This window comes from Petaurus breviceps, unplaced genomic scaffold (assembly GCF_028583685.1).
Source record: "Petaurus breviceps papuanus isolate PSGF00001 unplaced genomic scaffold, PetGlider_PUasm1.0 171, whole genome shotgun sequence".
Taxonomy (NCBI): domain Eukaryota; kingdom Metazoa; phylum Chordata; class Mammalia; order Diprotodontia; family Petauridae; genus Petaurus; species Petaurus breviceps.
This window is the reverse complement of record NW_027185754.1, coordinates 18,193,157-18,265,245: the sequence shown is the minus strand read 5'-3', so window position 1 is coordinate 18,265,245 and position 72,089 is coordinate 18,193,157. Positions and strand designations below refer to the sequence as shown.

The window sequence follows — 72,089 nt, the reverse complement described above, 5'->3', positions numbered from 1 at the left end:
TGCAACATAGGGATAATAAGAGCACATGTCTCACATTGTTGTTTTGAGGATCAAATAAGATAATATGTGAAATGTACTTTGAAAACTTTTGGTCAACATACAGATGTGGGCATCTTTTATTATCTTTATTATTATTTATTAGCTACAGGGAGTCATAGACTCGTGACTCTAGACCTGCATTCAATAGTCCTTGGAGCTTATTGAGTTCACTTTCCTCATTTTACAGATGAGGTTTTTCATTCCCACCTAGTACACAAGTGGACAGTGTCATTTTTAACCTCTATTCTGACAGAGTGCTTTGCACATAGTAGGCAGGTAATGTTTATTAAAATGAAATATTGAAATGGGAGGGAGGCTTAAAGGGTATGTGAGACTTATTTTTTAAACTAAATATTTTAAAGTCCTATTTACAGAAACATTCGTTCACATGTACAATGATAAAGATTCAGTGAAATAGCAAGTCATAATAATACATTATTAATGGTTGAAAGGACCACAGAGGTTGTCTAGTTCTACCATCTCTATTTATAGAGACCCAAAGAGAAGGAAACTTGTTGGCTAAAGCTAAACCCTAAGATCAATTCACCAAAAATTATCAGATAACTAATGCGTGCAAAGCACTAGGGATACAGAGGTTGTTGTGAAACATTCCCTGCTCTCAAAGGAGTCTATCATTTCGTTGAGGGAAAGATGATTATAATACAAAGGGGTGTCAGAATACAAAGGTTCAGGGAACACTCTGTAAGAAATTTAATGAGGGAGAAATCATTAACTGAGGGGGTCAGAGAAGGCTTCATGGAAGGGTCTGAGTTGAACCTTGAAGGGAAGGATTTCAGTTGATAGTAATTTTTCTTAAGCACAGATTTGACTTATGTGACTTCTCTATTTAGTCAACTATTTTGGGATAAAATATAAACTGTTCTGTCCAGTTTTAAAAGCTCTACAGCACAAACTAGCCTCATCCTATCTTTTCAACTTCATTGGAAATGTCTTTTCTATCTTCAGTCTGAGATGCAGCTGAAAACTGGCCTCTCACTCAGGATCCTTCATCTCCCAGCTTCTTGCCTTTTCATTGTCCATCCTATGTACCTGGAATGCACTCCCCTTCACCTCAGTCTCATAGAATCCCCCTCTTTCTTTAAGGTGCAGATCAAGCACCATTTTCTTCTTTTTTTTGCCTTTCAAAAAATTTTTTTGGAGGGCAATTGGGGTTAAGTGACTTGTCCAAGGTCACACGGCTAGTTTTGTGTTAAGTGTCTGAGGCCAGATTTTAACTTGGGTCCTTCCTGACTCCAGGGCCGGTGCTCTATTCACTGCACCACCTAGCCACCCTGCACCATTTTCTTCTTGAAGCCTTTTCTGATTTCCACTCAAACCCCCTTCCCCAGAATTGCTAGTTTCCTTCCTCCCAGGCTGCCTTGTATTTACCTACTTTTTATATGTTTTTAGTTATTCACTTTATATTTGTGCTGTATGTAAGCTCCTTAAAGTAGGAATTGATTCATTCATTTAACTTTTTATCCCTAGCATCTAGCAGAGTACCTAGTACACATAGAAGGTACCTAAAAATGTTTGTTGATTGATTGGCAGAAGTGGTGGCAGAAAGCATTCCATTCCAAGCATGGGGGATATAGTGTAAGCAGAAGCAGAGACAGAATAAGGATGTGTAGGATGAAGAGTAGTCCAGTTTGATTGGAACATATAGGACATGAGCAGAGGCTCATTACCTGGAGTTTGACAATTAAATGATTTTGATCATGGTAACTCATGTAACAGATAAAGATACAAAATTGTCCTTACTTCTATGACTTTCTTGTAATTCTACATAGACAATTAAAAAATGGAGTAGAATGCTGAAACTCTGACAGTTTTTACACCACCTACAAACATTAGTGCACTAACAGTTAAAAGGGTGATTCATGTCCTATGACTCGTGAGTGAATTATATGGTACTGGAACAATTAACTATATCATTATTGACATTCTTTCTATAACTGAAACCAGAAGATATAAAGAAGTTGCAGAATCAGCTCACAGAAACTTATAGGGTTGCTTTCATTTTGGCTCAAAGGCAACAGGATATATTTATTTCATGGGATCCTTGTCATCTTTTCTGTAATGACTATGGGCAAAGGGGATCCATTATGAAGATAGCTACAGTTTATATACAAACATTTGTAGTAGAAGATGAAGTAGACATTCTACATATGGCCCAACTGGATCCTTTAAAACTAAGTCACCATACTCTTGTTGTGAAGATCGATACTGGGGTGGACATGGGAACATTTGATTGGGATTAAGAAATGAAAGAGGCTCTTCATTTTTCAAATGCTTTATTAACTTCTGATTTACATCATTCATTTCCGCCAGATTTTGAGTTGCAAATTTTCTCCCCGTTTTTCCCCTACCCACTGCCCCAAAATAGCAGTCCCACAGGACATCCCCTCCTCCAATCTGCTCTCTCCCGTATTTTCTCCCACACCCCTTTCGACTTTTCCAGTGGATCTCTATGCCCCAGTGCCTGTATATCTTATTTCCCAATTACATGTAAAATAGTATTAATAATAGTATATATATGTGTGTGTGTGTGTGTGTGTATACACATACATATATATATTTAAATATTTGATTTTAAAACTTTGAATTCCAGATTCATTCCCTTCCTCCCTTGTCATCCACCCTTACTGGGAAGATAAGCAATTCAGTATAGGTTGTACATGTGTAGCTAATGCAAAACATTAACATAGTAGATATATTGTAAAAGACTGACTATATTTCCCTCCCTCCTATCCCACCTCCCACTTGTTCTATTCTCTACTTTGATCCTGTCCCTTTTCAAAAGTGGGTGCTCCCAACTTCCCTCCCCCCCAGGCCTGCCCTCCCTTCCATCATCCCCCCTCTCATCCCCTTCCCCCCCTACTCTCCTGCAGGGTGAGATACCCTATTTAGTGTGTATTTCATTCCCTCCCCAAGCCAAATTCAATGGGAATAAGGTTGACCCATTCCCTTTTGCCTTCCTATTCTTCCCCTCCATTGTAACCATTTTCTCTTGCCTCTTCTATATGAGATAGTTTACCCTATTCTGTCTCTCCCCATTTCCTCTCATTATATTCCTCTCTCACCTCTTAATTTCACCTCTTAAGTATCATCCCTTCCTGTTAAATTGATCCTGTGCCCTCTATGTATACCTGTAAACATATATACACACATTCACATATGTATTCATATGCCCATAAACCCTCATATATAGACATATATATATATTTCTATTCCCTTCAACTACTGAGAAAAGTTTCATAAGTTACAATTATTATTTTTCCATGTAGGAATGTTAATAGTTCAGCTTTAATAAGTTCCTTATAATTCCTTTTCCCTGTTTACCTTCTCATGCTTCTCTTGCTTCTTGTATCTGAATGTCAAATTTTCTATTCAACTCTGTTTTTTTCAGTGAGAATGCTTGAAAGTCCTCTATTCCACTGAATGACCATATTTTCCCCTGAAACATGATACTCAGTTTTGCTGGGTAGGTCACTCTTGGTTTTAAACCCAGGTCCTTTGACCTCCAGAATATCATATTCCAAGCCCTTTGATCCCTCAGTGTAGAAGCTACTAGATCCTATGTTATCCTGATGGTATTTCCACAATATTCAAATTGTTTCTTCCTGGCTGCTTGTAATATTCTCTCCTTAATCTGGGAATCCCAGAACCTGGCTATAATATTCCTAGGAGTTTTTTTTTTTTTTTTGGATCTTTTTCAGGAGGTGATCGGTGGATTCTTTCAACACCTATTTTGTCCTCTGATTCTGTAACATAGGGCAGTTTTCTTTGAGAACTTCCTGGAGGATGATTTCTAGGTTCTTACTTTGATCATGGCTTTCAGGTAGTCCAGTAATTTTTAAATTATCTCTCCTGGATCTATTTTCCAGGTCAGTGGTTTTTCCCTGAGATATTTCACATTGCTTTCTATTCTTTCATTTGTTTGGATCTGTTTAACAGCATCTTGATTTCTCATAAAGTCATTAGCTTCCATTTGCTCCATTCTAATTCTGAAGCAATGATTCTCCTCATTGAACTTTTGAGATTCTGTTTCCATCTGGCAAATTCAGATTTTTAAGGCACTCTTCTCCTCATTGCCTTTTTGAGCCCCTTTTGCCATTTGAGTTAGTCTACTTTTTAAGGTGGTATTTTCATCAGTCAGGCTGTTGACTCTCATTTCTTAATTTTCTTGCATTGTTTTCATTTCTTTTCCCAATTTTTCCTCCACTTCTCTTATTTGCTTCTTAAGGTCCTCTATGGCCTATAACCAGCTCATATTTTCCTTTGAAGCTTTTGGTGCAGGAGTTCTGACTTCACTGTCTTCCTCCTGTTCCATGCTTTGCTCCTTTTTGTTCCCAAAATAGGAGTCTAATGTTGGAATCTTTTGTCTGCTTTGTTTACTTTGTCTGGTCATGTCACCCCTCAGTCACTTGACCCCTGGGCTTTTTGTCACAGTAGGACTCTGCCACCAGACAGGGGAGCTTTCATCCCAAACGCTAGGGTTTTCTCAGCTGCTGGAGTTATTAGATGGGTGCCCTCTCTGAGGTCTCCACATGCTCTGGCAAGCTGGACACACGCCCCAGGACCTTCACCCTAGACTGCAATCCAGATCCAAGAAGGTTAAAGCAAGAGCAATTCTTTGCAGGCCAGGAGCTGAAGCCGCCACATGGCGCTGGCTGGCTGTGCCAGTGTCTTAGCGGCTTCTCGCCCTGGGGGCAAAAGCCACGCTCTCCCACTTACTGGATCCCAAAGTCCAGATTGCATTGACCTCTCACTTTGTCCTTCGCATCTATGTGTTGATAAATTTGGAAACGTCCTACAGCTGCTGCTGATCTGGAGTCCCTCCGGCCAGTGGCTGGTCAGGCCCCACCTGGGGCTAAAGCCTCAGCGTGTGGCTGGGCTCGGCTCCCAGAGCGCTGTGCCTGCTGATTCCTGCCGGCCTGCTGACAGCGGGAGGTTAGCTTCTCTGTGTCATTTTGTGGGTTCTGCAGCTCCAAAGTTTGTTTAGAGTCCCCTTTTTACATGGATTGGGGAAGGTAGAAGCCAGAGCAGCTGGGAGGTCCTGCTTCTACACCGCCATCTTGACTCCACCCAAAACAGGCTCTTAAAAGGGAGATGTGGTCACAAAGGCATTTTCTTTTATAGAGGATGTCCTCCACAAAATTGAAGTGGATGTCATAGGACATGAGATTCTCTAGATGCTTCTGTTTGAGGATAATGGTGTTCTGATTATGTCCTGCTCTGAAAAGAAACAAGGATACCTTTATGAGATTGTCACTCAAACAAGATTGGCCTCTCAATCTACATGGGAAAAGCCAAGTAGATGGAAATCTATATTGCCAAGATTGTTATATATAGTTGCATAGGAGGTCCACTGAATTAGTTTATCAGTCTCTTGGACATTGCAGATGGCCTGTGTACTGGGAGTAGAGTGAGATAAGAGGAAAGAAGTGGAGTGGATTGCATTTGGAAAATTCATCATCACTTTTAATGATCTTAAGTTGCTCCTTGATATCAAAACACAGCCTTTTAAACATTCTTTTTCCTGGTAACTCTGTACAGCTGCAAATTGTTTAAAAACACAGTTTTATAAATATCAGAATTACAGGTGACTTAAAGAACATTGGAAAGACACACATGGTATTCATGCTGTGGTATATTATTATTGATGATTTGTATGTAAGAAATGGCATAGAAGACACTAAGGATATGTGTATCTAAATGGAAAATATCATGTGGTCATGTACAAGGTCATATAGAGACAATCCAACTGTTGCACTTGTTATATAAAATATCAGAAGATCTAGAAGTAACCTTATAGCACATTGGGTAAATCCTCTGTGGAGGATGTATAAAAGGTCATCAAAAATCACATAGGATGAGAAAATATGGATGGCTTACAATCTATTTCAGTTTAGTGAGTATACAACCAGTGAGATAACAGATATGTGAAAATATCTGGCAGTATATTACCTCTATATTCTTCTATTGTTTATCAAATTTAATCATTCTTTGAAAAGAGATCTTTGCTTTGTTAGATACTATAATATTTCCTCCTTTAGCTTGCGTGTGGCTTATTGCTTAGGATATATTATAATAGTGGGAGCTGTATGTAACTAAAGCAGTAGAGCTTTAGAATTATTTTTATTTTGATTCTTTTTACTAATCATTGTGGTTATGAATTGATAAATGTTCATTAATAAGATCCAATTATAATGGTTCTGTGGGGCTGGGGTGGGGGTGTTTATAGCTGTATCTGGTTAAAAGGGTATTAACCTTTTGCTCATAATCCTTTGTTAATCCATTAGAATTATAAAGCCTTACCTTTGCAGTGAGCATTGAGAATGACCTCGAAATGGGTGTTTATATCTGTCTGAAGACATCGCTTAATGTTGAATGAGCCACGAACAATTGAGTGAAAAGCAGAACTTGCTTCAGAATGTTCTTAAAATGCTATGGGGAACTTTGAAAGAGCTGCTTCAGCCATGCCAGGGAGTGGGGCGCTTTGATATCTTATGTATAGCATAAGATAGCAGTGATGACTCTCTGTTTACAGCTAATTCATTATTTTGGCATAGAGATCCAGAAGAAATTACAAACTAGGTAAAGCTTCATTTGCCTTTTTTTCCTCTGCCTTTTCTCTAGCACTAGTGGCCTGTTGTTTATTTTTCCACTAACCCTCACTCCCATCCATCTTGCCACTGGCAGTTTGTCCCTTACCACTTTTTTCTGTGGGCCTTATTTTCAGCTTATCTGATAAACTGAATTTGTTTTTGTGACTTCTTCATTTAAATTTGTATTTGAACAGGAACCTTCCCTGACTTTAACCCAGAGAAGTTACTAAGGATGAAATTTTAGGGACTATGAGAGTATTGGTGGTAGAGAGATCTTGGACCAGGAAGGCCTAGTTGAATCACATTAGCTCAACAAATCCCACCACATAGGTTGTGCCTGGGGATCTATTTGTTTTGTTCCTTTACATCCTGTTTTGTACTCTTAAGCAGAATTAGTATTAGTGATACAAATTCTTGGCTGTTTACAATGGCCCTACTTGAAGAGACTTTAGGGAGCATCTAATTTAGTCCTCTTTTCTTTATGTAGGAAAAATGAGTTCCATAAAAATGATTTGTCACAAAGATAATCTATGGCAAAGCATAAAGTTGCATAGAATCCAAATTCTCTGTTTGGCTCATCCTACTATCTACATTGCTTTGTGAGGCTCTAAAAAATGTTTCTTCCTGTGAGGTATAGGTTTTGAAGCAGTCATGCCTGAGTGTTCCTGTCATCTCTCTGTTACTTTCCACAGGGAAACTAAGAGTTGCATTGGCATGACCTAACACTAAAAGCACCTTAATCTCTTTAAATCATCACTAAAAGGGTTTAAAAGGGCTTGAGCAGTAGTAAACAATGAAGTCTTGGTGAAGCAGCAGGAAATAATAAATTGCTTTGTTTTGTTTGGGGAATTGCAGGTGCTGACATCAGTGCGTTTGTGAGCAATAATATTTGTGTATGTGTGTGTGTTTGTAATTTAATTTGATTTCAAAAGAAGCAAGCTCTATTTTAAGTTCTCTCATGTACCAAGTGAAAGCTTTTTCTCCATTTTAACTGCTGCCAGGTACGATATCTCTTGGAGTGGATGGATGAAGATTTAGAAGATGGAGAAGATACTGCCAGAACAGCGAATCTTGAATTTTGTCATCCCTTATGCCAGTGTCCAAAATGTGCTCCACGGCAAAAGGTTTGGCTCTTTCTGGAGGATGAGAAAGTCAGTCCTTTTATGTGTATGTTGATTTACTCCACCCAGTGACTGTTCCCTTAGTGGGAGTGCTCTCCTCTGGAAGTATGTCAGTCTAAAGATGGGAGGAGATTTAGCTCAGCAGCGGCAAGGAGCTTATAATTAATACCCTTATAGACTGAGCTCTGATCATGCTTATTTCAACCAGCCTCCTTTTTGAGGGAACGGCTTAGTAAGATAGAGACCAGATAGTGTAGAAGGTGGTGTAGCTATCACTACTGTCTACTCCAACCTCCTCATGTACCAAGTGTGACTGTTAAGTTGTAGTGATTTTTTAAAAGCATATGTGAAAACTTACACATTCTGGTTGGGGCAGGAGTCATGCCTTCGTAACTTTTAATCCATTGCACCAGTAATTCTTAGAGTGCTTTTTGGAGTTGTGTTCAAAACCTGCAACATGACAGTGTTCTTTGTCTTTTGAGGGTAGATTTGTTTTTTGGTAATAGCCCAAAGGCAATCTGAGGTGATCTGGTGATGTGCATGATCAAACTGGGGTAATATCTTCATTATTTAAAAAAAATGAGGTGTGACTTAAATGGAATGAGAACCATTTTATAGTGTAGTTTAAAAATTAGTTCTGAAGAAAGCTCCAAAGAAGGGTTTTTCAACAAATTTTTTTTTAATGTATATGATATTGCCATAATAAACATGTAAACCCCTTGCCCTTCATAGAGATTATTTTGTAGGGTATAAGACTCATTTGGATGCTGCTAGATGGTACAGTAGCTAGAGCCCTGAACCTGGAGTCAGGAAGAATTGGGTACAGATCCCACTTCCCACACTGGCTAGCTATGGGCAAATCACGTTCTCTCAGCCTCAGTTTCCTGATCTGTGTTGAGACAATATATGAGATAACATACATGAAGTACTTTATAAACTTTAAAGCACTGTATTCAGTACTAGCTGTTATTGTTATTTTAAAGTCTGATATGAGGTTGAACACTTTTATTAACTTAAACATATTTGCTCTCTGGGAAGATTCTGAATTTGGACTGGACTGTGAGTGTGCGTCCTTCCTCAGTGTCCCTTTTGCAGGTAATTTGTGCTTGTTGCATCAGGGCTATTGATGCTGGCACGCAGGGAGTATTTTCCCATTATTCTACAGCTGTGCCTCTAGGCAAATTCAATACATACAAATCTGATAAAATTGATTAATACTTCTTTATATTGCCAAATAATTATTTACAGAAAATTTTATTTTTGTTTTATTTTCATTTTCCCTTGTTCCTTTTAAATGATAATTTTTATGCAGCTTTATAGGAACATGGCTATCAGGTAAAACAAGTGTGGAAAAATTCTCATACTAGCCTTTGACTTCATATTACATATGCCATTTAGAGAGTGATTTATCTGCAGCAAACTTCTGTGGTTAATTGGCTAATCAGTTTCTCAAAGGACAAAAATAATATTCTAGAATATATATGAAGGATGTGACAAATAATTTATTTTTTTTTATTGTTGTTAAAATAAGCTTTTATTTATGCTGTTTTTTATATCATCAGTTATCCCCACTATCTTGGTCATACTCCTTTCAGAGAGCCATCTGTAACAAATAATGTTTTTAAAGAGGAAAAATAATCAGCACCACTGATGGATGCATTGAAAAAGTCTGAAAGCATGTGCAGTGTGTACCATCTTTGAACTTCCAACCCATGAGGGGTGGGTTGGGAGTGTCCTCTCATATCTCTTCATTCCAGTTGTGCTTGATCTTTGTAATTTATATTCACTTTTGATTTGTTGATGTCATTGTTCTTTCCATTTCCATTGTTGTCTTTATTGCATGTGTATTTTCTTGGCTTTGCTTCATCTTTGCATTATTTTATATAGCTCTTTCCATACTTCTTTGTATTAACCACATACATAATTTTTTTACAATACATTAATATTACATTCATGCGCTATAGTTTGTTGAACTGTTCCCCAAGTGATGGGCATTTACTTTGTTTCCAATTCTTTATTATCACAAAAACTGCTGCTATAAATATTTTGATGTTGTGAGGACTTTATCTTCTTAACAATGATGTCCTTGGAATGTAAGCCCAGTAATGGAGTTTTTGCTTCAAAGAACATGGACATTTTAGTCATTTTATTTGCATAATACCAAATTTCTTTCCAGAATAGGTATACTTCCTTTTTTGTATATCTTTCTTACTTCCTTTCTATATCTTATTATTAAATGTCTAATATGTGCAAAACACTATGCTAGTTATTTGGGAAACAAAGACAAAAGAAATATGAAAAAAAACCATTGCCTTCCTTCAAAATTTAGATAAATAAAAGTTAGTTCAAGGATACAGAGATCAGGGAAATACACTGAATTGCCAGAGGGCAGAGACTGGGGTAGAGAATGCTGTAAGCCTTACTGAACTACTTGAGAAAGGAAAGAGAATGACCCCTGTGTTGATTGAGGACTGCAGCAAGGATCTGGAGAGAATGATATAGAAGGATGGGCTGAACCTTAAAGGAGGAAAGGCTGCTGAATGATAGTGGCAGAAGGTTTTGAAGTGGCAGTGACAAGCTGTCTGAAACAGCTCTTGCTGAACCAGTGTGTCTGGAATAGGTTGGGGAGTCAGGTCCCTGTGAGTAAAAGAAGATGGGAAAGCATATGAAAGGAAGTGGTCTCAGGTAAAGGCAATTTGTTAGTGATAGATATAGAATGGGAGTTCCAGATGATGCAGTGGAAGGGGAAGGTAGAGCAAGGCTCTGTAGGGACTCAAAAGGGTGGAGATGAAAGACAGAAGAACATTTTTTGTTTAGGCAGCTAGTGACTCTATAGGGATTAGTGCAGGAGTGGGTGAGAATTTATTAGCTGTGGACAGGAAAGTACACTTTGACTGAGGCACCTGTCCTCAAGGCTCCTGTGATGATCATTCCCTTCATGAATATGTTCTCTCAAATACCAGAGAACACACTGTTATCTGAGGTAGCTATAGAAATAAGACAAGAGAAGGAAAATAAAGTGAAAAATAGTCAGAGGATACTGATGGCATGATTTACTTAGAAAATTCTAGAGTCAGCAAAGATAATAACTGAAACAATAGCTTCAATAAAGTAGCAGAATACAAAATAAACCCACAAAAATCAACAGTATTTTTACATCAGTAATCATATCTAGCAAGAATTAATCAAAAAAAGGAAGTTCCTTTCGAAAAAACAAAAATATGAGTAAGTTGTCTGGTGTGTTAATCTACCAAAGCATACTTAATAGCTTTCTTGGATAAAAGCACAAAATGCTCCTTAAGGAAATTAAGAACAACTAAAGGATTGGAAGAATATTCAGTGTTAATAGCTGGGCTGTATCATATGATAAAAATGACAGCACCAACAGAATTAATTTATAATTTAATGAAATATCAGTCAAACCACCAAAGATCTACTTTACAGAGCTAGAAAAATATTAACACTTTATTTGGAGGAACAAAAAAAAATCTAGAATATCAAGGGAAACTAATGGAAAATATTAGGAATTTAAGGGATAGTACTTATAGAGAGCATTTCTATATTATAAATCAGTAATCATCAAAATGGGAGTAGGGCTGGGACACCGTCCCCACCTTCTTCTTTCCCAACCTCCCCCCTAAACAAGGGAAATTTTGTCCTGTGTCCTAGATTATCTCACCCCTCTTCCCAACCCCCAGACAAACAAAAAGCCCAGCTCTATAACAAATAAAACTGGAACTATGTGGTTTGTGTCTTATTTCTGTATGGCCTTTGATTTCTTCCTACTTTCCATTTTTTTCTGGGTGAGGGATTCTCAGTAGAAAAGATGTTAATAACCCCTAATAATATGTAAAAGCTTTGGAAATCAGGAATGACTAGGGCGAAATTTTTTGATCGCTAAAAATGAGGCTAGTAAGTGTCATACAGTATAGGGAGGATGTTCTGCTTTTTGAACTAAGATTTTAAATTTTGTGTACTGGCAGGTAGAAAAATACTGATCTGATTTTGGCGATAGAGTAAATGGACTATGTATATGTGGACCAACCACACCATCTACTAAAATCTAAGATTCTGTTATCATAGGAGGCAAGATTATTAGTCAGTGTTGGCTTTTTCTAGTGGATGTTCTTAAGCAGTTATGATGTCTTTCCCCTCTCTTCTCTCTGCCTTTTTAATCCTTGAAGAAGTTTGAAAAGATTCCTGTCAATGGACTTGGAGTGAATGTTACCAATCAGGATGGCTTCACTCCACTGCATGTTGCTGTGCTGCACGGTCGGTCTGATCTCGTCTCCCTCCTTTTGAAGCACGGAGCCAATGTGGATGCCAAGAATGTTAATCGGGCTGTCCCACTACATTTTGCCTGCCAGAAGGGACACTTTCAGGTAGTATGCTCTCGAGCTTTAGTCATTGATCGCCCCTGTTACTAACAGTAGTTCTAGTCCCATACTTCTTTTAGTTGGAAAAGATTGTAAGAGGCTGAGAAGGGTGTGAGAGGAGAGAAAGTGGAGGCACCTGTATTGTAGATGGCCTTTTCAAGAAGTTTAGCCACAAAGCGTAGAAGAGATATAGGACAATAGTGGGGATGGAAGGATCAAGGTAGGGTTTTGTGAGGATGTGGAAACATGGGTATTACACCCTGGTTGTAAACTAGACTAGATGGTTATATGCGTACATTCTGTGAGGCCTCAAGAATTTGCATCTAAGACTTAGAAACCTAGTCCTTTTTTTGTGTGTGGGATGAAGTCTTCATCTTCTTGGAGCTGCTAATTCATGGCTTTTGCAAATTAGTTTCCTCACTTGGGACTATAGTAGCTCATAGTTTATCTAAGTTCTTGGAGACCATCTTAGGGCTAAAGAAGCTTTTATGTACTTTTATACAGTGGTGCTTTGAGTATTTGCAAATCCTGATAGCGATTAAAACAGAAAAAAAAGTTTTGGATTAGATTTTACCCCAGGAGATTAGATGAAGACTGTGAAGGGTCTGAATCCAAACAACCCACAGTTTGAATTGGGCTGACCTGGTACTTCTTTGCATTCAACCACAACACTGTAAACAACAGTTATCAGAATAAACATTTAGCTGACCTTTGTAAATTAACTTTTTCAATTGATGTATGAATTGTGGATGTTTTGCCATTGGAACCTAGAGATGCACATGGATACTACTAAAAAGGTGATGATGAAATATAAGTATACATTAAGAATTTTCAGTAGCTTATGATGTTTTTAGTCTACATTTGAATGTCTTCCTTCTATTGAAATAGGTGGTGAAGAGCCTAATGGACTTCAGTGCAAAACAAAATAAAAAGGATTCAAGTGGCAACACACCCCTCATTTATGCTTGTCTGAATGGTCATCATGAAACAGCTGCCTTGTTACTGGAGGTAAGAAAAACCTCAAAATAGGATTGCTTTTTCCTGGAGTGAGATTTTTTGTGACCCTGCACTGTGAACACCTGTTCAGCTCTAGTAGCAGTCTTTAGTTTAAGCTGAGTAGCTCCTGCTCTTTGGAGCTGGCACTACTTTATTTTTATAGACAGGGAGATTTAAGGCATCCCGTTAGTCCTGGGAGAGGGAAATGGGGCCTGTTTTTAGTTGCCTTCTATACCTGTGCTATAGTGTCAGATTTCTGGGTTCCCTTTAATATCAGGCTGTAAAATACAAGTTGCAAAAGGAATGTATTTGCTCCTTTGTAAGTTGGGGATTTGAGTAACTAGTATGTGAGATTTTGTGCCATGTTGGCTGTCCGTGGTTCAGTTCTCTGATGGCCCTTCTTTTATGTTTGAATAACATCCTCCATTTTGAGTAGATCTCCTTGATAACGTTTTTACAATGAAATAAATAAAAGTTTTTCTCTTTCCAGCACGGGGCCTCTCTTAATGTTTCTAACAACAGGGGCAACACAGCATTGCATGAAGCTGTGATAGGAAATCATGCCATCTTGGTTGAACTCCTTCTGCTTCATGGAGCATCAGTCCATGTTAGGAATAAGAGACAGTGTACACCTATAGATTGTGCCGAACAGGTATGTGAAGAAAATATATTAAGAACTAGTCTCCTCGACCACTTGAATTCCTTCTGTCTAGAATAGATTGGGGTGATTCTTCAGATTGCTGTGACTGGCAGAAATGGTGCTATGGAAAACAGGTGTGGAGTGTGTTGTGACTCCTTATGACACTCCTGCTTTGTACTCTTTGTATCATTATGGAAGTCCTTCTCTTCCTTTTCCTACTAGGCAATAATCTCGACTAGATTAGGAGCCAGGTTATTTTATCTCTCACATTGGTCCATTGCCTACCTAACATACCACCTTATACATAGGTGCAGAATAACTTTGCCAAGGGAGACTTCTCTACATTCCCAACAATATTAATTCTCAAATAGTTGTGTGGTGGACTGTGCCCACTATCTAGAAATTATTAGGTGAGCTGTAAAGTGCTGACTCTGGTCTGGAATCCTCCTTTATACAGTCAAGTAACCCAAAGAATTTTGTCTTGTTTCAGTGGCAGGGGTTAGCAGCTAAGACTTCATATTAGCATTTCTGGTTTGAGTGTCTTCACTAGGAACATACCACAGTCTCCTTACCAACACATCAGAGATAACTTGTAGCTAACTAATTAAAAAAACATGTAAGACAACATTTCATTGATGAAATAAAAGTCTTAAAGTCTTCACTATGCCTAGAGAGGTGTTACTAAGTAAGTTTTATATAGAACAGGGGTGGGGACAACTTTCCTTTTTAGGCACATTCATCTTGGTATTCTGGTGTTATATTCCACCCAAAATCATACAACATTAACTTGACATGCTACAGATAGAGTGACTCTTGCTTAAATCTATCTTTTTACTGGTGGTATAGAATTGTAATGTAAATCGTATAGCTGATTATACCTTATTTTGTAGTTTAAAAGAACATGGTAGCCAAATAAAGAAGAATTTTGGGGACATGGTTAGACTACTATTAGGCCAAAATCAGGCTAATCTTTTTATTATTAACCAGTATGATATTTATGACAACAAGCTAATAATAAGAAAAAAGTCTGTCTTAGTAATTTTTCGAGTATGTTATGTAGTGGGTTTGTTTTCATATACTGTTTAAGAAAAAATGTGGCCAGCCATCTGAATCTTCATTTGAGTAACATTTCCAGGTAGCTCCTTTGTATATAGGTTGAAAACCATTAACCAGTCTGTTGCTGTGAATTCAAAAAGTAATTGTTAAATCACCATTGCTCCCTTTGAATTCCTAGAATTCAAAGATCATGAAATTGTTGCAGACAGTACCCAGCTGTATTGCATTGTCAGAAGAGGCTGCAGAAACAGATGAGGAAGGGCATGCTGCTGTTAAGATCAGGAAAAAATGTAAGAATTTTTCTCTTAGACACATAACTATACAAGGCTAGAAATGACTGTGTTCTCTTTCCTGTCTGTCTTCTGTAAATGTGAGGTTGTATCTAAAATACAAGTCTACAAAGGAGGTGGGATATGCAGGAAGCTCCTACCATCGGAAGAACTTTTTATGCAGAAAGGGAGAGATAGATATTATTATCTAAAGACCAATCCATAATAACACATAAAGTGTGTTTTACAGATCACTAAGCATTTGGGTATTTTTATCTCATCTGTTCCTTACAACAACCTGTGAGGCAGGCAGTGCAAATATTATTGTCCCCATTTTACAGACAGAAATGCTGAGACTCAGAGAATGGAAGTGTCTTGCTTGTTGTTATTTTAAGTGGCAGAGACAGGGCTCAGACCCAAGCTGAGAAATTCTTTTTACAACATCTTTTGAATACATTCACTCACCTAATATTCTCTAAGAAACAATATTTAAAGTTTTGTTATGTATAATTTGTTTTTTAAAATGAAGATAAAATATTCTGAGTGCCCAGTAACTGGTTGCCTACATATAGGATGCCTCTTAATTATTAGTAGTGAGCACTTAATTTAATTTTGTTAATAGTAAATTAACAATAAGATACTACCGTTTTAGCTTGAACCTAAAGTCTTTTGGTTTCTTAGTAAGCTGATCAGGGAAATGGTTTGCATAAATGTTTATTACAAAACTACAGCCTGCTTTGTGGGTATTCTTTGGGATTGTGCCAGGCATATGCATTAATCTGCTGCCTGGGCAGATGTCACCTAAAGCATTTTGCTTGAGTCATAGATGGATAAGTAGTTAATTGCTCCATCTTCATGGAAAAGGGACAAAGTAGAAGAAGACGAGGGATTTTTTTGTTTTTAATATAGCATCAGCTTCCAGGATGAAAAAGATTTTTCTCTATACTTGATTTTTTCTTAGTAGTGGAAGGATTTTATGAGGTGTACTACTAGCTGTTGCTGTTTGTACAGTAACAAAAATACCAGCAGCTAGGGGCGACTAGGTGGTACAATGGATAAAGATCCTGGCCTGAAGTCAGGAAGATCTGAGTTCAGATGCAGCCATAGACACTTCAGCTATATGACCCTAGCTAAGTCATTTCACCTCTGTCATGTCTTCATCTGTAAAATGGGAATAATAGTAGTACCAGCCTTAGCATAGTCCCCGGCATGTAGTAAGCGCTACATAAATTTTAGCTATTATTATTACCATTATTAACAGTGATTACATCCATCTACCATTTATGTTATTTAGATAATCTCTAGAGCTATTTTTTTAATCATATTTGGATATATTTGTAGTAATTCACACAATTGAGAAATTGTTTCACCTAATATCATGAACTTTAGTTCCTATTTTAAAAATAACGAACTTATGAAATGAGTAGAATTTAAGACCGCCTCTTGCAGATTGTCTTTTAGATTTAAGTGTTTTCCTGCTACTTCTCCTTAGTTGCATATCTACCTTATAGACCGAAGATGATACTAAGTGCCCTCTGGGTTGGCCTAAAAAAATGCAGTCAATGGGCAAAACATTTATAAAGAAATAAGTGAAATTCATTAGAGTTAGATAACCAAATTTAAATACTTTTACAAAATGAAAAATCTTTAATTTGTCAAAGAAAATATAAGAATAGTATCTTAGCTATGATTTTTAGAAGATATTACTAAAATATCATTTGACCTTGGCAGTATTCAAATATCAGTTCATTCTTTACATCTACAGGGAATTCAAAGCCACATGGACCACCAGATGATACTTTAAGCAGAAGATTTCAGTTTGTCCATTCAGTTAGTCAGTTTAAGTAAGTTTTAAAAAAATTACACTTAGTATTTGCTTTTTTTGTTGTTGTGAAAGTTGAAATTTTATTTGAAGCTGGAAAGATGCAATTTAAACCATTAAAAATGACATGAATAATTTTTTGCACATTCAGATGCTGCCACCTTGTGGTCAGCTGATGTTGTTTCATATGACTGATGTATTTACTTTTATAACTTTATTTTACCAATATTTTAGAGCAAAAACTTTGCCGGAAACCTTGGCAAGAGACAGAAGTGTTCCCAATTTTGATGATGCTTTTCTGAGTCAGGTAAGTTTTCAAGCTTGATCTAAAAGCCAAGCTATAGTGAGAGGCTCATGTAGTTTATCAACCTAGAGGTTACATAATCATACCCTCTTAATTCAGTGGTTGTCCCTAACTACCTTTCTTGTACACTGATCATTTGTTTTATTATGCTCTGTCACTGCTATATAAGAATTATAGATTTCACAGCAAAAATTAGAATTTAGTGTATGTTTACTAGAACTTGTACTTTCATTATATTCTTTATTATTACTTGAAAATGCTTTTTAGTTAGAGGTGTAGAGTTGGGGAAAAACATAGAAGTACTGTTATGTTGAACATGTAGTAAGTCACACCTGATGGAAGAAATGGATGTGACCTTGGACAATTTAAATTGATTGCTACATACAAATGTATTTACTTAATATATTAATAAATCTGAAAAAGAAAAAAAAAAACAACTCTGTATAATAGTGGATTTATCTACTAGCTTTGCCAAACATCCATTTGAGTTGGATATGTAGCTAAAATTTCTTAACACCGTGACTTAAATGTTCATATTTGAAAACTATGACCTAATCTACAAAAGACAGAAATATGAGATTGTTGCTGTCCAACAATTACTAATTTTGTTTCAGAGACACTAGATTTGGGCTTTTGACAGTGATAATTAGAATGGATATTTCTGCCATGAATTTCAGAAAGTTACATTTTACTAACATTAAATAGAAATTTTAAATCCTATTTCAACTTATTCCTAGCTCTGATTACTTATACACTAAGAAAATGGGCAAGATCCCTCCTTTTTACTAATAAATCTCTTTCATTGAGATGGTGTTTGATGGCAGATAGGTTCATAGATGTAGTAGTAAAACTCTCAGAAGAAAGACATTATATTAATTCTCTGTAGTGATGTTGAAAGAACACCTCTTAGTGGCCTTGATCATTTTTTCTCTTTCCTCAGCCAGCAGTTGTGAGTGACAATAAGGTCAAGTTAGATGATGACCACCTGGAGCAGAGCCAATCTAACACTGCCGATGAAGAAAGCAGTAGCAAACCTGTGATGGACACAGTGATGCAGGCTGCTCACAGAACTAAGCGGATGCAGCGGAGGCACACGGTCACTGAAGCTGTCGTATCACAGGAACCAGAAACTGCTCATAACAGTGGCTTACCAGCTCCTCAAGAGCCAAGTATTTTACCATCGAAACACTCTTAGCAGTAACAAAGGTCATTTGCTGCCAAAAAGTAAAGAACTAGCAAGATAATGTTGCTGATATTTAAAATAAGGCTTAGGACTGCACCTTCACAGCTGGCCTAGACGAATAAAAAGCCTTTTAGCAGAAAGTTGTTGCAACGTTTGTATTGAGAGCTGGAACCCATTATCAAAACATCCTTCATGGAACTGCTTTGTGGCACACTGAACTAGGAAAAGATTAATGTAAAGAATGTAGCCAAAAATTTCCCTCTCTTTTGGCTTTTCTCTTGAAGTTAAAGCACCTGAAAAGCAATGGTTTCTGAATCACTAAGCCTTGGGTTTAAGTATCTGTTCCCTTTGAGAAATTCTGATGACCTCTTGTACTGAAAGGTTTTGAACCACTGTAGTGTTTAAGTATAAAGTAGCAGACTTTGTAAATTCAATTTCTCTATGCTGCAATAAGCTGAATAAAACAGCTAATCTTCCCGATACTGTGAAGATGCTGTACAGAAAAGTAACATTTGAATGAAGAAAGAAAAACTTAAAAAAAAAAAACTCCTTAGCAGAGCAACACAAGGATAACCAAACAATTAAATGTATTTCTTTTTAGTAAAGTTATGTTGTTTGTCCTGCAAAATATATATGAAAAAAGCTAGGTATAACGCTTTTACTACCAAGATATGCAGATAATTTGGTCCTCTTCACATATGCACCTAGAGCAGTGAGAATTTGCACATTCATGGAAACCCTTCTCTTAGTGAAGATACTCTTCTTTAAATACCACACTTCAAGGAAGGCCACCAAATGAAAGAGAGGAGATTGGGCACATCTTTCCTAACAGGTTTCTGATTAAACTGCTGTGAACACGTCACAAACCAGGTTAATGTGATTTTGATTTAAGGAATCATTGCCATATTCACATTTGTTCCTTTTATAAATTTCTATAGAAAATATTGGTTTTATTTTTTAAGGTATGCTATTGGTAACTTGTCTAGGGCTCCAGGCTTTCAGGATTGTCTGGAGTATGTTTTAAAATATCTTTTTACTATAGAAAAATGGCTTGTGCATGCTATTGGAAACACTTGTGTGCTTGTAGAAGGGAGGGGTTTATGTATATTTTTCTAAAAAATAATTTATGATTTATGCTAATTTTCTAATGTGCCTTGGATATGTGCCAAATGATGGAAAAGAAACAGTAAAATTTATGATTCTTGAAAATACTAAATCTCATTTTTGTTCTCAATGTTTGTGATATGTTTCTAGAGCCATTTTAATTACCTTTATCTTTGTGAAGATAAAATGAACTCTGAATTTCTTCTATAATAGGAATCCACTGAGTTCTCTATTGAGGCCCTCATAATTAATCCCAAGTACAATACTGACTCATTGGTCAATTTTAACTGGAGAGATGTCTGGGGTTAGAGATCTGTCTTTCTTTTCTTTTCTTTTTTTTTTTTTTTAAGCAATTGGGGTTAAGTAACTTGCGTGGTGCTGAGTATCTGAGCCCGGGATTCAATCTAGGTCATCCCGACACTGGAGCTGGTGCTCTTACTTGCTGAGCCACCTGGCCACTCCTAGATCTGTCTTTCTGTAATAAAGCAGGGCAGCCTACTGGCACACACAGTACTTGAATCCATGGTTCTCACTTTTTTTTTTTTTTTAGCATTGTGCTGTAGCTAATTTAGCACAAACTATCACTAGTTCTGTTTACAGCAGGGACTCTTGATCTGGGATTAAGTCAACAAGCATTTTTTAAGGGCTTACTTGTGTGAGGTGCTATGCTGAGCGTTGGTGATACAAAGTAAGGCAAAAATAATCCCTGCCCTCAGGGAGCTCACAATCTAAATGGGGAGCCAACATGTAAATAGTGATGTACAGATAAGAAATTGGCAATAATTAACAGAGGGAAGGCATTAAACATTAAAGGGGGCCATCCAGGTAAATCTTCTTGCAGAAGGTGGGATTTTAGCTGAGACTTCTATGAAGCCAGAAGATAGAGATGAAGAGGGAGAGAATTCCAGGGATAGGGGAAAGCTAGTGAAAAGGCAAGGAGGCCAGTGACCCTGAATCTTTGTGATAGTAATGGCAATTAAAGATTCCCCTGTATTGGCTTGGTTTTCAAACTGATTGCGTTAAAACCCAGAGTTTGTTAATCCCACCTGTGGGATGGACTTATTGATGTGAAAAGAGAGTCCTGAACTGGGAGGAGCTGGTGACCTAGATTTGGAGAGACAAGAGAGGCAGAAGAACTTTTTGGAAGCAGCACCTTGTGGAGGCAGAGAGAGAGACTGATAGAATTGCTGGGGGCCACTTTGAATTGCCCTGGACTTTTGAGACCTGCCCCCTGAGCTGCCAAGGACTGAGGAGACATGGCTGTTTTGCTGGTACTTTGTCTGTCTGTTTTGATGTTGTTTTGCCAGATTTGTCCACTGGTGAAAGACAGTCCTGTTGTTGAAGTCCTGGAACCTGGCTTTTGGTTAAGAAGCCCTGAGACTGTCCTGCAGACAGAGAGTGAATACTGTCCACTGGTGAGGGACAGTGCTGTTGTTGCAGGGGTCTGGAGACTGTCCTGCAGACAGAGTGAATACTGTCCACTGGTGAAGGGCAGTGCTGTTGTTGCAGGGGTCTGGGAACCTTTTTGTTGGTTCAGAAGCCCTGAAGAAGGATTTTCTTGTTGTATGTTTACAGAAATCCTGGGAGAGGGTTTTGCTAATGTTTTCAGGGGTTCTAGGACTGTTCTACAGACAGAGGATGAATTAATGAAGGGACTGGCAATGTATCTTGTGGCCTTGCTAAGCCTTGTCTCCCCAGGAACTAAGATTGCTGAGAACTTGCCTTGTGTCAAGATGAAGAAAAGACCTCCATTTGGGTATTAAGTGCTGTGCTTAAACTTGATGTAACTCTGGGGTAGATTCAATTGTGATCCAGGGGTGGGGAACTTTTGACCTTTTTGTGCTCTGTGATTGAACAAATGAAGGTACTTTACTTATGTTTGGAAACTAATCTCCATTTGAGAAGAGGGCCTTTGTGGTAGACTAAATGAAGGTACCCTAGTGGTGGAGTAGTATTTAGAACAGGGACTTTGTAATTGATTGAATGAATGGAAGATCCTGGGGTGGGTAGTACTTGGAGATTATTTAATCACCCTTAGTAAATGCAGTATTTTGAATGATGTCATGTTTTGATCTTCTCTGTTCTTGGTTTGTCACTGAGTAAAATGGAGAGCACCTATGCTGGTATTTTGAACCTTGGGAAGTTGAATTTCCTTGGCATTACATTACAATCTTAGAACATGTAAAAGGGAGTAAGGTGTAAGAAGACAGGAAAGAAGGGGCCAAGTTGTAAAAGGCTTTGAAAGCCAAATGGGACTTTTTTTTTAACATTTGATCCTAGAGGTAAACTGGAGTTTAACATGTGTGATGTGATCAGACCCTCAATTTAAGAGGGTCATTTAGATAGCTGAATGGAGGATAGGATGGGGTGGGGAGCAACAAGGCAGGGAGATTCCATCAGAAGACTATTGAGGAGGGCAGAGACAGGATGGTGAAGGAGAAAGTACAGTGTACATTCTACCAAAATGCTTTCAAACAGATATAGAAAATACACCAGAAAGGGGCGGCTAGGTGGCTCAGTGAATAGAGCACTGACCCTGGAGTCAGGAGGACCTGAGTTCAAATCTGGCCTCAGACACTTAACACAAAAACTAGCCGTGTGACCTTGGGCAAGTCACTTAACCCCAATTGCCCTCCCAAAAAAAAGGCAAAAAAAATACACCAGATTGAATCCTGATCAGGAAATCTAAGAAAAAACATTACAGTGAGTCACCTTTCCTGCCCAAGTTGGCATTAGAAAATGGAAAGGGGTCTGTAGACATTGAAGACAGGGTTGCATTCTGCAAAATGTACCCAGAGTCTATGACAAAGGGCCCCAGACTCATACCTTGTAGCTTCATGCAGGATACAGCAACAGGTGCTGACTGGCAGCTTTGCTGCCCATTTTCCAGTTCCAGGTCACAGATACAGTATGGACAGAGGAAAAGGACCTGTGCTCAGGAGTGGTATTCTGGAGTGAGAAGGGTTGTAGTTCCTGGCCTGTGTATTGAGCAAGAAGAAAGTTTAGAAACAAGTAGCAGCAGTGTGGTTTGGACTTCTGAAGTGGAGCAGGGGCTCTCAGTTCCATTTTTTAGCACAATCTTTAAGCCTGAAGAGGATTTCCTGGGGAAGAAATGTCAGACAAAGGGCCCTATAGTTCTGTCATTCTGCACCAGCAGAGCTTCCCAGCTGGCTGAAAGGGTATGAGTCCAGTAGCAGTATGTAGTTGCTCAGACCCAAATCCAGTTCAGGAACTTGTAAAGTCAAGACCAACGGGACAGTGATCAGATTTTGCCTTGAATCAAACCACTTTGGGAACACTGAAAGCTAGTAAGTCCCCAGTCTGAGCTGTCCCTGAGATCCTGGAATACTAATTCTCAACAATACAACCCACAAGCAGCAACAGGATGAGCCCAGAGATAGTATCCAGAAGCATGCCTTAATGTAAAGTCCAAAGTCAGAAAACAGAATGAGTGAGCAAACAAAAAGAAAGGGGTCTCACCATAAAGAGCTATAGTGAAAGAAATGCTCAAGATACAAACGTAAGAGAAGACGACTGCAAAATATCTACAAGCAAAAGCCTGAAGAGAAAAACACAGCTTAAGTACAAATTCAACTAGAATTTCTGGAAGAAATGAAGCAAGAGTTTATAAAGTTTTGAAATGTTTTTTTTTTAATTTTATTTTTTTGGGTTTTTTTGGAGAGGGGAAGGTAGAGCAATTTGGGATTAAGTGACTTGCCCAAGGTCACACGGCTAGTTTTGTGTTAAGTGTCTGAGGCCGGATTTGAACTCAGGTCCTCCTGACTCCAGGGCCAGTGCTCTATTCACTGTGCCACTTATCTGCCCTGAAATGTTTTTTTTTATTAATGAAATGAGACCTCTAGAGGAAAAAAAATAGGAAAAAATGAGTACTATAGAAAAAGAATTGGAAAAGAAATGAACTGCTTGGCATAATCTGTCAGTCATTCAATCTTTGTTAAAAGCCTCCTGTGTGCCAGGCACTGTGCTAAGTACTAGGGATGTGAAAAGAGGCAAAAGACAGTCCTTGCTGTCAAGGAACTTAGTCTAAGAGGGAGACAACATAGGAAGGTAGGTAGGGAGACAGGTAAATAGGAAACCATTAAGAGGGGTTGGGGACAGCTTCCTGTAGAAGGTTGGATTTTAATTGGAATTGAAAGGAAGCCAGGGAGGTCAGTAGTGTGAGTGGAGGAAGGAGAGTGTTCTAGGCATAAGGGACAGCCAGAGAGATGCCTAGAGTCAAGAGATGTGGTTATCTTGTTTGTGAAGGTCTTTGACATTGTTATTCACGAGGCCTTGTGGAAAATCATGGCAAAATTTGGTTAATCAGTATTTTTGTACATCAGTTTCATGACTGCATGCTTGCATGGGTTCTGGATAATGGGCCATGCTCTTATGCTTTTCCATTTACCAATGGAATAAAGCAGGGCTGTGCATTTGCTCCCATATTTTTTAGCATGATATTTTCAGCAATGGTGTTCAACGAGGATGTAAATGTTATCAAGATCAGATATGATGCTGCCAAAAAATTATTTAATTGAAAAGGCTATATAAGCCAAGACTAAAGTGGAGGGAGAGTTGGCATGTGACTTTTTGTTTACAGATGATTGTGTACTCAGTGCAGCCTCTGAAGCTAAAATGCAACAAAGTATAGATCGATACTCTGCGGCTTGTGCTAATTTTGGCCTGACAACACCAAGAAAACAGGTTCTCCACCAGCCCCCACCACACCATCCATCTGTGGAACTACTGGTTACAGCAAACTTGAGAAATTTTGAAAGCTGTGGATAAGTTCAATTACCTTGACAGTATACTTTTTGTGGGGGGAGGGGAGGGCAGTTGGGGTTAAGTGACTTGCCCAAGGTCACATGGCTAGTTTTTGTATTAAGTGTCTGAGGCCGGAACTGCACCACCTAGCTGCCCCAACAGTATACTTTCCAAGGATGCACACATTGATAATAAGGTTGATGCATGGGCCTTTGCAGACCTAGCTCAGTGTTTTGGAGGTTCTGAAGGAAAGTGTGGGAGAGAAGAGGTATTACTGATTACCACACTTAAGGTCTACAGAGCCATTGTGCTGATCTCATTGTTACGCAACTGTGGAACCTGGACAGTTTAGTAGTACCATGCCAGGAAACTGAATAATTTTAATTTGAATAATCTTGGGAAGATTCTGAAGATTACCTGGCAAGATAAGGTACTAGACACTGAGGTCTTTCCTTAGAATGAACTGCCAATCATTCAAACTCTCTGCAGAAAGGGCAAGTCTGATGGGCTGGCCATGTTGTTCAAATGCCAAATGTACGTTTTCCTAAAGATTATTTTATGGAGAACTCACACGAGGGACCACTCACATGTAAGTCAGGTCTACAAGCACATTCTTAAGGTCTCTCTAACGAACTCTGGAATTAATTGTGAGACATGAATGGCACTGGCACAGAACCCGCCCAGTATGGCATGCCTGCAACAAAGAAGGTGTTGTGCTCTATGAGCAAAGCAGGATTGTAGCAGCTCAAAAGATGTGAGATTTGCCAATTGAGAGACATCTCCCCACATATGGACTGTTTGTGTCTGACTTGGCAGTAGTCTTCCAAGCTCATACTGTTCTGATCAGCCACATGTAGTTATGCTGTACCTTGACCCCAACAGTGATGTCATTTTGGTCCTCTTTGAGAATGAAGAACAAGCAAACCAAGTCTCCCCAAGTTACTGGGTCTCCTGTGTTGTATTTGGCTTATCAGAGCTACTAAGTCTTCCTCTGCTCTCCAGCTTTAAGCCATTGTTATCAGACTCTAGCAAGAGGTTTGTTTTTTTTTTTTACCAGCAATGTAAAGCACACTTCATTGTAGATCATAAGCCTCTCATGCCTACATTTTAAGCTGTGGACCATGCTAGAAATTAAAATCCTGCACTCAGTCACCATCTTCCTAGGCAGCTGTTCATGTTACCAAATCTGTCTCTGTCAATTGGCAGAAATAGGGAAAATACTCCATAGGCCCTTTAGGTCTTCAGGTTTTTGTAGCCCTGAGCAGTGATTTCAGGGTTCCTTTTGGAAGCATCATTTCCCCCAACGTGAACTGTCAGTAGCAGTACTCAGACTTGTTAAGTCTCAGAATGCTCTGTATCACACACTGGATACCTACCTGGGATGACAGCAGACATTTTTTTCAGTTTGAAATAGCGCTACGTTGGTATTCCCACAACATGGAATCATCAAACATTTTAGCTGATCTTTTCTTCTGTTGACCATTTCTGTGTGATTTCTTATCTGAAGGTACTTGTAGAATTGCATCATCATTTCTTGGCATATAAGATGCTGTTTCTTCCAGAGATGATTATCCAGCTATTTTGAATGCAGGAACTTAATTCTTAATTCTAAATGTTCAGTGCTCTCCCATCTCTTCCTTCTCTGCCATATTCTTCCACCCTCCGTTGTGATACAGGTGAGGATTCGTCTCTACCTCTTTATGTAATTTTTTTGTTTATTTCCTCAGAGTTCTTTTACCATTATTTCATGAAATACTTCACTCAACTTGGAGAAGAGAAATGTATTTACTCAGCCTCTTCACTTTCATGGTAATCATCATTGGGAAACAGAGCAGAATTTTTTAATATGGTCTGAGATGTATTTTGATGACTTCATTATTCAATTATTTCTTTATATAAAATTTAAAGCCATTTATTACTAATTCTTATAGCTGCATAAAAGTTCCTGTAGCGACTTGGATTTGTATCTGAGTTATGCTAATAAAACAATGAACAGAGGCAGGAACTCCTTCTGCAAAGTCTTGATTACATCCTAGTGAATGTGGGGACACCTCACACACATACAGGGCCCAGTATTTTTCCTGTCAAGTGTTTTGTCTAATCCTAGACTCTGGGCTGGGTTCAGAAGAAAAGTGGAACCATTTCTGAGTAAGAAGCAAGGGATCTTGGGGCTGGGAGAAGCCTTCTGTCCCAGACAAAATAACAAATAAGGATTTAGAATGCTAGTTATTTCCTATAGCCACAAGATATTTAAGAATTATGTCCTGTGTGCCAATCAAAGAGGAGCCTTTTGCAAACTGGAAAATCCTTTTATTCTCCTGTATAAACACAGATTTATTCAACAAATATTAAATGCCTACTGAGTGAAGAGTTAGTCATTGGGGAAGATACTAAGTTTAAATGAGACGTGGTTTCTGCCCTTGTGGACCTTATGGCTTATTTGGGAAGATAATACACACACATAACTAGAATACATGTTATACAATAGGTATGTTAGAGAATTACAAAACAAAGTATTATGTGAAATTCAAGGGGAAGATTTCTACTGACAGGGAAACTGGGAAGGTTTCAGGGAGGGGGCATTTTAGCTGCACTTAAAGAAATCCAGTAGTCATCTTCCTTAAAAGCAGCTTCCTTGGCAAGTAGCTCTCCCCAAAGCATAGGGGGAGGGACCACCCATCTCCCTCAAACCCCTGAAGAAATGGCTGCCCTGAGTACGTGGAAGCTAACTCTCATGTCCTTCTTAGGCAAGCCTGATTCAGAGCTTTGAGATGTCATCTCTGTTTATGATCTTTCCTAAACTTGAGTGAAGAAATAGCAGGTTTGAAGAGCCACGATGTGAGTTTGAGAGGTCTGGTGGTTCTTTGGTTAGAGCTGACAGGCAAGGGGAGAAGTCCCTCTCAACTCTTTTTGTGCACTTTTAGAAAATGACCATCAGCTGGAGGATAAGCCTAATCCTTGGTCTGGCTTGCCTGAAGACTAAGAGAGACAGTGGAGTGCAGAGCTGAAGTAAAATATAAAATGCTTGATTAGCAGGCCCACAAACTGCTTGGTCTTATGTGGTTTTAAGTGTCAACTTTCTGGCAGAGTTAAAGAGAAACTCTTACTGCTGCTTTCACTTAAGTCTTTTCTTCCAATGTGCACTTATGGCTGTTTTGTGTTAAACATTCTTCTGTGTGTAGCAAATACCTGTCCTGTACCTGAATCAAAAAAGAAAAAATTTCAAAAGGTATGGGGGAAAGAAGGAAGGCAAGAAGGCAAGGTAACACAGGGCTTATTTAAGGGGTTATATTATATTATTTTGTATTATATTATTATATATATTATATTAAGGGTTTAGGAAATGAGGACCATTTACTCTACAGTGTACTGTGGAACAGAAGTAGCAGAAGATAAGATAGCATGGCATGGTACTTTGAGGTCTCAATGTGAGGGAAAGGAGTTTGAACTTTCTGTGGTGAGTAGTAGGGAACCAGTGAGGCTGAGCAGAGAAGCAGCATAACCAGGTTGGTGCATATAGATGAGTTTAGATGCAGCAGTGTGAGGAGAAAGCAGAGGCGGAGTTTATTGCATCTGCGTAGTGGGGTGGTAATGGAAGGCCTTGTACTGAGGTGGACACAGGACGATTACAGGAGATGTGAGATCATATAGTTTTAGAATTGGGAGGGACGTTAGGGCTCATTTAGTACCATCCTTTCCTTTTACAGATGAGAAAATAAGGCATCAAAAAGTAAGGAAAAGTAAGGAAAATCTCACTGGTATGAAGTGGCAGAGCAGGGCCTCGATCTCAGGGCATCTGATTACAAATTTGGCGCTCTTCTCATTTCTGAGGTAGAATTGACAGGATCTGGTAAATGACTAGAGAGGTGAGGGAGTATTAAAGAGAGATCTGTACAGAAGAGATAGGGGAGGCATGGCCCTGTGTAATACTGCTAAGATGCACAGCCAAGAGAGAACAGGGGCTGTGGGCAGATGTTTGAAGAACACTGATATTAAGGAATGAGGAAGCGAAGATGTCTTCTTGCTTTAACTGAGGCAGCTGGGGAACAGTGCAGAAAGCATTGGACTTGACAGGAGTCCTTAAACATGTTCCCTCATCTGTAAAACGGGAACCCTTAAATGAAATAACAGATGTAACGAGCTTTGCCAGCCTTCAAGTGCTAGATATGTTAGCTACTATTAACTTTTACTTTTGTTGTAATTATCAGACCAAAAGGATACATAGAAAAAAGAGTCTGATTTGTTCTAATAGTCATTCCCCCTAAGATCCTTTTTACTTGGTCATTTCTAGGTTCAGTCCCTGTCCTGCTTATCTTTTAGAATCTAGGGAGATCCTGTGAGGTTCGGGTCCTTGATTCATGTTACTTTTATTTTTAAAATTAGGAGTGTGTATGAGTTTTTTAATCATGCCAAGTTTTTTTCCCCCAAAGCTCTAACCAGGTGGCTGCCCTACTTCCAACAATCTACTGGACATCTCCAGCTAGATGTCCCCAGAGCAACCTCAAACTCATGATCTTTCCTCCTAAACAAAACCCTTCTCCTAATTCCCAATTTTGTAAGGGCAGCATTATTAGTACCAAGTTTGAGACTCAAATGTTATCTTCAACCCTGTCTATTTCATCTCCATCCCTTTATCTGCATTAACACTACAACCCTATTTCAGGCCCTTACCACCTCTCACCTGGACTATTTTAACAGCTTTTTAACTGGTCTCCCTGCATCCTCTTTTCCAATCCAGCTACCATACTGATACTCCTAAAGCATAAGTCTGACCATGTCACTCCACCACTCAAGAAGCTTCAGTGGCTCTTGATCATCTCTAGAATAAAATACAAACTCCTTCTGGCATTTAAAGCATCTGATAATCAGGTTCCAATTTTGCAGGTTCATTATTCACATCTGACTTTTCAGCTAAGCTGGTCTGCTTGTTATTTTCTATGTATCAATGTCTATCTCCTGTCTTTCTGCCTCTGCATAGGCTGTCCCTTCTCACTTCTGCCTATTCAAATTCCTAGCTTCCTTCAAGGGCCACCTCCAGCAAGAAGCTTCTCCTGATTCTTCCCTCCCATTCCCTCAAATACTTTCCATTTATTTTGAACATATCTTACATTTACTGAGATGTGCACATGCTGCTGCAGGCCCTCAAGAGAATGTCAGCTCCTTAAGAGTAGAGATAATCTCATGTTTGTTTTTGTATTCTCAGCATTAACACAGAGCCTATTACCCCACAGGTGCTTAATAAATGCTCACTGAATTGAGGGAATTTAAACATTTATGACTTACTGGCAGGTAATCACTTTCAAGATGCAAATATATTTTGGATTGGAGCCAACCCCATGACCCTAGAGGACATCAAGCTAGTTGGAGCTTGTCTGCAAGGTGGAACATTGCTTACTAACTCCATATGACCTGGTGGGGATAGAGGGGAGATGGGGAAGGGAAGGGGAAATTGAAATTTCTAAAGCTGTGACCAGCCAAGGTTCTCAGCACTTGCCAGTGGGAGAGTCATGACTCAAACTCATCCAAAGTCCATGAGTCTGAATTTGGGCTGGTATCAAGTATTATATTATGGGGAACACATGGTAGGGTCATTAACAGATAATGAGATGAATTAAGTGGTAAGCCTCTATAAAAAGTGTCTACAATTTGAACTTTTTTGATTGACATGTGAATGACTTTTGTTTTTAAACTACTTAGAATAGTTTAAGAGAAACTTAATAACTCTTTAATAAATTTGTGATAATTTTCTAGGATTGCTTTCGGCAAATCTATAATCATTTCCTAATAATTACCTTAATTTTGATAGTCTATTACAATAGAAATTTGATGCAGCTTTGTTGTCTGATTTGCAGAAGGGCTTGCATGAAAACAAGCAACCATTATTAGATCAGTTTTAGTGAGGATAAACAACTGAAATTAACTGATTTTATTTAAACCCTCAAAACTGGTCTCCCACCATGTTACCTTCACGGTCCTCAGTAATCCTTATTTAAATCACTGCCATTCTTATATTTTCTTCAGGAGGCAGTACATTGTTTAAAGATTGTCAACAAAGTCACACAGTTGATTGCCACCAGGGTAAAGTGGTTATCCTGCAAAAGAGGGCATGTACAAACTCACTGAAAACAGCTTTTCAGCATTTCCATGTAAATGAGGAGTAAAGAAGGATGTTTCATAACTAACTGGGGTTTGTGTTTCTGAGCTTTCTGACATGAGTCACTGTACTTTCTTAGTTGTATTCAGACTATTGTCACTTTGAGTGTCTTACTATCATATGTGTTCTGCTGTGCATCTAGCTGGGTATTTCAGTATTTTAGGAGTAAATCTGTCATTTCATCTGTTGCATGACTGCAGCAGCCCCATCACTGAAATTCTTCACAGCTTATAATATCATACATAGAAGTGCTTAAGGAAGCCCTGCTGTGCCTGGCACTCTGGGATACAAAGACAAAAATGAAACAGCCAAATGATTCATCTAGTTCTTTGTAATTAACTACAGCTTTAAAAACTGAAGCCCAGAGCCATAACCATTTATAAGGGATCAGTCTACACAGGAAAAGATATATGACATTTAAAAGGGTATACCAGAAAATTTTTTTTGTTGATAGGATGGTTATATTAAAATCAGTCAAAAATAAGATCAACTGTAACCTAGTGGAGGGAACAGGGAAAGATGATGATGTGCTAAAATGATGTGTTTTCAATTCCTCATTTTACCATGAACAAAGATAATCTTAATTCAAGGCTTTCTTTTCTCCATAGAAGGTCCAGTTATCAACTGGTAAAACAGATCACAACCAGATCTCAACCTTTTTAACATCTAAATTTCTATCTTTAGATATAGATTCTATAAAATCTATTTTTATATAATAATATATTTATATTTTTATATAAAAATAGATTCTACCTTGCACAATTTATGTAATTATAACGATGCTTTAATTTAAAGGCTATGGTAGGACTTTTGTATGTAGAGAAATGCAACAACAATTTAAGCCCTGGAGATGGGAATTTTTTTTTATGCAGACATTAATAGTGGTACTAAACATAGTTTTAAATGTATACATATAATATACATATATATCTACATAAACATATATTCAGTATTAGTTATCTGCAAGAAAAAAAACATGGAAAAGTCTGAATTGCTCACACATAGCTTACTTGCTTTTAAAAACAATGTCTAGAAAGCAGCATATGGGGGCGGTCAGGCAGCACAGCGAGTAAGAGCACCAGCTCCAGTGTTGGGATGACCTGGAGATCGAATCCTGGGCTCAGACACTTAGCACCCACCCAGAAACACCTGGCCGTGTAACCTTGAGCAAGTTACTTAACCTCAATTGCTTAGGGGCGGCCAGGTGGTTCATCGAGTAAGAGCACCGGCTCCAATGTCAGGATGACCTGGGGATCAAATATGGGCTCAGATACTCAGCACCACACCCAGAAATAACTGGCCGTGTAACCTTGAGCAAGTTACTTAACCCCTACTGCTTAAAAGAAAAAAAAAAGCATCATATGTGTTTCAAGTCCATTCAGATTGAATATACTGCTTTTGTTTTCCACAAAGTTGAAGACCGTGGCTACTGGCACTTTAATATTATTTCTTACTAAAAATGTTGTACTGCCTAAACCTTCCCTAGTTAAAGGTCATGAGTAGTGTTCACAATTTTAAAGGACATATGCTGCTGAAAGCATTGGTAAGCAGGAAAATCATTAACTATTCTCAAAAAACATAGGCTTCCCAAACAATCCCTTATGATACTATTAAAAAAAATTGTCCAAATTGTTTTATTTTACATAAACAAGTCCTTTTTATTTGCCCCTTTCTCAAAATGTATACAGAAAGCAAAGTTACCATTTAATTAGATCTTCACTTCTGCCAAGTATCTTTTCCTAGAAATTTTTCAAGAAGTTTATGAGTCTAAACATTAGATTTCAATATTCATCATCTTCATCAGAATCCATTACTTTTCTTCTGTTGAACTGGAGAGGAAAATATAAGAGTATGATATCACAATGTGTCTGAATTATAATTAAGGCTCTCTGAGAAGCAAGAAATTTTTTTAGTTACTGATAGCAAAAGGTTTGATTCTTTCTTATTACTACTTAGTTAATTAGTTGTTTGAAGTAAGCTACTAGTGGCAGGAAATATGAAGACATCTGTGAATATTTTAAGTAAGAGTTTTGGCCCTTTTGATATGTTAGCTAACTGATCCAAGAATTATACAGGATATTTATAGAGGGAAAAAAAATTAATGAAAACTTTTATCAAATATGGTCAAACTAGCACTGTTATTTTTACTCTGATAACTTCAAAAGTTAAGTGTAAAAAATGCCTTCCACCAAAATTAAGTCACAATTCTACATTTCATGAATTGCTACTGCCAACCTTCCAGTGATGAGTCTTTCTACACTTAGCTTAGTTGCTCCTCATGCAAAAAAAAGTCAGTTCTGTCATCTGGCTGGTAAGACATCCTACACCTTATGCTTTGCCTTTGAGAAATCACCCCAAAGCCTCATTGTGGTGTGAAGACTTTAGTGAAAATGGTTTGATATATGAGCAGCATTAGTCTTAGAGGCCTTTTTTGATGCTTATTTTTACAATATTCAGGTTCCTTCAAGAAAACTTACCTTAACTGTTATTTTCTTTTCTGTCTGCTGGCTTACTTTTTCAAGAATTTCTATCAATCCTTGCTCTGATACCTAGGGTAAGAGAAGTGGAATAAAAGTAACTATTTCTCCTTTACACATGCAGTTTAAAGGCTGGATATATTTTTTCAACATTGTTAAACCAAAAGATACACATCTCAATGATGATACAGGCACTCTAAAGTATTTAAGTCTCATTCCTGAATTTGGAAATGATGGCATACTGCCAGTGAAGAATGCCTTCAGAGGTGAAAGCCATAGGAATGTGCTAAGCTTACAGGAAGAAGTTAAAAGCCTGACTTTCAAGTCACCAGTGCCATTTTAGGTAAGGGTTTTTATTCTACTTTACCTGTGAAGGTTTCAACAAAATGCTTTTCTGGACCTATGCTTAATGTTAGCACCTTCCTTCTATTGATGATATACAATTTATCATGTATATACCTTGCTTATATATAGTTATTTGCATGTTATTGATCCCCCCCCCCATTAGACTGTGAGCCTGAGAGCAGGGACTTTCCTTTCATTGTATCCCTGGTGCTTACCACAGTGACTGGCATGTAGTGAGATAGTTAAGAAATGCTTGCTGACTGCCTAATCCTTCAGGGTTCACCTAATGAAGTAAGATCATTCAGGAACCATGCTTCTCTTCTTCATTGTTTGGCTTTAGTTACTGTTCTGGACAATTAACTAGGTTACCCACTATGATTCATTAAAACAGATAAGCAACAAAAAGAAACTCCCTGATCTCACAAGTGAAAGATATTATAAAACAATATCAGATAATAGTTAAAGAATTTCAGGCAGGCCAAGTAATTACATTTTAAGAAAGAAGAAGTAGCTGATGAGATTTCTTCTGCCTTTCTTTTGCACATTCTTGATAAAATACCCTTCTATGGTCTGATGTAGCAGAGATTTAACTTGGGAGAATATGCTTCACTGACAGACAGAGAGGCCAATTACTCACCTTTCCACTCAGCTGTCCATATCTTGCCATCTGTATGAGGTAGTTTTCTACTGCTTTGGCCTTTTCTGGCTTTACAAGTGCTAAATTACTTACTGAGATAAAAAAACAAAAGACACAAGATATAGATACACACACACACACACACACACACACACACAGAATAACCAAGATTTATATTCCCAATCTTTGACTAAACAAATAACAAGAGCTGTCACATCACTTTAATACCAAGTAAGTGCCAAAATTTATTGTCCTTATCATAAATCACATGTAAATAAAAAATTTCTTAATAATAATAAAAAATAACTTGTCTTATTGTACTTAAAAAACAAAAACAAACTTTTTTTCTTTTTGCTAAAGGAAACATTAGTTTAGTAATATACACAAAACCCTCCCCAACTATTACTTTTAGCCCAAATTGGGCTTCAGGTAATAATGTTACAAGATACAGTTTCACTTGATTACTCTGATTTAAGAGGTAATAACTTGTTTTATACTTTACTCAATATGCACCTAAACCAGAAAACCTTATCTCCTACAAGCAGAAGAAACAGTCAGTACTTTCTCTCTCTCTTGAAACCAATTTAGGTACTACCTAGCACTAAGTCTATTGACTTCACATTCTTCTAAGTAATAGTCCATTTCAAATGTATTTAAGATTAAATAAACATTTAATCTAGAGATAGCAATAGTAATTTCATTAGCACTAGAGATGCCCTTTGTTGGGTAACTTAAAACCAATATTATTTCAACAGAGAAATTTCATTTAAGGAAAGTGAAGATGCTTACACCTGGCCCGTGCTGACTGATCCAGAACTTGAGCTAGAATATTGTTTCTCATCTCTGCTTCCCTGTAAAGAAAGCCTAATTAGACAAAGCAGATGCAATGGGAAAAGCATTCTAGGTGAAAGGAAAAGTATAAGTAAAGGCACAGTGGCGGGAAAACACAAGAATATAGTGAGGCTGAAAAGGTACTTTGAAGCCAGATGGGAGAAGATCTCAAATGTCAGGAATCTGGACTTGAATCAGCTGTCAATGAAACGAAGGAGGCAGTTTCCTGATTCCCACCTCCCCACCCCCATGGAGCCAGGTAATAATGTAATTTTGAGAGCTGTGACTAGTTCCCTTTTTGCTCAGGGCCTTGTAAATAAACAGTAGTTATTTAATAAATATTTATTGAATTAGATTAAGAGGGCACCATGAAGACCAAGAATCTTTTATCTACGTGAGAGGTAACAGAGGTCTGAATTAGGCAGTGAGAATGGAGAGAATGCAAAATATATTGCAGAAGTGGAATTGATAGACTTGCTGAATGGATGTGAGAATCTAAGGAGGGACAAACATACAAAATAAGTAGAAAAGAACTTACAAAGTAAGATAAATAAGCATGTGCTATAAAGGTCAAGGCTAAAGAGTGAAGAAAAATGTTAATCACATAAAGCAAGATTTGAAGGAATTTCTGCTTAACCTCAAAAAGAAAAAGCAGCCTTGCTTAAAAAAAAAAATCTGATGCTTATTACTGTTTCCCTTACTTCTAGTTTCCCGAAATTTAGCAGCAGACATAGTCACCAACATATGCTTTAGCAGCCTCATTTCACATACTGGCTTCTCTGCCCATCCCTTATCTTTCACCCAGATTTAGAACTAAGCATATAAATTCACTATCTAAGGAAACATATTTATAGTAGAGAGAGATTTTATAGCTAAAATAATTTCCAAAGAATGATTGGAATATTTGTTCAAGACTAGCTATATGCCTAATATAACATTATTTTGAAAATTTCATCACTTAGGGCATGTTAAAATTTTATACAGCTGTTCTCTATATCCTTGGGGATTTTTGCTGAGAAGCTTGGCACCTCAAGTTAGAAAAATCACATCAATTGTGGGATGATTTTTATATATGATTTGTAATGATAGTCAATTAGACAAGGTAGTTAAAGTACTACTTTAAATCTGTACCTTCTTTCACAGTCCTGTTGTCTATGTTTGTTCCTTAATCATCCACAAAATTTGAGGTTTATGCTACATTCAGGAAGGGTGAGAAAACTTCTATAGTTTGGTATAGTTTCTATAGTGGGAATTAAATGAACCATAGAATACCTAGAAGAGACCTTTTAGATAATCTGATTTAAGCCCTAATTTATAGAGGAGTACAATGTATAGAGAAGTGAACTTACTTTCCAGTATAACATGACTAGGTAGCAGCAGCGTCAGAACTAGAACCCTAGTCTCCTGATTCTCAGTTCAGTGTTCCTTTCACACTGTGTTTTTCATTAGTTGGTAAAATATTAAATGAGATAACAAGAAGTCAGGGCTTGGAGAATGGTAAAGGTAGAACTTGGTTGCTGGTCCTGCTTCTTTCCAACTCCCCTGGAAAAATATAAGCTGTCCCCCAGAACACCAAGTAAATCATTCATTCCCCCTCCCTGATGATATGAAGTGGTATTAATAAAAAAAACAAGGAAACTGGGGACAGCTAATTATTTCACTTGAGAAAAAACAAAGGCTTAATAAAAACTGATACCAAGAAAACCCCTGAAATTGGTAGACAGACTATATAAATTAGAATTTCAAAATTTCATTTCAGCTAACTAAAAGTTTGTAGCTCTTGGTCATACCTGTGTTTTGCCTCCTGTTGTGCTGGGTCACCAGAAGAGTCCTGCAAAGAAATTTCACTTTTCAAAGAATTCAGAGCAATAAAGATGAATTAAAAGGCAGTTTGGCATAGGGGGTAGAGAGCTGCATTTACATGTGAGGAAGGCCTCAAATCCTGTCCTGGCTGTGTGGACACAGACAAGTTATTCAACTCTCAGTGCCCTACACCAGAGGTGTCCACCTCCTCAGTGGGCCCAAATCATATTAAAATGTAATTGATAAATGTTTAACATGACAAATAAAAATAAAATTTTTCTAACTCAATATGAAGCCTACAAGGGATCCATTTCTATTAGAGTTTGACACCACAGCCCCAAGCAACTTTTTAGGATGGTGCTTCCCAATGGCTGCCTCTCCAAGGCAGTTTGGTAAAAGTGTATAATACCTTGGACATGGAGTCTGAAAGACAAGGGTTTGAATCCTACCTCCAATACTTAACAGCTGTGTGACCTAGGGCAAGTCACTTAATCTCTCTTGGTTTCAACTTCCCCAACTATGAAATGAGGGGATTGGATTAACTGGCCTCTAAAGTTAGGGTCCTATGAACCACTATATTTTATTTCTGACAGCTCTGTGTTTTCCAAATGGCTTACAAGGCAAGCATTTTAGAACACAAACAAAAAGAATGCTTGGCTACCATTTATTGTAAAATTTTGTCATCTGATTTCCTCTCAGTCATTAGAATATTACAATAATTAAGCTCTTCATATACAATCATAAAATCCTACTTTTAACATTATAAAGGCAGAATACTAATGTTTTGTGGCCTTTCCTGCCAAACACTCTTAAGTTATCCAAAAACCTTATTATTGGTTTGACAAAAAACTTTTGGCCTCAAAAAACTCAGGAAAAAATTAATACATCTTTCATTGTATATCACTTAGAAATAATTATTGTGGAGAATTGTCTTTGTAAAGCAATATGTAATTAGGTGCCAGCACAATCAATTTAAAAGTACAAGACCAGAAATTTACAGCTGGGACCTGAGACCATATAATCCAGCTCTCTCACTTTACAGATCAAGAAACTGAGGCCTAAGAAGGTAAAGTGACTTACACAGGGTCACAGAAGCAGTTAGCAGAAGTAAATCTGAATGGAGGTCCTTGACTCCATATCCCGTGCCCCTTACTTAAACACGACAGCCTGGTACTCTCCCCCCTCCACCATACTGATGTCTAGCTTTGTATGGACACCGGACAGCTTTGGCCACTGCTGCTCACGACTACCGAGTTCAAGTGCTTCACCAGCCTCAGTCTCCCCACTAGTAGGAATTTCGGGTGTGGAACAACCAGCTCTTTACTCGGGACCAGCTACTTCTTAATTACCATGATAACGGAAAAGCCTAATATATCCCAGATGTAAAGCAAACTAGATGGTTACTTAAAGTCTCTCTGAGGTCTCAAGCAATTTGCATGTGACTTAGAATTCTAGCTTTACTAAAGCACAGACCTAACAAATGATGTTTTTTTTTTTTTTAACCCCGCGAGGCCAACTTGCATTCTGAGATTCCGTGGGTCACAATGCTAAGAACTAGACGGGTAGGTACTTAGGGAACATCCGACTTCATCCCCTTTCCAAACTCCGCTCCCGCTCCCCCCGTTATAGAAAACTGAAAGCCCAGAGTGGGAGAGTAAGTTGCTCAACTGTCAAAGGAGTCTGTGGCAGAGTTACTCTCATTAAACGCTGCACTAAAGCACCAGTGCTTACAACTACAAGATAGGATGAGATTCAGAGCAGGTGCAATGGCCCACGATTAACGTGGGAAGGGTCCTGGGAGAGAAGAGCTCAGCCAAGTACCAGGCTGCGGGCCGGGCTGGGAGGGCAGAAAGCAGAGCAAGGGTGGGGGCTGTGCGAGCAGGGAGCATCCCCCGGCCGCAGGAGCCGCGAGGCCTTTTAGGCATCAGGGCGGGGCTGGCTCTCCCCAGGCCCCGAGGCCCCGAGGCTCCGGCCCGTTCTAGCCCAGAGGTCGCTCTCCGGGTAGACACGTCCCGGTCCCAGGCGTGTAGAAGGTCGGACACCCCGGGCCACCTCGGACGCCGCCTCGGACACACCCAAGGCCGCAGCGGTGAAGCCGCCCTGGAGACCTAGGAGAGCCGGGGCCTGAGGGGCCTCGGCGGGGCGGCGGCCGCTCTTACCCCGTGCTTCGCCTGCAGCTCAGCCAGCCTCTGCTTCCGCAGGGCCTCCAGGTCTTCGTCTGCCATGGTGGGTTTAGCAGGGGGGAAGAAGAGCTGACTAGATAGCACCAAGAACCGAAGCCCCTCGACTCCACACGAGCTTTGCCACTACGCATGCGTCCGTCCCAGACTTCACCACTCCATCGAGCCGCCTGCACGCCGCTGGCAAGGGGAGACAGGAGGAGGGCCGAATCTTCGATTACAGAGGGCTACGGGTGGGCGTGTCTCTGGAGATGTTGGAAGCGTGTGAGGTCACGGGGTGGGAGATTTGATCCTTTGGGAGGTAAAACATTGGAAACAGACCCCAGTACCAGGTTATTTTTAATCATGATAACAGTAATAATACTTAGGCACACAACAACGGTAGTTAAATCATATTTATATAATAGGCATTTATACAGCATTTTAAGATTTGCCAATTGCTTTACATATACCTCATTTTGTCATCACAACAGCCCTCTTAGGCATTATTCCCTTTTTACTGAGGAAACTGAGCCTGAGAGAGGTTAAGTGATTTGCCTAAGTGTCAGGATTATAGGGTCTAAGGTGCGGTACACAGTCCTGGGTCTTTTGGACTCCAGTTCCAGCACTCAAACCACCATGACATCCAGCTGCTCTACAGACTGCTTGGAATTGGACAAAGTGGTTTACATACCTTATCTCTTTTGCTCCAAGAATTTCCTCCCCAGTCTCTTCTCCCCTCCCCCCCCCACCCCGGAGTTGTTCAGAATAAGCAAGGCACACTTACTCTCTGACCTAGCTCCTGCATCTACATCTGCTCCTGTCTTTTCCAGGCGTCTAAAGACACACCATCTTCATCTGCCAGGAGTCAATCGATCTGTTTCAGGGGTGGACAACCTTCGACCTTGAGGCCGCATGTGGTCCTCTAGGCCCTCAAGTGCAGCACTTTGATACAATCCAATTCACAAAACAAATCCCCTTAATAAAAGGATTTGTTCTGTAAAACTTGGACTCAGTCAAAAGTTGGCACCCAAATCTGATGCCTTCCTTTCTCAAAGAACTTTTCTCCAGTCATTGACATGGACTCACTTGCTAGGTAGTTAGACTACTTTCCCATTCCCTCATATTCAACCACTCAACTCATTCCGGTGACCCTGAACATTTACTTACCGCAGCTCCCCATCACATCCTCTCTCTACATTCCTATTCACATCAACCTTGCCCAAATTCCCAATGTTCCACTACAGATCTAGCCATTCCTCACTTTATATCCTGAAGAATGTCTGCTACATATTTAACCAACTTCTTTTTATCTTAAACTTTTTTATTTCTCATTCCTTCATTCTTCTGTCCCTCACCGCGACATGGCTCCATCTCAGTGACACCATTTCCCTTGACATGCTTTCCATTGCTGGCTATACTTACTATCATACCCCTGTCTCACTGGCTTCAGGAGGGAGGGGGAAGACGAGGAATATTCCTTAACCTTCATTTCCTCTTCCAGACTCTTCCTTGTCTTTCTTCACTAAGTAATCTCTCCTGCCTTAAGGTTCATGCTATACACATTTATCATCCATTTCAGATCCTGGTGGCTATTACTGTAGATCCCTGGGACAATATTATTTCTTCCCTCTATGAGTTTATTGCCTTGTTCCCAGTTTCTCTCTCTGCTTCTCCTGTCCTTGTACTATGAAACTTCAACATTCCCCCTCAAGTAAAGTAATATCTCCTTTCCCCCATCTATTTCATTGATTGACTTTTTCCATCTCAGCTCTACAGAGATGGTCACACACAGAGATGGTCCCCCTTTGACCTTACTATTACCCATAAGTGTCCTACTTACATGTTTATGAAATTCCTTTATCTGTTCATAAGCTTTTATCATTCTATCTTTCCCTCTGCCCTAATAACCCTACCTCCATTCTTCATTTTCATGGTGACCTCCATTGCCTCTTCCCCAAGTTCTTTCCCAGGTGATCAGTTCTGCTCTGACTCTTCCTTGTCTTGACTTTTGGTGAGCTATTGCTAAATCATTCTCCATCCTCAGTTCCTTTGCTGATCACTTTGCTAATTACTATTCCTGGATTACTCTCACTATCTTCCTCTTTCTGTCACACTCACATACTATTGAATAGAGCTGGAGTAAATTACACAGTAGAGTTGATTATGAATGTGTTATCTAATCTTCCTAGACCCTAACTATAACAAGCTAAACATTCTATTTTATTTTATTTATTATTCCATTCTCCAAAGCAGATGTTCCAAACCTCCTCTTTCTTTAAACTTCCCATAGCACTTGATCCTCTTACCTTTTCAGCTAAGAACCTTGACTCATAAAGAAAAAAAATTGAGATCTATTGCTGAGACCTCTACTTTTTTTGCTTTTCCTCATTTCATCTTACACAGGTATCTACCTCTATTTTCTCCTTCACTCTGGCCTCACATGAAGACAAGTCTTTTCTTTTTCTCCCATCTTTTTATAACTCTTCCAGCAAATTGCACTCATCATCCCCACTCTCTTATCTTTAATCTCTGCCTAGCTACTGGCTTCTCTACTATCTACAAACATGTTTATTCTCCCCCCCCCCCCATCCTTAAAAGACTCTCAGTCAATCTAACCATCCCTACTAGCTATTGACTATCTCTCTGCCCTCTTATGGCTAAGCATCTTGTGAAAGCCATTTGCGCTTCATGACCCAACTTTTTTTTTTGAGGGGAGAAGGCAGGGCATTTGGGGTTAACTGACGCCCAAGGTCACACAACTAGTAAGTGTCAAATGTCTGAGGCCTAATTTGAACTCAGGTCCTCCTTACTCCAGGGCTGGTGCTCTATTCATTGTGCCACCTAGCTGCCCCCCTTTCTTTCTTTTTTTTTTATGACCCAACTTTCCTCTCACTCTCTTCTAAACCCTCTACAGTCTGGCTCCTGATCTCATCATTCAACTGAATCTGATCTTTCCAAAGTTTCCAGAGATTCCCAAACTGTCAAGTCTTGTAGCCTTTTCTCAGGCCTGGTCTTCCTTGCCATCTCTGCAGCTCTTCCTAACTGGACCATTCCTACCTTTTCAGCCTTCTTACCCTTTTCTACTCTTATAATCCAATTCCACTGTCCTCTTTGCATTTCTCCAAACTCAGTTCTCCACCTGCCATCTTGGTGCCTTTCCGCTGCCTGGCCCTCCATGCCTGGGATGCTTTGCCCTTTAGCCTCCACCCTTTAGTTTCCTTGGCTTCATTCAGGACTCCAGATCAAGTCCCACCTTTTGCAGAAGTCCTTCTCTTTTCAGAGTACCCTGACAGTCTCTTGCATGTATAAGTTATTTGCATATTTCCCCCCAATTAGAATGTATATTCTTCGAGGTCAAGGACTGTTTTTCCCCTTTTAATTGTATCCTCAATGCTGATCACAGTGCCCAAAACAATAATTACTTGTAGGAGCTACTTTCCATATCACATTTCATTAAAAATAGACATGTTAAAGCTTGCTTCAGTATGTCAGTGGATCTGTGATCTTACTTATGTGGATCACACAGGCATATTGTAACTCATATGTGCCTTCTTATCCTGGGGTACATCCTTTTGTAGAGAAAATACAATGCAATGGAGGCCTTTTTCTGGGTGCTTGTAAGTAGTGTACCCCCTCCATCTGTCCCTCTGTTATCCCTCATTCTTGGTAAATAGTAATGGTAAAGTAGATAGGTCATTGGGCCTGAAATTAGGAAGACCTGAATTAAAATCCAGCCTCAGATACTTACTAGCTGTGTGACTGTGGGTAAGTCATTTAACTTCTGTTTGCCTCAATTTCTTCATCTGTAAAATGGGGATAATAACAGTACCCACCTACCAAGGTTGTAAGGATCAAATGAGATGATAATTGTTAAACATTTAGCATAGTATCGGGCACATAGTAAGTGCTATATAAATGTTAGCTCTTTTAATTTTTCCTATCATAAATTTCCTTCACGGTCCTTCTTGTAACAGAGTCATCATTGGCAATAAAATGCAGTCTTTCAAGGTCATAACTAGGGCAAAGTTATTAAGATTTCGCCCCAGGGTAGTAAAATTTAGGGGGTATTGAAAGCCCTTATACTCTTTCAGCAGAGAAGAAATAACTGAGAGCACCTGTGATTTCATTAGGATCACCCCCCCCCCAACAATTTCTGGTATAGAAACTTCCTCCATCTATTGGGAATCATTAGCTCATCTATGCAGTACATAATCTTAGTTTGGGGGGATATTGACACTTGCCTACGGCTACAGAGCTGATGTGTTTCAGAGGCAGGAGCTGACCCAGGTCTCTATCCATGATGCCTCTCTAGCACCTGGTTAAGAAGATTAAAGTTAAGGTTAGAAGTCACTTTTCTCTGTTCCCAGGGTAGAGTATACATCTGGAGTTTTTGCCCTCACCTGCCTGGTGAATGTGTATGGGGGTAGAGGGTAAAGAGGTGTCTGTTTACCTTTCCCACCTCCAAGAATTGAATTTGTTTTAAAAAGTTGATTTGAGGGAGATTTTTGTTCTTGCCCAGGGCATGAAAATCAGTAGGCTCTGAAGGTTACTTACAACCACTACTGCCTAACATGCGTCTCTTTATTGCCTTTTGGGTCCCCTACAAATTTGGCACTTTGGAGACTGTGGTATTCCAAGATTATAGAAAGGGCTAGACATTGGGCCTGTGATTTCATTGGTATAGGGAACTCCTGATTGATAGGTAGTATTTTGAAGACATTGTTATACATACTTTGCCAATGAGATTATATTTCTGGGACCTATTGATAAAATTTGGAAATGAACTTTTCTAAAAATTTCAGCTTTTTCACACTTCTGTTTCATTACATTCTGCTTATGGCACTGTTCTAGTTTAGACTGATAAGCCTGCTTGCCCTCATCCAAGAAACCTCAGTACATTTCTTTCCATTAAAAATGATCATGAAGAACAGCTTAATACATGATATTTTGACAGGTTTTTTTTTTTTTTATAAAGCACTCTTTTCACTCTATGCCAGTTTCTGACTCCCTTATTAATAAAGGCTATGACCTTTCTTTGCTGAATCATTAGGAGAGAGGAAATAATAAGAAAACCAAAATTCTGTTCCTTTGATGAATGATATTCTAACTACCTACACATTTCTTACTAATCAGAATGAAAACTACTTTGGTTAGTCATTCTTCTAGTTCTAGGAAAAATCCTCAGTCTAGGCTGATATGGACTTCTAGACCAGTGGTATCAATCTCAAATGAAAATAGGAGATCAAGTATCCCTGCCACCTATTGATTTAGAAAATCAAATATTAACATTATATATGTTCTATTTTATTTTAATTTATTTTGTTAAATATTTCCCAATTCTCTTCTAATCTGGTTGGGGAGCACTGGGAAAAGAGCCTCCTGTTTTAGCCTCTGCTCATCAAGACTGTTCTTCTAATTTATCTTTCGGAGTGTGACTGGGTCAATAGCTGAAATGTTTGATGATTTTACATAGAACTATACTAATTTGAATTAAAAGACAAATCCTGTTTCTGCTCATGATTACTCAGCTTGTTGAATGCCCTAGAACAAGCAGTAATATTATCTTCAAGTAAGTGCTTGACTGAGGAGTATTTATACCACTATCAGCACATTTATTATAATTCAGTTTGTCTTCCTTTCTTATCTTAAAATTTAAAGGTGGATATTATATTATTGATTTAACATAGAAAGCCAAAAACATTGTTAAGCTGTGTCAGTAGAGTACATGTGAAAAAGATTATAAACACAACACTGGTCTGAGTATGCTTGAGGTGGCCCTTGTATAGATCAAAGAGTAGTCAGAGGGGTAGTGTTGAAGTTGTGGGAATTCATGCTGTGAGGAAACCTTCAGCATTCCATGGATTTTTACAAACAATTATTTTAGGCAGCTCAGTGCTTATTGAATAATACAGCAATCTATACCCTAAAATGAAAAGTGTGTGTGTATATATTTATCTCTTTCTCTCTCTCAGTATGTATACACACACTTATACTCACACTCAGAGTTATATTTGCATACATATATAATGTGATTAAATGAAAATGCAAAGTCATTAAAAAAAACATTAGAGCATGCTTGGTCACACCCAGTAGACTCTGTATCAACACCCTTGGGTAAGAGATGATTTCTAAGGTCCTTTCCAATGCTAACTTTCCATGTTTCTATAATTTGGAAGAATTTTGATTCAGAACATATTTTTCCTCTGCGTTTTCTTCCATTTCTTTGCTATTGCTATAGTGGAGAATGAAATAGAGAACTAGAAGACCCCCTCCCTCTCCACAGAGAACTGTGGAGACCAGAAGGAGTTAGCCCCTTTTTCCTTCTTAATCCTAGATATTTGTTCTTCCATGTACAATCTAGGCCCCAAGTTTGCTGGGGTTTGGGTTGAGGAAGGGAGCATTAACATTCAACAAGGCAGACTGATCTTGTTTGGAACCAAATGCACCTGGGAGTTGGGTTCCCTGAGCCAGCAGCAGAGGGAGCCCATACTCCACCAAATAGCATTGAGTTTATCCAGTACAAAGCCAAAAACACAATTATTGTTGTGTGGGATTTTTTTTTTTTTTTTTTTGCTGTGCAGTATGTCCTCACAGATGAAGCTTTAATCTACCTCGTACATCTCTGCTGCTGTAAATTCATGCTCCATTATAGCACCATATGCTTTGATTTGCCCAAAGAAAGCTGTAGCAATCCTCTCTGTTCACTCTGGCTTCCTAGCTGTTTATACTGTGTGTTTGATTGCATATTGTTTTCTTACACACTTAAAGGTTATGTCTTAATAAGTTGTTTTAAATGAGTTTATTAGCAATGATCCTGCAGTTGATGAGTTTTTATGTCATGAGAAGGTATCATTGAAATCACTGGCAATTACAATTCGAGATTCAGGAGACAGAAGGAGAGTTTGGCCCATTAAAAAAAAATCTGGAGGCACCAAACACAATGGTTTGAGTTTTATCTTGTTGCTGTCTAGTCAGCTGCCTCTTTGTCTTTTCATCTGCTCCTAAGTAATAGGTATTGATGCTCTTTGCTCAGAGCAGGCCTATTTCACATCAAATAACATGTGGTATGTGGAATTGTATTCTTCAAAATCATCATGGACTGATTACAAAGCTAGGCAAGATGTCTGCATATCAGGAGATCGGGTTATAATTATGTTTAAAACAAAAACAAGGAAACAAACCTCAACTTCTTTTGTAGGACTTTTTCTGGGAAAAAATAACTTTTCCACCCCAATACGCTTGCCCTTCCAGTCAGATACTATTCCTCTTTCTTTGGACCTTATGTAATGTTTGTATCTGTGCTTGGCTTTCATCGTTATATCCCGCCTTATTCTTCATAGGATCAACAATGTAGAGCTGGAAGAGAACTGAAATTCAAGGTTATCTAGTCCAAATCTATAATGTTTGTGTAAAATAAATGATGGAACTGAGACCTAGAGAGTAGAACCAGAATTTGAACCCTAGTCCTTCACTTCCAAACACAATTAGTTCTTTCTCCTGAACTGCACATGTTCTTAGAATTTTACATTCTGTCATCTGTTCCCTACTAGGCTGTAACCTTTATGAGGATAAGAATCATGTCTTCTCTATCTTTATCTCTCCCCTGATGTTCTGCATTCTTTTTATTTTTGGCAAAAATTTGAGCTTACTTTCTAACTCTGCACATTTTTCAATAATTCTTAAATAGAGCCATAAATAGATATTTTGGCTCCAAGGGCAAGCAACAAGAATCATGTACCCTCAAATCAACTTTGTAATTCATTATTGTATTTCATGAAAAATAGTACAAGTAGGAATTAAGATCAGTTTAGGTGAGAAGATAGAATTAGATGCTGTAGTGGCTTTTATGCTGCTAGAAGAGGCCATATCAGGCATGCCTCACAGAATGAACTATTTATATTTTTTGTTGCATATGCTATGCTGAAATAGAATAACAAATTTGTGGCTTTTCATTTTAATTCAATCATGTAATACTCCCTTTTAAATTTTAGTAGGGATTGGGACTAGACCTTTGATTTCATTGGAGTAGGGAAATCCAAGATAAGGAAATTCACTGTACAAATGTAGGTTGTCACCTTTTCTGCAACTTACAGTCTTAGAGAGTTACCTAGTGCATCAAGAGGTTAAATGACTCATCCATGATCATATGGCTATATGGCAGAAGTGGGATTTGAATCCAGGTCTTTCTAGCTCCAAGGCCAGTTCTCTATCTATCATGATACAGTGCCTGTTTTAACTTTTAATACTCTCAATTTTAGTGTCGTAGAACAAAATTCAAGTTGCCCCACCCTAGTTATAACTTTTCTTAGAGGATCTGTCTTCCCCCAACTGATGCAAATTGCAATTGCCTATGGCCTAATAGCTTGTTTTTGTGGATAGCTATGGCCAAAAAATTTATCGTCTTGTAGCCAACTTGCTGATGACTGGACTCTTTCTTGGATGGGAGATGTAATAATCTATAACAGACATATACTCTGCACAGGGTAAATAGTTGTCAAATGAATGAAAGAACTAACCATCCTCTGATAACATCCATGTTGCATGAGTTTAAAAAAGCCTTGCTCTTTTATGGGCAATGTGGAAGAGTGGATAGAGAACCATAGTCAGAAAAACTCGGCTTCAAGTCCCACCTTCAATTTTCAGGCAAGTCACTTGATGTCTCATTGTCTCCAGGTGACTCTTTAAGATTATAAGCTGCAGAACGGTTTTTGACCCGCATTGGTGGAAAGGGTCTTCTTTTGAAAGTTCTCTGCACCAATGATATCACAGGTATAATGTAAAAACAACAAATCCCAATGACAACCACAAAAACTAGGTGTCATTGTACCAAAGAGGAAGGGTCTTTGACGGTTTATATGAACATGATCAAAAATGTTATGAGTTGTTGCTTCTTCAATTAGAAAGACTGGGAGAATTTCTTCCTTTTAAAGAAGTATAAGCCAAACTTTGTGTCCTGTGATTAACTTTTGAGAATTACTTCTTTTTTCTTTGTAAGTAATCTTGAGATAGAAGAATGAGAAGCTAGTCTCTACGATTTCATCCAAGATGCCTCCATCATAGAATAAAAAACATTGGAAGGCACCTGGAGATGTCAGTTGGTTCATTTTCCTTCCTCTTCCATAAAACCATGCATAAATGATCATAGAAAATCATTCTCTGTCCTTTTCTTGGAAAAATGTCCAGAGAACAAGAATATAATTTCACTTCCAGGTAGAAACGCTATATTAAAACCAAGTCTCACCCTCCTTCATATCAGTCAGATGCCTCTTTTCCCAGAATATCATCTGCATGCCCAGGTTAGAGTTGGCTAATACAGTCCAATTCAGTTCAGTAAACCAGGGCTGGGAAACCTTCAGCCTCAAGGCCACATGTGGCCTTCTAGGTCCTCAAGTGCAGCCCTCACCTCAAGGCTTAGGGTTCCCCATCCCCGAATTAAACAATGCAACAAATATCCACTAAATGCCTTCGAAGTACAGATTATAAATATTTAGTGAGTGTCTACCTTGAGAATGATTTTGTGCCAGAAGGTCAGGGGGATACAAAGGTGTGTAAGGTATAGATGTCTGCCCTCAAGATTTTTCCAATATCATAATAGGGATAACAACATGTACTTGAATAAGTGTAGTACAAGGCAGAATGTGACAAAGGTTCTAAGAAAAGCACAAATAAAATCTTATTGGGTTCAGAAGAAGAAGAAATCACATTTATTTTTTAATTTAACTTAATTTTTTAAATTGAATTTTATGTTTATTTTTAGTTTACATCATTCATTTCCACAAGATTTTGAGTTACAAATTTTCTCTCCATATTTCCCCTATCCACCACCCCAAAACAGCAATCCCATTGTAATACCCCCTTTCCCAACCTGCTCTCTCCTATATCCTCCCCCATCCTTCCTCCAACTTTCCAGTAGGGCAAGATGGATCTCTATACCTCAGTGCCTATATATCTTATTTCCCAGTTGCATATAATAATATATATATATATATATATTTAAGCAATTGGGGTTAAGTAACTTGCTCAAGGTTACACGGCCAGTTATTTTGTGTGGGTGCCAAGTATCTGAGGCCGGAACCGATCCTGGGTCTTCCGACGCTGGGGCTGGCGTTCTTACGCACTGTGCCACCTGGCTGCCCTAATAATATATATTTTTTAAACATTTGATTTTAAAACTTTGAATTCCAGATTCTTTCCCTTCCTCCTTTGTCACCCACTCTTACTGGGAAGATAGGCAATTCAATATAGGTTGTACACATGTAGCTACCTGCAACATTTCCATAGTGGATATATTGTGAAAGACTAACTATATTTCCCTCCATCCTATCCTGCCCCCCACTTGTTCTATTCTCTCCTTTGACCCTGTCCCTTTTCAAAAGTGTGTGCTTCTAACTTCCCTTCCCCCTCCCCCAACCTGCCCTCCCCTCCAATCACATTTATTTTGAGGGATTGGAGAACATTTCATTGAGGAAATAATATTTGAGGCCAGCCTCAAAGGAAGAACATACTTCTGACACATTGGAATATGCAAACAGAGCATTCTAAGAGCAACATGATCAAAAGCAAGGAGTTAGAAAAGTATGAGATATATTGGGGAAATATTAAGTTTGACTGGATCATAGGATATATTTAGGGGAATGTTGAGAAATGAAGGTGGAAGATAGGTTTGACATAGCATATGGGGAGCCTTGAATGCCAAACTATAGAGTTTAGACTTAATTAGTAGAAGTCACTGTAGGTTTTTTTGACCAGGAGAATGATGCAGTAAGAGCTATGGCAAGATTAATCTGGCAGCAGTGAGGAGGATGGATGGATTAGAATGGGAGAAACTAGAGAGAATGAAGACTGGTTGAGAGGCTATTGCAGTAGTCCAGGTGAGCATTAATAAAGATCTGAACTAAGGTAGGGGTAGTGAGAACAGAAAAGAGCACTGATGCAAAAGACATCGTAAAGACAGAAGCTATAGAGTTTGGTGGCCATATTTTATTTAAGTTTTTAAAGTTCTAAATTTAAACACCAAAAAAAAGAGCATTTCCATATGTATAGCAGAACACAAAAAGAAGATTCCATATGAAATTGCCAATCTCCGTTTCATGCTGCTTTGTTTTACCAAAAAAAATTCTAATAAACTCTACATATGACTTTCAAAACTCTCCTGCTTGTCTGTGCTTCCTTCTGAACTTCCATCTGTTCTTTTCTGTGTATTTTAAGAAATGTTTCAATGACTCTCTTTTTATTTCCTTCCTTCCTTCTTCCTTCCCATCCTTCATTCCTTCCTTTCTCCCTTCTATCCATCTGTCTAACTATCTGTCCATTTTTCTTCTCTCTCTTTATTTTTTCTTTCTTTCTCTCTTTCTTCCTCCCTTCTTCCCTCCCTTCCTTCCTTCCTCCCTTCCCTCTTTTCCTTCTTTCTTTTTCCCTGTAGGATTATACTCAGCTTTGCAAGGTAAATTATTCTTGGTGTTACATCTGTCTCTTTGCTTTTGGGTCTCTTCTCATTAACAGTAGAAGCTATCAGGTCTTGTGTGATTCAGACTATGGTTCCTTGGTCCTTGGACTGCTTCTTCTTGGATTTTTCTTTAACAGGAAGCTTGAAATTTTGGCTATGATATTTCTGGCTATGGCTTTCCTTTTTGGAGTTCCTTGTAAGAGGTGAGTGGTGAATTCTTCCTCTCTTTATTTTGCCTTCTGTTTCTAATGGAGCTGGGCAGTTTTCATTTATAATTTCTTGAAATAGAGTCCAGACTTTTTAAAAAACTGGGGGAGTCAAATGATTCTTAAATGATCTCTCTTTAGCCTATTTTCTGAGTCAGTTGTTTTTGATATTAGATATCTTGAAATTTCTTAATTTTTGAAATTCTTTTTCATTATCCTAATATTTCATGTTGTCTCATGGCGCAATTGATATATGTTTATTATGGTCTAGTTTCCAGGATACCCTTTTCTTGGGAAAGAGGTACCACTTCTTCTAAGTTATGTATTCTTCCTATTCTTTTCTTTGAAGCTCTCATTTCTTTTTTCTTTTGCTTCATTTCCCTTGGATTTTTATGCAATCTTTATGGAAAATCCATATTTTCCTTTGAGTGTCTACTTGCAGTTGTTATAGACCTACCCACTTCTTTTGGGGGGAGATCTCTAGATTTTCAATAACATTTGATACCAGTTGGTATCTTCTTTGTTTTTTTTCATCTCTCCAACAATAGTTCTGGAATTAGGGCTTTGTGTCAGGGCCTGGCTCCTCCCTCTGCTGTGCCTTTGTTTGGGGTCGTGGTAAACCCTTCTTGTTCTTACCCAGTGTCCCCTGGCTTCCTTCTCTGACCTGCACCTCTTGTGTTAGGCAAAACCTCTGCCCCCTCCACTTTGATGTTTAGAGTGCCAGAGACCCTGGGTGTAGAGTATCCTTGTCTGACCACTGAGGACTATGCTGTAATACCCCAAGGCTCCCTAGGGCTTTATCAGGAGACGTCTCTGCTTCTGCATCTCTGTACATAGAATTTTGTAGGCTAAATGTGTCCCTGGCCCTCTGGTCATCTCTGGTTATGCTGGCTTTGTTGGTGCCCCCTTTTTCCATAAACTCGCATACTTCTGGCTACCTTCTTGTAAAGTTTTGGGGGTGGAAAAAGCCATTACTATATTTTCTCATTGGATTTGTTCTTTAGAATTTGGTCTGATTTGAACTTCAAGATTTTGCTGGAGGATATATGTGGGAGCTAGGTGGTCTGCCTCCCATTTAGGCAGGCATTTTGGCTGAGTCACAAACTTAGTGACAACATATGATGTAAGGAATGAAGAAGAAAGAATAAAAATGATTGAAATTTTGAGCCAGGGTTCCTGAAAACATGGTCATGCCACTAACAGAAATTGGAAAGTTAAGTGGAAACTCTGTGATGATGATGATATGTTGACTCTAAGGCAGCTGGGTGGTGCAGTGCATAGACCACTGTTTCTAGAGTCAGGAGTTCAAATTCAGCCACAGACATTTACTAGCTGTATGACCCTAGGCAAGTCACTTAGCTCTGATTGACTCCAAAATAAAATATGTTGACTATGAGACAGCAACAAAAGACCCAAGGGATTATGTTCAGCAGGCATGTAGAAATGTAACTCTGGGGCTTGGGAGAGAGGTCAGAACTGGAGATGTAGTCATTTGCATAGAAGTCATAGTTGAAGTCACAGGAGTAGATGAGATCACTAAGGGAGAGACTGTAAGGGGAGGGCACTCAAGGAAAATGGTAAATAAACTTCCTTCCTCAGACATGTATGAACTCACAGTACTTATGAAGACTATTGTTTCCTTTTTCCTGGATGCTTCAATTGGAAAAGAAAAGGCTCAGAGGGGACAAGAAGTCTCTGTTCAAGTATCTGAATGTCTGTCACATGGAAGAGGCATTAAACTTGGTTTTTTTTGGACCCAGAGAGCAAAAGAAAAAGCAACAGGCAGAGGTTGCCAAAAGAGACAAATTAAGGCTTGATGTCAGGAAAAACTCTCAGAAAATTAAAGATGATGTTGAAAAGGAGAATGTGTTGATTTGGGAGGCAGGTTCTTCCCCCTGAATATTTATTAAAGACAATTGCTTACATAGTTTATTAAATTTGTTTTCCTAGCTTACACAAAAGTATCATGACATTGGGAATGAAAAAACATTAGCATCTAAGCACACACAAAAGTTTAAAAAACATGACACAATTGCCCAGTTTTTTTAGACAACATCTTGTCCAGGGTATCAACATTTCTGTAGCTAGAAAATTTGGCCTGTAGCAAGCTGTACAAATTAGAGCCAGGGAAAGTGTAAGAATCATATACTTTCAAATCATTTTTCTAATTTGTAACATAAAAACAACACAAGATGTAATTTAGATAAATGAAGATAGGCAAGAGGAGGAGTAAATTACCATGGCTGCATACTATTGAAGGAATGTGTTAAATAATTTTGGGAATGAGGTTGTGGAAGATATGGAGCTGTGATTCCATCAATGGGAGAACTTCCTGGTCTTAATTCCAGTGCCTTCCCTCTGTTAATTAATTCCTATTTATCCTGTATATAGCTTGCTTTGTATATATTTGTTAGCATCTCATTTCCCCTATTAGATTGTAAGCTCCCTGAGAGCAAGACTGTCTTTTGCCTCTTTTTGCATCCCCAGGGCTTTAGAACAGTGCCTGCAACACAGTAGGCACCTAATAAATCTTTATTAATTGATTGAAAATTACTTCTACTGATGTATATGGACAAGTCATCTGTAACATTATCCTAGAGAGTTATTTGAGTCACAGAGAGGTGGTTACATAGCTAGAAGCATAACTCAGACCCAGATTTTCCTGGCTCCAAGATCAGCCCTCTAACCACTGCACTATATTGTTGCTTGTCTAATTTTTGTGTCCTCTAAACGTCAATGCCCCAGGATGAGGCTCTGGATGGCCTGCTCTGGTTGTGGCCCTGAGTACCATTAGCTTTATCAGTCAGTTAGATTCAAGAGGAAAAACTGTGTCCTTGCTTTCAGCATTGGATTATGCCTTATTTTCATATTCATAATTTCCACTTGGGTTCTGCCAGCAGTTTCCATGTGAGTGCTACTGTTATTATTTAACATTTGCAGACACTTTGTGTACCCAGTACCTACTAACACAACTCCCACTATATAGGGCAGTAGTTATTCACAGTACCTACTAACCCTTCCCCCTTGCTCTCTTTCCATTAATCTAGGTTGTTTTGTAAATTGTACCATTGCCCCCCTTTAGACTAACAATTTTATAGTTGAAAATATCATGTCAGGTAATAATAATACCTGCAACCAGCATTTATATAGCACTTTAAGGCCGCAAAGCCCTTCACATATGTTACCTCATTTGATCCTCACTTCAACCCTATAAGAGAGGTGCTATTGTTATCCCCATTTTGCAGATGGGGAAACTGAGGCCAGGAGAGGTTAAGTGACTTGGTCAGGGTCACATAGTAAGTATCTGAGGTGGGATCTGAAATCAGGTCTTCCTGACTTCAAGTCCACCACTCTGCCTACTGCATCACTTGGCTGTTTATATAAGGTAAACATTTCTCTAGAGCAGGACCGTGTAGTGGAGATGACTAAGATAATTTTGACAATTATAGGCTGATGATCACTGGCTAAATCTCTTCTACTGCGCCCTTCACAATCTCAAGGATCCGTCCTGAAATCCCACTTGAGACTCTGCTGGAAAAGTCTGGGTCCCATTCCAGACTTGACTCTTGTCATTGGTCAGGAGCAGAGCTAGGGCCAAGGGTTATTACTTGCCTAATGTTGTGACTTCTGCCACCATCACCGCCATCATCCAAGTAGCAAGTGTGGCTGTGGTGTTCCTATTTGCTGTTTAGACTGCCCATACCTAAGGCTGCCTAAGGAGAGGAGGTAAGATGTGGTTCTGAAAAGGGAAAAGTGATAGATTTCTTACTTGTTGAAGATCATGAACAAACCCATACTGTCTCTATTTCCCTGTTAAGAGGGAAAATAGAGGGCAGCTAGATGGCGCAGTGAATAGAGCACTGGCCCTGTGGCCTTGGGCAAGTCACTTAACCCCAACTGCCCTCCAAAAAGCAAAAAAAAAAAGAGGGAAAATAGAGTATAGTGGGGAAAATGTCTGAGTGAAGGGAATAGTCTCTTACACTACCCAGTTTCATGACTTTGGGTAAGTCACCTCCCCTCCTTCCTCCCTAGGCCTCAATTTCCTCAAATGTAATACAAGGATATTGGACTAGATGATATTTAAGATTTTCCAGCCCTGTTTTATTGGATTTTTTCTCCACCTCACCTGCTAACTCATGGTCATTCTCTAGCATGCTTGGAAGTATCTCATTTCTCATATTCATCCTATTATCATAACCAGCTTTTGTCTTTTTCATAGCTAGGTTCCTTTTTTTCCCTTTAAATTAATTTATTTAATTTTAGTTTTCAATATTCACTTTGATCAGCTTTTGAGTTTTAAATTTTCTCTGTCTCTCTCCCCTCTATGCTCCCCAAGATGGTATATAATCTGATAAAGACTTTATATATGCATTCTTATTAAACATATTTTCACATTTGTCATATTGTAAAGAAGAATTAGAATGAGTAGTAGAAATCACATAGCTATTTTCTTAGTTTCCTTCAAAGCTCAGCTCAAGTGCTATCTCTTTGAGGCTTTCTTGATATTTCTCCTTAATTGCTCTTGCTTTCCTCCCAAATTACCTTGTATTTCTTTTGTGTGCATTTTGAATGTCTACTTATATATGTACATGTTGGTCAGTTGTCAGTCAGTAAAAATTTATTAGACACTTGCTATGACCATGTACTGTGCTAAGCTCTTGGGATACAAAAAGATGTAAAAGATAATCCTTGCCCTCAAGGAGGTCACAATTTAATACATAATGAACTGTCTCTCTTTCTCTCTCTCTCTCTCTCTCTCTCTCTCTCTCTCTCTCTGTGTATATGCATATGTAAAAATATATGCAAACAAGCTCCATACAAGATAAATAGGAAATAACTAGTAGCCCTCTTTTAATTACTTATTATTTTTTTTTCCTTTTGGAGGGCAATTGGGGTTAAGTAACTTGCCCAAGGTTACACGACTAGTTTTTTTGTGTGGGTGTTAAGTGTCTGAGGCTGGAACTGAACTCGGGTCCCCCGGACTCCGGGGCCGGTGCTTTATTCACTGCGCCACCTAGCCGCCCCTTGATAAATTCTTAATAATTCATTGATTGCCCAACTTACAAGCCATATCTTATGCCTGCAATTTTTTTCTCTTCCCAGCTTTCCCTATCTACTCCCCCAATTTGGGAAGGGTGGTGAAGATTCCCTCTGACAAGTAAATACAATGACTCCCTTAACTTTATAACCCACTAAAGGATGATGATTATACTTTTTAAAATGAATATACTTTAAAGTGAAGAACACCAACACTTCAGTATTTGATCCTGCCTGAGGATCATAGGATTTAGATTCAGAAGGCACCTAGAGATCAATTTTAGATTCTAGAGTACTTGCCTTATGTTTATACAAATGCAACATGCAGATTACCATAAAGTGGTGGTTCTTTTGTGTTCAGGAAGCTCTGAGCTGCAATGTATTAAGTGAATAGGGTTTCTGTATTAAGTCCAGCACCAGTATTGGTGAAATCCTGGGGGTAGGGACAAAGTGACCCATTGGGAAACAGAGGAGGTCAAAGCTTCTTGTCAATTAAAACTGGAACCAAGCTGTGAATGAATGACTGTTGGACTTCTAGCCCAGGTGAGACAGAAACCCAGTCTCAAAAACAAAACAAAACAAACCAGAATGGAACCGCTTCTGATGATACTCTAAGGAGATCAATTCTGATTTAGATATATGCACATATACATAAATATATATGAATTATTAGTATAACTCCCTTATTTTATAGATAATAATCATAATAACAACAACACATTTATATGGCACATGACAGATTTCAAAACTTTCCTCACAACAACTTTGCAAATAAAGTAGTAAAAGTATCTGCATTTTACAGATGAGGAAACTGAGTCCCAGAGAAGTTATAAGGCTTGCTCTGTCACAAGCCTCATAAAAAAGTAGGCCTTTTGGCTCCCAGTCTAGTGTTTTCTTTATTATGCCACGTGGACACTCATAAACTCAGATAATAAACAAAAATTCTCATTGATTAGCAATACTATTTTTAGAAGAAGTCAACATGTGGACCAAGTGGAGGGCCTCCAGAGCAACACACTGGAAGAATCATTGGCATATATGAAGGCAGTGAACATCAATAACCCAAAGGATAGTAACAGTGATTTGAATTCATTTTTCATTTCAATTCAGATTTTTCCATGGCCACATCCTCATGGCTACTAGACTCACAATAATTTTTTCTTCAGGTTCTGGAACCTTCATAGCTTATGATTTGCCTTGGGTCTTTTTGAAACCTTGTTTTTGTTTTTGTTTTTTATGTTGCACAACTACTTCCCAGGTATTAATTTGACTGTTCTCAATTACCTGCAGTGTCCTTTAGATAATGAACCCCTGGAGATACAAGAGTTTTCTTCTATACCATGTGTGGCTTTTATGAACCGTAATCAACACTTTCTGCACAGTGGGTCAGAGCTGGCATTTAAATGTTAAGGAGCTACAGGGCCTATTTGAAAAGCATAAGCTACCTCTGAACCAGTGGGGATGATAGCTTTTTTTTTTTTTTTGTGGTGGTGGTGTTCAGCAGCAGGTTAGAATGCAATGAGGCTGGATTTCTTTCATTTGCTGTTAATCACTAGGCTTGTATTTCCGGGGGTTATGCTGAAAATATCCTCTGTATGAGCTTATCTTCTTTTGCCTAATTAATAATTCAATTACTGTGACCACAACCCTAATAATTACAGTTATATCAATTATTGTGAAATCAAGTTTTGTAATGAATACAGTTCATTATTTATTCTTCTTTCTTTTTTTAAAATTCAGCTTGGTGGAGGTCTCTAGTGTAGTGCCCCAAAGATCTGTCCTTGGCCTTTTGGTGTTTAAGGTTTTTGGCAATGACTTGAATGAAGGTAGAGATGACATGCTTTTATTTGCAGATAATGTGAAGCTGAAATGGGATAGCAAATCAGAAGAAACTGAAGCAAATGAATAAGAATAAATGTAAATTCTATTGGGGTAAAAAAAGATTAATTGCATAAATATAGGAGAGAGGAGGAGTGGATGAATCACAAATCACATGAAAAAAGACTTGAGGACTTTAATGATTGTAAGATGTAAGGGTTAACAGCAAGGCAACCAAAAATGATGATGTGTTGTCAGTATTTCAGATAGCTGAGATGTCATTGATGTGCACACAACTCCACTGATGCAGATAATAACAATGATAGTATTTATTTAGCACCTACTATGTGCCGGGTACTATGCTAAGCACTTTGCAGATATTATCTCTTTTCATTCTCACAACAACCATGGGGTGGGGTAGGTATTTATTATACCCATTTTACAGATGAAACTAAAGCAAACAGAAGTTAAGTGAGTCACCCAGGGTCACATAGCTAGTTAAACAGTCTGCAAAAACCCTTTGGTGACTTAATAGGCAAGTCTTTGAGAGTTGCTTGGTTAAAAAAAAATCATCAAGATTGCCACCATCTTGGATGAGCCCCTGTGAACTTAGGTGGTTTGGCTCTCAGATAGCAAGTATTCTTCTTTAGAGGCTTTAGAGGCTAGAACTGGAAACAGGAGGCAGAGATTTTTTTTTTAGCTAAAGATAAGCCAGAACTTAGCAATTAGTGATGGCCAGTAATGGAATGGGATGCTTTATGAGATCCCAACGCTCTCTAATATGGAATTGTTCAGCCAGTGACTGGATGATTGGTCAGGGATATTGTAAAGAGATATATGAGATGATCTCTGAGGTCCCTTCCAACTGAAAGAGTCTATGATTCGAAGAATAGAAAAGGTTGTGCATCACCTTTACTGAGCCAGGTACAGCGCCTCTTTCTGATATTTATCTTTATAATGTGCTTGTCATATAATGCTTTATTGGATTGTGCAGGGACCCTAGATCTCATTTGCTTTTCCAATTTCAAAATCTTCTTTCAGTCTCTCCCTAGACACTTGTAATAGCATTAAATCTTCATATTATAGTCATACTTTTGTTTCTTTTTTCTAAAAGTGACTTCCCTGTTGGTGACAACAATTTTTGATGGCCTCTGTGTCAATATAAAGAAGCCCTCATGCAACTTGCAAACTTTGGCTGGGGTACCAGTCAAAGAGCCAGAGATAGCCACTTTAGCTTTGTTGAACTCTAAGTACCCCTACCCTGCCCCAGCATAGCTCATTGATATAGAACTGGAAGGCAGCTTAGAGGTCATCTATTAAAATGACCTTACTTTACAGACATGTAGAGTGCACATCCTGGACATCTCCCAGAGCCAGCCAGATTATGTCTCCTCTTCAGGGGTCCAGAGGGCAACACTGAGGAGTTAATGGGTTTTTCTTCTCTAGTACCTTGTCTTGAACCCAACCCCATCCCCATCCTCCACTGACTGTGTTAGGGGCCAATTTTTAGCAGTCCAGTTCCTTTTAATCATATAACATAAATCTACTTTTCCTTCAAAGATATAGCAAGAACTAATCTTACAAACATTTCTCCCAATTCATCTGGAGCATATTGCCCCCATACCACCTTGGTCTCTGGGGGAGTGGTTCAGTTTCTACATAACATTGGTCTCACCAAGTCCACGCTCTTGGTTAGAGATTCCATTTCTCCACCTAGGGTGGAAAAGAACAAATGAAAAGTCAGAACTAAGGCCTGTTCCTTGTGGGGGAAGAGGGTGTGCCACAAGACACCCTCATCAAATGCTGTGAGTGAGTCACCAAATGCATCGGAAGGGTAGCCAAAGCTAGTGCAGGACTTTCTGCACATACTGACTATTCTGATTACCCAGCCAATGAAAACAGGTAAGTTCCAAAGAGGGGAAGGTAACAAGTTTAGTTTTAGCCTTTTGAGTCTGACATATCTATGGGAATTATAAGTTTGAAATGTCCATTAGGCATCTATATTGAATTTTGCTACTTTCCCTCCCCATTAAGTCTATTACAGAAATGGTAATTTGCAAGAAATGTCACTAGGTGTCACCTGTGAGTATTCTTGTGTGGGCAGAATTTCAACTGCTGTATTAACAGCTTTTTTCATTTGGACAAACTAAAGGAATTTTGGAATTCCAAATCCTACTCTTCCATTGAAAGAGAAGAAGCTACATTGTATCTTCTGAATAAATGTTGTTATTTTATATGTACTCCTTGGCTCCCAAAATCTGACATCTTTAACCTTTGCTGGTATTGGACCCATCTAATGCCCTGGGCAGCTAGGTGGCACAGTAGATAGAATGCTGGGAGTCAGGCAGACTCACCTTCTTGAGTTCAGATCTAGCCTCAGACTCTTATTAGCTATGTCACCCTGGGCAAGTCACTTAACCCTGTTTGCCTCAGTTCCTCATCTGTAAAATGAGTTGGAGAAGGAAATGGCAAACCACTTCAGTATCTTTGCCAAGAAAACCTTAAATGGGGTCATAAGGAGTTGGGACATGACTGAAAATGACTGAACAACAACAAAAAAACAACACCCATATACCCCTTAGCTATTGCATATGATTGCTTTTACTGGCTATTTAAAATTGCAACAGGCACATTAGCATAATTTAGGTTTTATGGTGGAAGTGAGGTCATACCGCATATTTCCTTTCTCATTATGAATGATTCCATTTTAGAATAGCTTTCCTTTCAGTGTAAATGGGTGGTCATGTCTAACCTCTATAATTATAACAATGATAATAATAAAACCAACATATATAGCGTTTTGAAGTTTGCAAAGCACCTTTTATATCTCATTTGATTCTCACACCCACTCTGTCAAGTTTGTGCTACTATTTTCTCCATTTCACAGATGAAGAAACTGAGGTTCAGAGACGTTAAAGTGACTGGGTTCTCCTCTACTCTGATTTGTGCAAGGCCAAACTAAATTTGCCCTTTCTCAGCTCTTCCAGGACACTAGTAAACAAGCAGATTAGGGAGTCTCTGTCCTCTCCTCCAGACCAAACAAACTGCCCCAAGGCCAGGTTGTGAAGACAGGTTGTAAACAGAATGATGATGTGTTTTATGTATACTATTATAGCACTTCTTTTTGGGCCATTTCCCAGACTCCCACTCTTGTTGGCAGGCAGCATCCCCAGATGGCAACTGTTCTTATGTGGGTTCTAGGGGTAACTGTCAGGGGCTGGGTTTCTAGTTCTTCACACATGACCCCCACTGTTATGCTTTCAGTTGACAGTCAGCTGTCAGCAGGGAATCACAATGTCATGAGACTTAAGTGAAAACCAGGTTTATTGCAAGAGAAAGGAATGTGCATGTGAAACCCGAAGAGTTCACAGTCCTTAATAGAAGTTTGTATATTTATGACAGTACTACAAAAGAAGGAGGAGAAAACACATATCTTTACCTACAGGGGCATGGCATGGGAAGGGGCCGGTGCAGTAAAGGTGGGAAAAGGACAAAATCCCTCCTGAAGGGGAGGAGCAAAGTGATGGCTAAAGTAGTATTCTTTTACCTTGGGAACCACGAGACTATGAAGATAGGAAGGTTGGCTTATCTGCAAAGGACCCCAGCGGCATAGCCCGACACAGACTGGCTGGTGCCTGTCTTGCCTCCCAAGGACACACAGGGAATCCAGCTTGGGGTACCAACAACAAATTATGTCAACTGGGGGAGCTTTGTCTTTGTCACATTCACAGCTTGTTGCATGCTCTAGGTCCAGTGTTTCTAGAAAATATGACAACTCAAAAAGTTGAGTTCGGGGGTCCCCTTAACAGTCCTTAACATAGCCATTTGTAATTATCCTTTTCTTAATAATGGTATTTTTAAGGTAGTATAGTAAGAACAATTGGTATTAATACATCCTCTCCAAACCTGTGTAGCGCCAATGCAATATTCACAGCAACTACGGCGGCTACGAATATGCTGGCATAATTCTTAATTGCAAAATATTATAGACTCTACACATGGAAGACAGAACCAAAATATTTATTAAAAAAAAACCCAGAAAGCTGAATCCCAACACCAGAAAGCCAAATCCATCATGGCAACAAAGAAATCTATACACAATAGCAATGCAGAGGGCACCACCATCCCTAAGCCTTCCCCCTGCTGGGGCCTTCCCACAAATGAAGAGTCACAGCTCACTGCCTGCTTCCTCTTTCTCCCTCAGCTCTAACTACTCTGACCAACTTCCTCTGGCCTCTGCTCCACCCTTCGTGCTCCACCCCTTCCTGTTCTACCCACTTGGCAAGCTCCTCCCACCACAGATTCATGTGACTCAGGCTTCCATATGACTCAACCAGGTCATATGGGCCTGTTAATGGATGGGAAAGATCTTTTCATCTACATTACCCGGATTGTAACTTCATTACATTACATTACAACCTGGAACACACTTTTGCACAAATAGACACAGAATTCAGGGGAAGAGTGATCTTAAATTTGCAGTACCATGGTGTTGCAGCACAAGAGTAGAGAACACATGGCCAAAGACTCAATCCAGAAAATACTTTCTTGATCTGAAGGGCAAAGGCCACACTTCTTGAAGCTGCTTCCTCCTTTGGGTGGGTAAGTTCTGTATCCATCTTAGCATGTGTTTGTTCATTATTGTCCTCGGTATGTTCTTCTCTGGTCCCAGCTGGATGTGTTGTCTCCTATTAGTTGAGTCTCTCTGGAGTGGGGGTTGGAAGAGAAACAGAGAGACAGAGAGAGAGACACACACACACACACACTCACAGAGACAGAGACAGACAGTGAGAGAGAGACAGAGATAAACCTTGGTTTGTCTCTTCTCAGTCTTGGATAAGAGACTTGACTGATTTTATGCTTTTATGAAGTCACCATTGTAATGGCTGTTATTTTTATACTTGACCCTTTCAACCGGTCACAAAAATATTCCCTGTGTGGCATCTCTTTTTTTTGGTCTTTTTGGAGGGGGGGGAAGGCAGGGCAATTGGGGTTAAGTGACTTGTCCAAGGTCACACAGCTGGTATGTGTTAGGTGTCTGAGGTTGGATTTGAACTCAGGTCCTCCTGACTCCAGGGCCAGTGCTCTACTCACTGTACTACCTAGCTGCCCCTTTCCCCTGTCTGATATCTTTTGCCTTTTACCTAATGGTCAAAAGTCTTGTGATCTTTTCAAATGGATTAAAGCCTTGTCTATACATTGTAATGAGGTTATGTGAAAATTCTTTCTTAATTTCTAGCTTATTTTGTTGATTGACTGAAGTGGGGGCATGGAACTCTCCCTTATACTCTAAGTAGGGTAGGGACTTAGCATGTGATATTATTGGTATAGTGCATTCCCAGGTGAATGGTCTCCCTCTTCCAATGCAGCTTGGTATTTTCTCAGAAATCTACTCTTAGACAGTTGCCTAGAGCCCCGGTACACTATTGGTACATCTGGGAAATAACATATTTAGAAGTCTACTTGTCCCATAGAGACTTCCTTCTCTCTGTATCATCTAATGCTTTTTCCTATACTTGGCTTGTAACTGTGGGTGAAATAAAGCCTTTTACTGACTTGTACCTTAAATTGAAAGCAGTAGGTTTCCTTTCGAAGACAGTTTTATATAGCATTTTTCATTTTCCACATATCTTAAAGCACTCTCCTAAAGTAATGAATTAGAATCCAGCTGGAATAGTAGCAGGTGAGTAGTTAGTGAAACAGCTGTTAGGAGCCAAGCATTTGCTTAAAAACAATTCTTGGATATAATTTTCTTCAAAAGAGAAGTGTTGATCAACTTTTCTTTTCATTGTTGCCTTTCACTGGGACCAGTTGCTAGTCCTGGGTATGTGAAGGCAATGTTGGACTCCATGAAAAATGATGCTTTCAGCAACATTAATCATGCTTGTCTTACGTGTCTTATGGCTGAAAAAGCATAGTGCTCACCAGTCTCAGTGTGAAAAACCCAACTTATGAGCTTTTGTACCATTTCCTTCTGTTCTTTAGATTTTAAGCATTTTATTGATACGACTAACAAATCACAGGTTCTTCTCCCCCCATGCCTCCAAATCACTAGCTTTCAACTGTCTCAAATAGCAGGGCAGGGAATAGATGACTGACAGAAACCTACAGATAATCTAAAACTCTTGCTAGCCAATAGTTTCTGTCCCACAAAACCTTCTATCAGAACTGGGGCCAAGAGGCTAGCCAAGCTCTATCCTGGGCCTTCTCTTCTCCTTCTGTACTATCTCTCTAGTACCTGGCACATAGTACATATTTAATAAAGGTTTATTGATTGATCTCATCAGCTCCTATGACTTGGATGGTCTTATCTTTATAGGTGATTCCTATATTTGTCTAAACAGCCCTAATTTCTCTCCTGAGCACCAGAACCACATCTTCAGTTGACTATTACACACCTCAAATTGGATGTCATAAAGGCATTTCAAACTCAACATGCTCAAAACAGAATTTACTCTCTCCCTACCCTCAGCCCAACCTTCCCCTTTCCCTCTTGAGGAAACCGCTGTCCTCCCAGTCTCCCAGGCTTGCAACTTCAGCTTATCATCCTTACCTCCTCACTTTCACTATGCATTGGAGCCCTTGCACTTATCCAATCTTGCTTTTATCATCACAGCATCCCCTTTTCTCTGCTAACACAGATACCACACTAGTGCAGGTCCTTGTCCCTTCTCATCTGGACTGCGGCAGTAGCCTTCTAATGCGTCTCCCAACTTCAGATTTCTCCCCTCTCTTCTTCTTCCTCTCAGCTCCAAAGTGGTTTTCCTAAAGTGGAAGTCTGATCATGTCACTCCCCTACTCAATAATTTCCAGTTACTTCTTATTAACTCCAGGATAAAATATAAAATGTTCTGAATGACATTTAAAAAACTTTTACAGAATGGCCTCTTTCTACCTTTCCAGAGTTCCTCCACTTTACTGCCCTCCACAGACTTTATAATTCAGTTATCTTTGCCTACTTTCTATTTTTCATACATAACACTGCATGTTCTGACTTATCAACTGTCCCCCGTGCCTAGGATCCTCTTTCTCTTTGTCTCTGCCTTTTGGCTTTCCTGGCTTCCTTAAGGACTCAACTCAAATCTCACCCCTTGCAGTCCCTTCCTCCCCTAGTTGCTAATTAGCATTAGTCTTCTCTGAGATTACCTTTGATTTATGTTGCATAGATCTTGTATTATAATTTTTTTTGCACATTGTCTTCCCTATTAGACTGTGAGATCCTTGAAAGCAGAGACTTTATTTTTGCCTTTCTTTATATTCCCAATGTTTAACATTGTGCTTGGCATGTGACAAGAACTTAGTAAATACTTTTTTGACTTACTGATTGGCCTTTTTGGGGAGGAAAGTGTTAGTAGGTAATGGAATAGCCAAAAGACTACAGCTAGAGGGAGAAAGAAGAAAAACTGAGAAGGTAGATTGTGAATAAATTTGGTGAATCAGTTCCTAGGTAGTCAACAGTTCTATTTGGTTAATTGATTTCTCTGAATACCATGCTTATATTTGACTCCTCTGGGGGAAAAATTTTTTTTCCAAAAAGGAGAGATTGCCTGACTGGATTGTTTTTGTGCAGGCTCCTGAAATAGTTTCCCTTTTTTTGATATGATTCTGATAGAACTGTATTAAAAATGGAGGGGAGCTATGCATTGGAGCCTGGGTTTCAACAATGAATCCAACAACACTGTTGAAGTGTTTATTATTTGCTAGGCATAGTCCTGTGGTCCTGTAATTCGCCTGTCCCTTGCCTGACATTTCCCAAGATGGAGCCCTGGGCTGTGAAGCAAACAAACCCTCTGGTGGGTTTGATTTTGGGGCCATGTTTGAAAACAGAGTTGCCGTGACTACCCAGGCCCAACAAGTTTCTCTTTATCAAGGCCACATGCGATTATGGGACCCACAGAGCAGCAGGCTGTGGGCAGACTTTCTGTCATCTTCCATTGGCCAGTGTTTTTGATGTGTGACATTCTTGCTAAATGCTGTCAGGGCTAATCCATCATGTTTCAGATGATCTGCTTGGACTCCTGCCTTTTAAAATCGACAGAAGTGTGGCTGAGATAATGTTATCCCCTGGAAGCATTCAAGGAAGGGGTGGGTAGAAGAGGCAGCATGGGCTTTGAACTAACCCAGACTTTTATGAATAGCTCTAAGGTTGTTTTTTCTGCTTATAATGTCAATTTCCATGGCTTTGTTTGAGACAAGCAGTATTTGTTTTTGCACATAGGTATTCAAATGTCATAATATAAAGAGAATGTTGTTCTGAATTCCACACAATCCCCAGGCACTGAGTGCTAGACCCAGGTAAAGAGAGACAGAAATGAAATAGGCAACTGCCTTCAGGGAGCTTATGTTCTATTGGAAGAAAAAGCATTCATATTGGCATAGAAAAATAGAAAACATAAATAATCTCACTTTCCATAGAAACTGGGAGTCTGCCAGCTCCATCTTGAAGATACGCTGACAGCATCCAAGTCTGTGGTAGGAGCTGTCAAAGCTGGGGTTACATATACAAAGTAAATATGAAGTCATTTATGTGGAGGGTGGAGAGGAGAAAACCTATAATTTGGGGTTATATAATATAATACTATGTCTTGGGGGGTGATTAGGAGAGGCCTGATTTGTATAAGAAGTGGTGCGGGAGCCTCACTTTGGAAGAGCTAGAGATTACAGGAAGCCCAAGGAAAGTGAGAACATTTCAGGACTCGAGTACAGCTTGTGTAAAAGTACAGTGATTTAAGATAAAATCTTATCAGTGGGGAATAGCAAGTTGATATAAGAGTATGAGGAAAGTATTGAGTAATCACAGCTAGGTGGCATAGGCCTAGATTTAGGAAGCCTCATCTTTTTTTTTTTTTTTAAAGCAATCGGGGTTAAGTAACTTGCTCAAGGTTACACAGCCAGTTATTTTTGTGTGGGTGTTAAGTATCTGAGCCCGGGACCGATCCCAGATCTCCTGACTCTGGGGCTGGTGCTCTTACTCACTGAGCCACCTGCCCGTCCCGAAGCCTCATCTTCTTGAGTTCAAATCTAGTTTCAGACACTTACTAGCTGTGTGACCCTGGGCAAGTCACTTAACCATGCTTGCCTCAGTTTCCTCATCTGTAAAATGAGTTGGAAAAAGAAATGGCAAACCACTCCAGTATCTTTATGAAAACCCCAAATGAGACCACAAAGAGCTGGACAAGACTGAAACTACTGAACAACAATAACAAAAATGAAGTCAACCTGGACAAATAGATTGGAAACAGATTGTGAAGGATTTTAAATGTGAAACGGATGAGTTTTTGTTATCCTAGAGGCAATGGGGAGTTCCTGAATCAAAGGAGTGTGATGTGGTCAGACTTGGGTTTTAGGAATATCAAATTGGGGTAGCTAGGTGGCTCAGTGAATAGAGTCAGTGAATAGGCCCTGGAGTCAGGAGGACCTGAGTTCAAATCTGGCCTCAGACACAACACAAAAACTAGCCATGTGACCTTGGGCAAGTCACTTAACCCCAATTGCCCAGCCTTCCCCCCTCCAAAAAAAAAGGATTATCAAATTGGCAGCTATTTGGAGGATGGACCACAGAGAGGAAGAACCTGGAGTCAGTGAGACCAGTTAGGAGACAATAGACTAGGTAAGAGGTAATGAGGGGTACAGTGAGGGCAATGGCCATGTGAGTGGAGAGAAGGGAACGAATCCAATGTGTTCATAGGATGGGCAAGATTTGGCAACTGATTGGATATGGGGAGTGAGAGAAAGGAAAGAGTGGAGAATGACTCAGGTTGAATTCGAAGCACAGATTCTAGGTTAGGAAATGTACACAAGAGGAAATCATTTTCTGGACAGGCAAAGAGATCTGCAGAAATGGCTCCTCAATCCTTTATTTTTATTATTTTTGTAAAAGAAGCTACAAAAGTGAGTGTTTAGGGAAATTCTGTTTTATTTCCTCCCCAGAGGCACAAGAGAGAAGCCCGTATTTTTGAGCTGAAGGTCATGAGTCTCTCTCCTTCCTTTCTCCTCTTGTGAGGTACCTGACAACTTGTCATGTCTCTGCAGGCAGGGTGTTGTGGATCATCCCATATGGTCCATTAATTCTTCCCTTTCTTCCTTCTGAACAAAGAAGGTGCCATTAAACTGTTGTGGAGGGTGTGAAAATTGTAAAAGATCAGGAAAAAGAACATTTGCTTTAGTTATGCAGGTGGTCAAATGATAACACATCTTTCTTTTACATTATATTTCACTACCATCTGGCAAACCCCTAGCCTAAATGACACATGTAAGATTAATCAATTCATCACTCCCATTGCAAATGGCAGCTCTTAGGAGCAAAGGGTGTTTGTTCTTTGTCAGCAGGGGGGAGGGGAAACGCGAGGGAGGGCAGAGGGAGGAGAAGTATGTAGGAGAAGAGCTTGCTTTTGTGGGTTTTAAATATCATGGTGAAGAAGTTATATATTTCTATATGATCCTTGTTTATTCTTAAAAAAACGTGAATCCAAGAGTGGAATCCATGGGGATTAGAGGTTATTTCTAAAAAAAAAAATCTAGTCACCATCTAGCTCTGCAGCTGGCTTTGCAAATGCCCATAATCTAGACCACAAGGTGGAATGTCCCAGGAGGATCCAAGGAGGAGTGGATGATGACAGTTCATTCTGAAGATGATACAGTGGGCAGGCCATCCCACTATCCTCACCTTTAGGCCCAGTCACCCTTTGGAATGACCCCTCTCTATAAATGGCAAGGTTAGTCAACTTTAGGTCTGTTCTCTGGCAGGAATTGCTGGGCAGCTCACCTCCAGCAAGAGCTGGGGATGGGAGGAATATAGGGTTACTCAAAGTGGTCACTTTTTTTCAGAAGGCCAATTGTAGGACTCTTAAGGTTCTTCAGAGATAGCTTTTCTCATCAAGATAAGGATCCAGAGATATTGGAAATAGGAGTTTAGAGGGACAAGTCCAAGAAAACTGGATTTGGAGTTAGAGAACCTGGGTTGAAAGCCCAGTTCTTCTAGTACCTGAGGAATTCCGATAAAGGCTATAACCTCTCTGGGCTTCAGTTTCTTCATCTGTGAAATGAGAGGGCAGGTCTAGATGAGTTCTGAGGTCCTTCCAGACCTAAACCTATGATCCTATGAACTCTCCTTACATGGCTCCCTAAGTGCATTGCAAAACTGCCAGTGCCTTCAGATCAGTAAGAAGGATATCAGGCATGCTGGAAACATATTATCGTGTTCCATTAGGGTGCCTGATTGACTCCTTTTAAAAAAACAAAACAAAGCTCACTTTGATTTATTTAGCAAACAAAAAAGAGGATTGTTAATAACTGCCTTCAAGAGGAATTGGAACGCAGGAGCAATAACTCCTAGACTCCTGTTAGAGCTTCAGGAAATCAAGAAAATATCATTAACAGGTTTTGTGCATTGAAAATAGCTTCTTTCTCTGAATTAGGCTGTAATGACACTAACCAGCTGCCTCTTTTCCCTTTCTTCCAAACCATTCAAGGGCACACTTCCAAGGGGAAGGGGCAGAGGCATCAATCCTACCTGTGTGGGGAAGTTTCAAATAATAAAAGATTAAAATGGAGAGGTTCCCCTCTGCCCCCCAAATGAGAGTTCATTCTTCCCCTAGGAATCTGTTATAATTCTTAGCAACTAAGAAAGGATCATGGATTGGGGTGGTGTTTTGTATGGCATTTAAAGAAGAAGGTGGGTTAGGGTATTAGTGTTAATAACGCTGGTTAGAGAGTCAGAGGACATGTGTTCAAATCCTACCTCTTTGCTTCCTACCTATGCCTCAGTTTCTTTCTCTAGGCAATTAAGGGACTGGACAAGGCAAGGGTAATTAACCTTTTCTGTGTCAAAGACTCTTTTGGCAATTTGGTGAAGCCTCTGGAACCCTTCTCAGAGTGTTGTTTCAAAATAAAACAAAATACAGAACATTGAAAAGGAAACCAATCGGAACCAGAATAGTTAGCATTTAAATATCACTTTCAGTTTTGCAAAGTGCTTTAGAAATATTATCTTATGTGGTCCTCACAACAACCTTAAAAGGGAGTTGTTATTATTAACCCCATTTTACAGATTAGGAAACTGAGGCAAACAGAGGTTGTGGCTTGCTCAGGGTCACACACCTAGTCAGTGTCTGAGGCAGGATTTAAATTCAGGTCTTCCTTACTCCAAGTCCAATGATCTATCCACAGTGCTACCTACCTGCCAATTATATTGAGACCAATTATATAGAAATACAGTTATCAAAATATTGAAAGAAAAACAAGCTTCTGGACCCCATGGGTCATTAGATGATATCTGGGGTATTATGAAAGTAATTGTACAATTGGGAAGCAGCAAAGATGAATAAATATACTTCACAGACGCGCCCCAGATTCATTTAGTCATTTTGATTGAGACTCCTTTACCAGCTAGGTGCCACAGTGGACAGAGCACTGGGCCTGCAGAAAGGAAGACCCAAGTTCAAATCTAGCCTCAGACACTTACTAACTGTGGGACCTTGGGCAAGTAACTGGGCTTCTCATAGCCTCAGTTTTCTCTTCTGTAAAATGGGAATAATAGAACCTACCTCCCAGTGTTGTGAGAATAAAATGACCTAATGTGTGAAAAGTGTTTTGTAAACCTTAAAATGCTGCACAAAAGTATTATTATTATTTATTATTGTTATTGCTATAAATTATTATTATTGTTTTACCAGAGAGATGATAATAAGTGTGGGCAGCTAGGGGGCACACTGGATAGAGTGCCAGACCTAGATTCAGGAACATTCATCAGACACTTACTAGCTATGTGACCCTGGACAGGTCACTTAACTCAGTTTCCTCATAGGTAAAATGAATTGAAGAAGGAAATGGGAAACCACATCAATGCCTTTGCCAAGAAAACCCCAAATGGAGTTATGGACTGAAAAATTGACATGAAAAAAATTCATGCATGAAAAATGACTAAATAACAACTTCAATAACAAATAATAAGAGTAAAATGTATTGATTTAATGATTTTTAGCTGCTACTTAACAGTTACATGACTATGGACAAGGCATTTCTCTTTTCTGGATCCCAGTTTCCTTTTTTGTAAAATGAAGGGATTGGTATAGATGATCTCTGTGATCCCCAGAGGCTCTAAATCCTATAATCCAGTCAATAAATGACGTTGTAGGATTGCATTGTTATCCAGTCAATAACTAACATTGTAGGATACTATTCAGTTTAACAGTGCTTCATACATATCATCTTATTTGACCCTCATAACTCTGAGGTAGGCACTACAGATATTATTCCCATTTTACAAATGAGGAAACTGAGGTTAGGGGAGGTGTAGTTACTTGAGGCAAACAGTCACTTAACCCTATTTGCCTCAATTTCCTCACCTGTAAAATGAACTGGAGAAGGAAATGGCAAAACAGTGCAGGATCTTTGCCAAGAAAATCCCAAATGGGTCATGAAGAGTTGGACGTGACTGAAAAAATGTCTGAACAAAAATCTAATCTTTGGAGAAAGTGAAGAAAACCTTCAAAACATTTAGGAGGGGAACTCTTGGAGCAAACTTATGGGAGGACATGGATGAGAATTGCATAGGCTGGACAGACATGGATGGATTGGGATCAGAGCAGTGTCTGGTATACTGTAGGAGTAAAGGGACTCTTTGTCGGTCAGTTGCTTGATTGATTGAGCATTGGAAGGAACATCCAAATGGATGAGATTGCAGATTCAAATGAGTATCTGAGAGTATGAATATTCAAATAGGAAAAGAATCATGGTGATTGGATAGAGAACCAGGCTCTGAGTCAGGAAGGCTTAGGTTCAAATCTTGTCTCTCATGCAAACTGGTTATGGCAAAACCCTTAACTTTTCAAGGTCCCCAGGCAGCTCTCTAAGATTATAAATTGCAAATCTGCTGTAGATTTGCATTGTCAGAGATAATTTCCTCATCTGGAGTTCCTTTATACCAATGAAATTATATCTCTTGACACACACATATACATGCATACACACATATATATATATACACATAGACATATATGTATATATATGCATGTGCATTCACCAATGTAAATGGTAGATATGAACCCAAATCTTCCTGATTCTAAAACCAGCTCTCTAAACACTTTACCATAATACATATGATACACATACATAAGCACACACACGCACACTGAGTGAAAATCTAGCAGGAAAAATGGAAATGAGAAGTCTATATAATCCACCAACTTGATAATCAATGTCCAAATAACAGAGTTATTTGTGTATTGAATATAATGTAGCTTTTAAAAAAATGCTGGCTAATATTTATAGGAAACACCAGAAATGACAAATTAATGAATTTTTTCTGTTTACATTTTAGTTGTAAAATTGCTTGCTTATTTATATGGATGTTCATTTTTGTCCTAGCAGTGAGCTTCCTTTATTCTTTCTCTACTTAGTAAGTCCTATGTAGTTGCCTAAGGGCACCTTGAGGTTAAACGACTTGTCTAGGTCATACAACTAGTCAAAATAAGAGGTAATATTTGAATCCAGCTCTTCCTGGTTCTAAGACTTTTACTCTATAAACACTGAGTTAATATTTTTTATTTTAATGCTTATATTTTGATTGGAAGTATTAGAACGTGGGTTCTAGGGGCACTCATCTTCCTGAGTTCAAATGTGACCTCAGGCACTTACTAGCTGTGTAATCCTGGGCAAGTCACTTAACCCAGTTTGCCTCAGTTTCCTCATCTGTAAAATGAGCTGGAGAAGAAATGACAGACCATGCAAGTATCTTTGCCAAGAAAACCCCAAATGGGGTCATGAAGAGTTGGGCATGACTGAAAATGACTGAACAGATTAGAATATGAAGGTTGTTGACAAAGTTGGATCCCTTATGTAAAGTATACTATCTATTTAAGTCATACACTTGCGAAATTCCAACAGTT

The 72,089-nt window shown here is 39.0% G+C and overlaps 2 protein-coding genes across 2 annotated transcripts in view; one reads left to right on the top strand and one right to left on the bottom strand.

The window, feature by feature from the left end:
* Positions 1 to 19,633, top strand: part of ANKRD27 (ankyrin repeat domain 27) — a 72,144-nt gene extending 52,511 nt beyond the window's left edge. The window contains exons 20-28 of the mRNA XM_069082793.1: positions 7,652 to 7,774; positions 8,810 to 8,866; positions 11,956 to 12,153; positions 13,036 to 13,155; positions 13,634 to 13,795; positions 15,018 to 15,129; positions 16,874 to 16,952; positions 17,165 to 17,237; positions 18,175 to 19,633. Coding sequence (XP_068938894.1) covers positions 7,652 to 7,774; positions 8,810 to 8,866; positions 11,956 to 12,153; positions 13,036 to 13,155; positions 13,634 to 13,795; positions 15,018 to 15,129; positions 16,874 to 16,952; positions 17,165 to 17,237; positions 18,175 to 18,429 — 1,179 coding nt within the window. The 3' untranslated portion in view covers positions 18,430 to 19,633. The remainder of the gene's footprint in view (positions 1 to 7,651; positions 7,775 to 8,809; positions 8,867 to 11,955; positions 12,154 to 13,035; positions 13,156 to 13,633; positions 13,796 to 15,017; positions 15,130 to 16,873; positions 16,953 to 17,164; positions 17,238 to 18,174) is intronic.
* Positions 19,634 to 32,068: 12,435 nt separating this feature from the next.
* Positions 32,069 to 38,898, bottom strand: PDCD5 (programmed cell death 5). Its single transcript, XM_069082611.1, has 6 exons — positions 38,692 to 38,898; positions 36,520 to 36,560; positions 34,688 to 34,749; positions 33,899 to 33,990; positions 32,917 to 32,988; positions 32,069 to 32,268 (listed from the first exon to the last, which is right to left on the bottom strand). The coding sequence occupies exons 1-6, from the start codon at positions 38,755 to 38,757 to the stop codon at positions 32,221 to 32,223; spliced, it is 381 nt and encodes a 126-aa protein (XP_068938712.1). The 5' UTR covers positions 38,758 to 38,898; the 3' UTR covers positions 32,069 to 32,220.
* Positions 38,899 to 72,089: the final 33,191 nt, after the last annotated feature.

Coding starts and splice junctions, on each gene's coding strand:
- PDCD5 (XM_069082611.1), bottom strand. CDS start 38,757: ATGGCAGACGAAGACCTGGAGGCCCTGCGGAAGCAGAGGCTGGCTGAG. Junction 36,561..38,691: donor AGCTGCAGGCGAAGCACGGG/GTAAGAGCGGCC, acceptor ATTTCTTTGCAG/GACTCTTCTGGTGACCCAGC. Junction 32,269..32,916: donor AAAAGAAAATAACAGTTAAG/GTAAGTTTTCTT, acceptor TTTCCTCTCCAG/TTCAACAGAAGAAAAGTAAT.